This window comes from Olea europaea, unplaced genomic scaffold, assembly GCF_002742605.1.
Source record: "Olea europaea var. sylvestris unplaced genomic scaffold, O_europaea_v1 scaffold1162, whole genome shotgun sequence".
Lineage (NCBI taxonomy): Eukaryota > Viridiplantae > Streptophyta > Magnoliopsida > Lamiales > Oleaceae > Olea > Olea europaea.
This window is the reverse complement of record NW_019229022.1, coordinates 151,806-223,894: the sequence shown is the minus strand read 5'-3', so window position 1 is coordinate 223,894 and position 72,089 is coordinate 151,806. Positions and strand designations below refer to the sequence as shown.

General features: G+C 34.7%; 1 protein-coding gene across 1 annotated transcript; it reads right to left on the bottom strand.

Moving 5' to 3' along the window:
* Positions 1 to 35,200: 35,200 nt before the first annotated feature.
* On the bottom strand, positions 35,201 to 43,961 carry LOC111373779 (putative late blight resistance protein homolog R1A-3). The gene is made up of 7 exons (XM_022996341.1): positions 41,407 to 43,961; positions 41,236 to 41,248; positions 39,508 to 39,558; positions 39,263 to 39,400; positions 35,853 to 35,888; positions 35,457 to 35,630; positions 35,201 to 35,347 (listed from the first exon to the last, which is right to left on the bottom strand). Exons 1-7 carry the CDS (start codon positions 43,959 to 43,961, stop codon positions 35,201 to 35,203), a joined length of 3,114 nt encoding a protein of 1,037 aa, XP_022852109.1.
* Positions 43,962 to 72,089: the final 28,128 nt, after the last annotated feature.

The window sequence follows — 72,089 nt, the reverse complement described above, 5'->3', positions numbered from 1 at the left end:
ATAGACCTACAAAAAAAAGATGTATTTCATCAAGAATTCTTAGGAATACTACCAAGAGTAAATAAAACAATTGTAAGTATGAATTATAAAGAAATATCTATCAATATAAAAGATACTATAGGAAAAGTAAGAATTCCTATAATTACAAAAAAATGGGTAAAACAAAAGTTATCCAAAATTTCGGAAAACATAAAAAACAAGTTGAAATGCATTGAAATATGAGGAATCCAGATAATGGTAAAAGGATTCTTTAGAGAAGGTATGAACATACCAATAGAAATATATTGTATGGACAACAGAATCTTACAAGATCCTATTGATACTCTATTAGAAACAGTTGTAGGAAACTTAGTCTATAAAAAAATAATATTTACAGTAAAACCAAATTATGCAATATCACTAATTGATGATAATATTGACCAAAGTTTCAATCTATATTATAGAATTGGAAACTTAAAAATGTTACAAAAAAGTAAGGCTATTAGTATAAGCATAAAATCAATTTTTGCTTTTAGTACTAACCATAGTAACAATCTAAGAAAAATAACTGATAATATTATCATACATAAAGATTTTGAGGAATTAGCACAATATATACCTCCTAGAAAGTACCAAGAACATGAAGTTACTATACCAGAACAGATAATGCTTGATTTCCATAAACAAGCTAGAGAAATTAATTCTGAAGGAAAACTGATAAGAAGAAATAGTATCAGCCTAGAAGGAGATAATCTTATTGCAAGATTCCCCTCTAGACAAGACTCTAAGATAAGCAAATTCAAGAAATTAAGTATTGCTAAACCACCAAATTCGCAATATTATATCAAAACAAGATATATAAATCAAGAAGGATATAAGAAGAATTTTCTTGTCCTCATAGATACTGGAGCAGATAAAAGTCATGTAAATACTAAATTTGTTAGTCATTTAATAGATTTTGAATTACCAGAACCATATATATTCAAGGATTATTTAGGAAATAATCTTGAAATAAGAAAATATGTAAAGTTCTCTCTTATACTTATGGGAGAGGATCACAAAGAATATATTAAAGAAATAATTCTATACAAAGATGAATTATATGGAGTAGATCGTTCACCTATACTACTAGGAATGAACTTTCTTGAAAAACATAGTCCTTATAAAATCTGCCAAGGATATTTAAAAATAACAGTTGATGATAATCCAATCATCATTCCAAGAATAGATGAAAATATGAAATCATTGTTATCACGGAAAGAGTAATCAGTACCAATCCCATGAGTCCATATATTGAAATTATACTCAATATAAAAAGTTATTGCAGAACTAAATTTCATGCTTATCTAGATACAGGAAGTACAATAAGCTTATGCTTACCAAATGTACTACCATCTGAATACTGGAAATATAATTCAAAGAAGATCATCACCGCTACAACAGCAGGTGGAAATAAGATAATATATAGCAAATATGCTACATAAGTACCTTTTCTAATTTCTTTTAAAGAAGTATTTGTTGATACAATATATATGTCAAACACAATTGGATTTGATATTTTATTAGGACAAAATTTCCTATTAAAATATGCATCATTTACACAATATATTGATAAATATATGTTCACAACTCCTTGTGCACACAGAATATTTACACCAAAAATAGATAAGACTGTTACCATAGCATATAAAGACATAAACCATCAGAGTTCCTCAACCCAGCGTGGTGGATGTTGGAGTACAGAAAAATTTAAATCAGTTACAGTCCTAAAAACGACAACAGAAAATAGGTTAGAAAAATTAAAAAAAGAAATTTCTGAAACATATTCTGAAAACCCATTAGAAAAATGGAATGCTGATAAAGTAAAGGCAAAAATAAAATTAATCAATCCAGACACTATAGTAAGAGTCAAACCCATGAAATATAGTGTAGATAACCAAAAGGAATTTAAAGACCAGATAAAAGAACTGTTAGAATCCAAATTAATTAGGCATAGTAAAAGTCCACATAGCAGCCCAGCTTTTATGGTTAGAAAATATAGCAAGATAAAGAGAGGAAAAGCCAGAATGGTGATAAATTATAAAAAGTAAAATAAAGTTACCAAATTTGATGGATATTACTTGCCAAATAAGGACACCCTTATTAAGCAAGTACAAAATAAAAAAATATTCTCAAAATTTGATTGTAAGTCAAGTTTTTGGCAAATCATGCTTACAGAAGAAAGTAAACCATTAACTGCATTTAGTACTCCCAATCCTTTAGGACAATACGAATGGAATGTAATGACATTTGGGTTGAAAAATGTACCACAGATATTCCAAAGAAGAATGGATGAGGTAATTAAACCAATTACTCATTTTTGTATTGCATATGTAGATGATTTACTTATTCATTCAAATAATATTAAAGAACATATTGAACATCTTGAGAAATTTTGTTATATTATGAAAAAATATGGTATTACACTTTTTCAAAAGAAAGCTGAGATAACTAAAACAGAAATAAAATTTTTAGGATTATTTATAAAAGAAGGAGAATTGTAATTGCAATCTCATATTGGAGAAAAACTCCAAGAATTTCCTGAAGAAATCAAAGATAAAAAATAATTACAAAACTTCCTTGGTATATTAAATTATATTGAAGGATTCATTGAAAATTGTGCTAAATTAAAAAGTTATTTTCTTCCAAAACTAAGAAAAAATATAATGTAGTCTTGGGAAAAACAAGATTGTGAAAACATAAGAAAGGTAAAAGAAGAATTAAAGGTATTACCCAAACTTATAATTCCACAAGAAGAAGATTTCTTTATCCTTGAAACTGATGCTTCAGATAATTACTGTGGAGTAGTATTAAAGGTTAAAAAGAATCATAAAGAATAAAAATGTGAAAAGAATTGTTCTTGTCCTGAGATATTTGCATGTTATACATCAAGAACATTCAAAAAAGTTGAAACGAGATATGAGACAAATAGGAAAGAACTCATTGCTGTAAAAAGGGGAGTTCAAAAATATGAAGATTATTTATTACCAAAAAAGTTCGTGATTAGAACTGATAATACTCAAGTTAAAGCTTTTTTGAAAAATAATGTTGATCCATCTATTGCCAATAGATATATTATCACGATACAAATTTGGTTTTCATACTTCAAATTTGACATTGAATACATAAAAGGTAAAACTAACTTTCTTCCTGATTATCTCAGCAGGGATGGAGTTAGAGCAATTAAGGACGAAAGTCTAAATATTTGAGATAAAAGTTTCCTATTTGGAAACACAAATTCAAAATATCCAAGTAAGCTTTCAAGGTAAAAATATAGCCCTTGAAGCAGAAGTAACTTGTACCAAGTCTAATATCCCTTCACAGGGACCAGTGAATACTAGCGCTCTTCCCGAGGATAAAGGAAATGAGAAGAAGGTAATAGGAACCCCTTCACAGGGAATACCTAAGCCTATTACTGGTAATGAAGATATCAAAATTTTCATTAGGGAAGATATTCAAAATATCAAAAGAGAAGGTAGCTCTTCACAAAGCCAAACTAAATCTAACCTTTCTATTAAAAGAATAGATCCAAAAGTTATTGTCAAAATATGCCATGAGGCAAAATTTCCCCGAAAAAATAACCATGAAGAAGTCATATTCTTTATTGTTATTTTTAATGTTTTATCAGATTGGTATCTGAAAATAGGAAAGTGGATGAAAACTTTCCACTATGCAAAATACAACAAGATAAACTTCTATCTAGGAGCACCAGCCAACTGGGTACAAAACTGTTTTGAGATAGGAAATATACTCTGTATATATCCCAATAAAGATCTCAAAGAAATAGCCCAACTTCCAACCAACGTCAGGAAAGCTGTAAAAAGATACACTGAAGTAGTCAAGACAACAAACATATACATCAGATTCCATCCAGCCACTTTGGAATGGGATCCCGTTCTTGAATATATGCATCCATCATTCCATGTCATTAAAATGGGACTTACAAACCAATATTTTTTACCAACCAATCAAAAGGTTGTTAAAAATGAATACCAAGATATTATAAATATGATGCCTTACAGAGGAGCAAAAAGGTATAAAGAAATATTTGAACATGTAACTCAGATTATTACTGAGAAAGAAAAAATATGGGTTTATCCATCTGAAAACCATATAATCTACTCCAATGCAAGGATGGCTACAAAGGAAGAAGATATATGTTATCTTGACGAATTATTATCCGCAATTATCTCAAACCAAGTACATGAATTCATAGAAGATATGAGTCAAGCATCTCTCAACAGTGAAGAATTCCCTGCAGAATTCTTTGATTCGAAGATGGAAAAGTGATAGTGACAAAAGTAGCCCTTTATCACTTCTTTAATAAAGAAATTTATTAAAGAAAAACTGTGGCTACTAAAAAATAGAAGATAGTACGAGAAAGTCTCCATAATTGTGATCACTCACCCACTAGTAGTCATAAGTGGAAGACAAAATCAAAGATAAAGAGATAATTTCAAAAAGAGAGGTCCACCTAGCAAGAAAATAATGGAGAAATCGGTGGAGATAAAATTGCTGAGTTATCCAACAAAAGAAAAGAAGAGACACCTATCAAGATAAGATTCCCAAAATCCTCTATAAAAGAGGACAACAGGAAAGAAAGGAGGCATCTCGAAGAACACCCTGAAGAAACACATCTCAAAAATATATCTTTTGTAATCTGTATACACCACTTGTATTCAGAAAATTTTTAGATAGTCAGAGGAGAGCAAAACTTGTAATAAGGTAATCAATTATGGAGTTCTAAACTTCATAAGGTGAGTACCAAATGTATGTAAATATAGATTGTAAGCATGTACTATTTCAGTTTATGAATATTAAAGTAAAATTTGTTATGTTCAACAAAACTTTCATAAAAGGATTTCGTTAAGTTTCTCATGATTCCTCGACAGTACAGATAGAGATTTTAAAAGATTTTTCAAAATATTGATTTTGAATGGATGTTAGTCATGCCAAAGTACCCGTCTTTGATGGTTTAGGGGAAAAAGACAGTTTTCTAACAAAATCGTAGTACCTTGTGTATGAGTTATCTTTTAAAATTTCATTCCAAGTAAGAACATGATTATGAAAAGAGTCTGAATAGAGGTGAAAACAGAGACTTTGGATACTGTGAGATAGCATCTATGGAAACACGGCTAGTTCTCTAGAATGAGAAATGCAACCTTAATTGAAAAGCCTTTTTGCAGAAGTAGTTGTGGATCCAAATGATTTCAAAAAACATTTTAAACTTTTACTTGATTTAGAAGATTGATTAAGTATATGCAAAAGTATCTATAAGAGCATACTGGAGGGAAAGCCTGTTTACTTCTATTTGATTACTGCAAGTTATTTACTCGCTTTCGCATGCTTATGCTTTGATTAATTGATGAACACTTCATAAGTATCCACATCCACTTCTAATGATGATAATAATCCTAGATTATATTTAGATGAGAAAGATATTTCGCTTTTACTTAAATTAGCTGGAAAGTCTGAAGGCATATTTTCCGTTGGACAAGAAAAACTTGAAGAAATATATAGAGATATAGATTATTATTTTGAGCATAATATAAGATTTGATTCTGTAAGAACTAGTAGAGAGATAAAAAAAGGTAGAAGATATTATAACTAAGCATAAAGATATACAAGGAGAAGTTTCGGAAGGAATAGTTCTAGGATACATAACTAAGAAAGATCAGCCTAGAATCTTTGAAAAATAATCAAGAGACAGAGAATATTTAGAAGTGCATGAAAGATTGAAAAATATAAATATAAATCATTATTAACGAATCCCAAAAGAAGAAGAAATATTGAAAGATTTAGAAAAGATATAGGATACATCTTGCAAATAATAAAAGGGTAAAATAGTATTTTCTATAGTAAAGGCCATTGTGGAAAATAGAACAAATATTCCGGTCATTTAGAAGAGTAACCCCAAAAAACTGACAGGAAAAGCAAAAGGGTCATTTTTTTTCCTACTCAGAAAAAGAACTGGCAAATGCACAATAATCGTGTGGTATTTATTAAAAGAGGAAGCAATCTTCATTGTTCTCAGCATATCAAGAGACTCACGTTTTGTGACCTTCTGTCAAAAAGTTGCAAGCATGTGAATGAACAGTAGATTTTGATAAATAAAATTAGATGAAATTTATGTTTTGATAGGAATTACAATCTTTATTTTAATCAAAATTAAAGTTAAGAATTAATTTTAACTATATAAAATGGATGAAATTCACATTTGGGTAGGAATTAAAATCTTTATTTTAATCAAAATTCATAGACCTATGGCAGGCCCCCTGCCATACGCCAACCTATGGCAGGGGCCTGTACAACAAGCAGGCCACTTTTGATATTGCCTTAGACGTTTCTTGTCTTCGTCTATGGCATCATAGACTACTCAAGACCTCACACGATAATTCCTGTTATAATTGTAATCCCATCTAGTGATCGATAATTTTCATGATTAGCAGTAAATACAAGCTCAATTCTTATCATTCCGAGTTGACAACAAGCCACACAATTATTAGAAAGAACATCCCAATGTCAATGTATAGTATTGACCAAACATACAAAGATGGCCGTCTATCTGCTACATACTTAGCCCTTGTTTGGACTCTATTAAAATCAAATTTTGAAAAAAAAAATTGCACTTTGGAATAGTTATTTTTTTAAAAATGTGTAATTGAAAAAGACGGAAAAAAATTTAAATTTACATATAATATTATTTTATATGAGAATCTATGCTTGAAAAGAAGAGAGGAAATGCATTTTAATTAAAATGAAGCACAAACAGGGGATTAATGAAATCATGCAAGTTAGTTGGAATATATATATACACACACAAGGTTCTAAAATGCGTAATGCATGGCAATGCGTTTCGATCGAGCATCAAGTATTATAAGTATATGCGTGCTTATGCAAAGCATATACGTAATTATACATTTTCCAATTTTTAACATTTTAAACTAATAAATAAATAAAATAATGCATTATTTGAATTTTTATACATTTTCTTCAAATTAAAAAAAATACTCAAAATTATAAATACTACAATGAGACAATAACTTCAAATTTATATATATTTTTCAAAATTTCAACAAAAACATATTGCACAAAATCATAAATATAGTTATTTGGTGATCAATTCATACAATTAAATTAAATAAGAATATTGACTTAAAAAATTCTAAATCTTGTCTAACTCTTCATTGGATTCCAATTCAATCTCCTCTTTTTCATCAAAATCATTTTTCGTGTCATCCGATACAAAATCATTTTCATTGTCCTTCCTTATTTCAAATCCAGAATTTCTATTATCTCTTGTAAATGGTAATATATTATTGTCAATTTACTCATCATCACAACCATCAACAATTGAAGATAGTTTATTACTAGCATCACTTGCTAATAAAGTTTCTAATTTATCATTCCTCTTCATTTTGTTCATCAACTTTGCATTAAATTGGACATAAACTAGATTTTTCATTCTTGTGGCATCTATGTGATTACTCCTCTTGGTGTGTAATTACATAAGGAAGTTGAAAAATATTAGTATGCTAATCTAAATTATCAAACAACTACTAAATTAATAACTAAATGTATCAACATAAGTATTTAATTAGTACTTACTCTTCAAAGATACTCCAATATCTCTCACAATCGGATGAACTAGTAGTCAAATCAAGAACTATTTTTATGTTAATGCCCAGATGAAGATTTATGCAAAAGCAAAACCTTAGAGATTGTTGTATATAATTGATGGAGTAAAGTGATATGGGCTAATTTGATGTTTGTTGGACTCAATTTAATTTTTTTAAGTTATAAAAATGGGTTGAACTATGTTATGCTAATTCAAACATATTTATTTAATTACAAATGCGTGGGCATTTTGGAAAATATGTGTGCATATGCGGTTAACAAAATGAGTTGACCGCATTATCTCGTGCATACCCCATATGCGATTCATTTTGAAAAAGCATAAAAAATATGCATGCACACTGGCGGATCTGAAGAGGGGCATACAGGGTCAATTTACCCTCTAGTTTTTAGGTTTATATATATATGTAGTAGGTCAAAAAATCAAAATAGACAAATCAACCCAATTCACTCAAACATTTCTTCCCTACTTCTATAGAGTTAAGACTACAGTTCTCTCTCTCTCTTGACTCTCGTCTCTCACTCTTCGGCAGCCCGGCTCTCGCACAGTGCACTCCCACCGGTCACCAGTTCCTTGCTTCTACAGATTATATTATAGTGCTTCTCTTTTACTCTTTCCCACGCAGTGCACGCACCGGCCAATCGGCCACCTGGCCCGCCTCCTGGCTCCATGCGACTGCAACAGTCGACGCCGGACCCAACGACGCATCAATCTCTTCGACAATCAGTCGGGGGCGGACCAATTTTACTAACTTGATGGTTAGAAGCTTTACTCAAATTTTTTCTTTAAATTCTTCTCCGTAAGTCTGTAACTGCTTAGTCTGCTTTGCTGTCTGCCTCTCTCTGCAGTTTGTTAGTTCTATTTCTTAAATTGGATTTATGTACAGTACAATTAATCAATTATGATTCCTGTTCGGTTCCTGCCTAATAAATGTAATTTAGGGATTTCTGAATTCTGATTTAGGGCTTTGATTTAGGAAATTGACCATTTTCTAATTTAGGGCTTTGTTACTTATTTATATGTAAATTGATAATATTTATTTGGGAAGATTGAAACTGTCTGACTTTTGGTAGGTATGACATAGTATAAACTAATTTAGGCATTTCTAATCTTGTTGATTTTTCATTTTTGGTTTGTTTCAGTTATGGAAAAATACTTTAAATGTACATCTACGATTTCCTAGATAAACAAAATATTGACGAAAGGTATGTTCGAAAGAAAAGGGATGAAAACGATGTTCGAGATGTTGATTTTGGGGGTATTAGAGATGTTGATGTTGTTGGGGATATTGGAGACGTTGGAGATGTTGATGTTGGATTTGGAGGTATTGGAAACGTTGGAAATGTTGAGGATATTGAAGATGTTGGATATATTGGAGATGTTGATGTTGCACAGCTTCCCTCTGATCTTGGATTGAGAGTTCCAATACAAAATTATGATGTTAATATTCGAGATGTGATTCGAAGAGCATATATGCAAAGAGGTCCTTATCAGCCTCGCAATCATATATTTCCACCCACAAGAATAGGTAAACTAGACCGACGATTTTGTGTTTCGTGGTATAATGAGCATCCCACTTGGTTGGAATACAGTATAGCAAAGGATGTAGTTTTTTGCTTTTATTGTTATCTATTTGGTTTGAATGGTGGTTCATTTGTTAAAGGCGGATTCTCAAATTGGAAAAAGAAAGAATATATAAGAAAACACGTTGGGGCTTCAAGTAGTGCACACAATCAAGCTCGGGTCAAATATGAATTGTTCAAGAATCAAGAACAAAGTATTCGATCTTGTTTCGTTAAACAATCGTATCAAGCTCGAACAAATTATCAAATCCGATTAAATGCTTCAATTGATTGTGTTCGATTTCTTCTACGACAAGGGATGGCATTTCGTGGACATGATGAATTTGAAGATTCAAACAATCAAGGAAACTTTCTTGAACTATTGCATTGGTTGTGTGATTATAATCCCGAGATTAAGGCCGTTGCTTTGACAAATGCACCTGAGAATGTTCGTGATAGTTTCTTCTCAATTTTAGTTGATGAATCTCGAGACATTTCTATGAAAGAACAAATGTCAGTTGTTATTCGTTATGTCAAGAATGGGTGTATATTGGAACATTTTATTGGTGTCATTCATGTTTTGAATACCACACCGCCTCACTTAAGGCTGTAATTGATCAATTATTCTCAACGCATAGCTTAAGCATATCTAATTTGAGAGGTCAGGGATATGATGGAGCCAGTAACATGCTAGGTGAGTATAATGGCCTCAAAGCACTTATTTTGAAAGAAAATCCAAGTGCTTACTACATTCATTGCTTTGCTCATCAACTTCAACTAGCTCTTACAGAAACATCCGAAGATTGAAACTTTCTTCCTTACAATACATAGATTGGTGAATATTGTTGGAGGATCAGCTAAACGGAGTGACCTTATTCGAGAGAACCAAAGATTGAAAATTCTTGAATCACTCAGTGTTGTGAAATATTAAGCGGACGGGGTCTCAATCAAGAAATTACTCTTCAGCGTCCTGGTGATACACGTCGGGGCTCTCACTTTAGTTGTTTAATTAACTTGATTGCCATGTTTTCAACTATAGTCGACGTCATTGAGATGATTGCTACTGATACTACAAGTACCGGAACAAGAGGTGATGCATGCATTTCATTGGAGTAGATGCTAAGATTTGAATTTGCATTTAGTCTACATCTCATGAAAAAGATTTTAGGGATTTCAAACGAATTGTCAAGAGCATTGCAAAGAAAAGATCAAGATATTGTCAATGCTATGAAATTGGTGCAAATATGTAAAACACAGCTCCAAACCATGAGAGATAATGGATGGGATTCTTTTTTGGGAGTGATTCTTTCGTTTTGTGAAACTCACAAGATCGATGTTCCCGATGTGGATGATATGTTCGTAACTGTGGGTCGTTCACAGCATGATACATTGACAAATTTGCATCATTTTCATGTGGAAATGTTTTATCCCGTCATTGATATGCAACTTCAAGAGTTGAATGATCGTTTTTTTGAAGTAAATAGTGACTTGCTTATTTGTGTTGCATGTTTATCTCCAAGTAATTCATTTGCTGCTTTTGACAAGATCAAATTGATTCGACTACGTCAGTATTATCCGGTAGATTTTGATGCAGCAGATATCCTAGAACTTGATGATCAACTAGATACGTATATTCTTGATATGCACACTTCTAAATACTTTGAAGAATTACAAGGCATTAGCGATCTTGCACAAAAGTTGGTTGTGAAGAATAAACATGAAGTGTATCCATTAGTCTACAAACTTGTGACACTAACCTTAGTTCTTCCCGTGGCTACTGCTACAGTCGAGAGAGCATTTTCTGCGATGACTTACGTCAAAAATCGTCTGCACAATCGAATTAGAGATCAATGGTTGAATGATAGTTTGATTGCATATATTGAGAAAGATGTTTTGGATAAGATTGAAAATGATGTAATTATGGAACGTTATCAAAGTATGAGAACACGTAGAGAGCAATTGTAATAAGATGTATCTTATTTTAATTTTTCATCACTTTTTTAAAAGTTCGTTACTGACCCCCTAGTCTAAAATGTCTGCGTCCGCCCTTGTGCATGCATATGTGAAGCATATATGTGCATTTTAGAACACTGTGTGTGTGTGTGTGTATAAAGCTATGAAAGAAGATTGGGAGGTTTGCACATGACGTGTCCTTGTCAATTGTTTAAAGTCCGTTCGTGTTCTTGAAAAATTAAAGTCAGTAGGTTGATTGTCTTACTTTTTTTTTAACTAGTAAAATTGATTTATTCAGAAATCCTCACTTTTGGTGGAGGAAAAACCGTGGCTACAATAAGCCAAAATGACATATAGATAGAAAACAAACTAACGTCTAATGTGTGGTAATTCCCAATGGTCTGTGCGTACAATACCACGAAGAAGATGAGGCATAGAATCACCATGAAAGAACTCAGTAGACTCTCCATTACTTGCCCTTTTTGCAAGGAAATCCGCAGCCAATTTGCCTCCCAATACACATGTTGAATCCTAGCATTAACCCGTTTCGCCAAATCCAGAATTTCATCCCAAAAATCCTGAAGGATCCATAAGAAGCAACTCGTTTTTCCATCCATTGAACCACTACTTTTGAGTCTGATTCTACCATCACATTCTGTAACCCAAGTTTGCGACACAGTCTCAATCCATCAAGTAGAGCTCAAGTTTCTGCTACCATGTTTGTGGCATGTCTATAATGGTTTGCAAAACCTACCTAACAAATGCCATTTGTATCACGTATTAAGCCCCCTCCACCAGCTTGTCCAGGATTTCCCATAGACGCCCCATCAACATTCAACGTAATAGCCTGGCCGGTGGGTTTTTTCCAAGATATTAGTTGTACCTGTGATGGCTTCGGACATATAATCGGGCAGTTAAGCAATTGAAGAGAACATATATCTCAGTCTGGAAGTTGTTTTGCCTTGCATATCATTCTAGCACATGTAGACAAGAAAGATTTAGTCTTCCACACAACTCCTTGCCAATTAAAATTCACTCCTTCCATGCGAGTAGCACACCATGCTGTCCAAGTGACCATGTAATTGCCAGTTGGACAACACCTCAAAGACATCCCATTTGTGTTGATTTCGGTGCAAAAGACCACCAAAGCTTCATTATATTTTTCCACGATGTGACTTGAGGCATGCGTAAATTGAAATGAAGAGCAAAATATTTGCATACTTTTGTAGCAACTTCTCCCGAGCATAGAACGTGATCAATTGTCTCCACTGCAGGCGCTTTACAACATTCACATTTTTACACCAAAGGGATTCCAAGAGATTGTACGACATCATCAACTTGAAGACAATTTTTGTTGGCCTGCCAAGTTACAAAAGACATACTTTTCGGCAACCTAGTATGCCATAACCACTTCGACCATGAACATAGTTCACCTTTTTTGTGAATCAAGTTCCACGCACTTTTAGTCGGAAACAGGTCATCTTTGCTGGGTTTCCAAACATAGCAATCACTCGCAGGCCGCAGACATATCCCAAATTGTTCAATGTCAGATGCATGATCCATCCCAACCAATTCCTCTAAACGTGAAAGATCCCATTTTCCATTAGGAAATAAATCTTTAACTTTTAACATAGGGTCCCATACTTCCAGTCCTTTTTCCTCCAAACTCTGCGGTCCCATCCAGTGATCATACCAAAAGCTAGAGGAGCCATCATAGATTCAGCAGACAGTGTTGTAAAATAATTGGCAAAACAGATAGAATTCCTTTAAAAAATCGAGACTTAGACGGTGTCACTTTCAAAGTATACAATGATTGTTTCTTGATATATTTGGCCACAAATTAATCTACCCAGGGGATCCACCCTCCAACAATTTCCAAGCAAACCTCATGAATAAAGATTTTTGGACTTCACCAAAATCTCGAAAGCCCAGACCCCCTTCCTCTACTGGCAGACAAATTCTTTGCCATGATACCCATTTCCGTCGCTTTTCCCCATCAGATGCATTCCAAAGAAAAGAAGAAACAATGCGGTTCAACTCTGAATGAATGCCCTTTGGCAGACTTAACACCGACATCATATGAATGGGCATACTACTAAGGACATGTCTAATCAAAATAATTCTTCCCCCAAAAGTAGCAAATGTCCCTTTCCACCCAACTAATTTCTTCTGGATTTTGATCAACAGAGGTTCAAGCATATGATTCATAAGTCTCCCATTAAAGAGAGGCACCCCCAAATAAAGACAAGGCCATCCACCTTCCTTGAAGCTCGATAGTGCCATCAATTTTCTCCTTCTCGCCATAGTGATATGTTTCGAAAAGAAAATAAATGATTTAGCCAGATTTACTAGTTGACCGGATGTCCTCTCATACTTCTTTATAAGCTCCAATAGATTATTCACTGATCGTTTGCTCCCATTTCCAAAAATAAGAAGATCATCAGCACAGAGTAAATGATGATGGACCATCCCACCCGAAGTAAAAGGTTGAGACTGACCACATTCCAAATCTTGGTTAAGCATTTGAGACAACAATTTCTGTGCTAACATAAACAGGTAAGGTGACAAAGGATCTCCCTGGCGCAAGCCTCTTGAAGGCTTGAAAAAGCCTCTCGTTTTCCCATTCAACATGATCGAAAAAACAGGGGAAGAAATGCAATTAAAAATGAGATTTCTCCATTCCTCTGAAAATCCCAGCTTCTTTAGCACTACAAGAAGAAAGCCCCAATTAACCCGATCATAAGCTTTTCCCATGTCAATCTTCATTAAAATGTTTCCACCTCTTATTTTCTTGTTTATTAGGTGCACCATTTCTTGAGCAATTGAGATATTATCAAAGATGCTCCTCCCACAAATAAAATCTGATTGCTCACTAGAGATTGCCTTTTTAAGCACAGGCACCATCCTAACCACCATAATCTTTGACAAAATCTTATAGACCACCGAACATAGACTATGTAAGAATTGATTTGCTGGATTTTGTGTATGGCCCAGCTGATTTAAATGGACTGTGAAGTGTGGCCCAAACTTGGTGGGCAATTGATGATCCATTGTGAAGAAACTTCTAGAACTGGAGCCGGTTTGTTATAAGTGCAAAACAAAAATGCGTTTTTTGTTATGAAATAACAACTCTTCCTGATTCGAGACAAGTGGCAAGAAGTGGATCGTTGGATGACAATAAATTGTTACTTTCATATAAAAGGAAAGTAAAGGGCCGATTTGGGTTAGAGTTTTAACCCCAGCAGCTTCAAGATTTTACTCTTCTTAGTCTCTTTCATCTTCTCTTTTTGATTCGTTCTCTCTTTAGATCTTGTGTGATTTTGGTTGAGAGAAATAGGAATTTAGATGAACTCTTGTGTGAGTTCAATATTGCTGTGAGAAGATCATCCGGTTTTGAGAAGTTTTGTAACTGTGTGTTCTTGAGACTGTTTTGCCTATTTTTGGGCTGCTCATAGTAGATTTGAGCTTATTCCTGATGGATGCTCAATGGGGATGTAGGTGTTAGATTTGGTCGCCGAAAAAATCTCGTGTTCTCTCATTTTATTTTTGCTTTCTGTGTGTTCAATTTTTGATGTGATTCTGCACAATTGAATTTTTCTAAACACAACAGTGCTATCAGAGCGTTTTAGGAAAATCTGATTTGTGTTGCGTTTTTTGAGTTTCTGCATTTCTTGGGCTCGGGTTCGAACACTCAGATTTTTTGACAATCTACTATTTCCTGTCTTTGATCCTTTAAAATTTTTAAAGGAGTTCTTGTCACACTGTTTGATTTCCTTTGGTGGTTCTGAGTATCAATTTCGACTTCCACATTTTTTTTAAAACAGTTTTTGTAATCGAACATTTTTCTTAAAGGAGATTAGGGTTTCTATTTTGAATCTTCCCTAAATCCACCTTTGTCTAGGGGTCCTTGAGAGAACCCTAGAATCTGAGGGGACTAGGGTTTTTCGATTCAAGAAATCTTATAATTTTTTCTTCTCTGTATCCGGTTACTGTGAAGAGATACTTCTGAAAAAAAAAATTTCTTTCTTCTTTTACACACACACACACACACACACACACACACACACACACACACACACACACATATATATATATATATATATATATATATATATATATATAACTGATACTCAAATTTGATTATACAGGGAAAGGACTGATACTGATTGTCAGAGACAGTCTTCCTTGGAGGTATATGTACCACATTAATTTTTCTGGTAGATTACTGAGTGTAAGAGTAATCTGTTTTGTACTCCATTGTGTGCTTGACAATTTTTTGAGTATTATCCTTGCATATAAATACTGTGATCTCTCAAATAATTGACCTCTATTACATTACTGTGACATACTGCTTGTTAGTAGATATCTGTACATACACATTGCTCACACTACTGCACCTCATGACTTCTAAGGTAGATGTCCAGATGTGGGATGACAAAGGAGACTTTAGTCTCTGATGCCAGAAAATTAAGGCTCTTATGTTACAGTTAAAATGTGCTAAGGAAATTGATGAATCCTGGCCAGAAGGCTTGTCTGAGAATAGGAAAATAGAATAAGATGAACTGGCCTGGAGCACTATGTTTCTACACTTAACTGATACTGTGATTAGGAAAGTAGGTGAGACCAAAACTGCTGTAGAATTGTGGACATCCTTAGAGAAACAGTACCTCACTAAAACCTTACCAAATAAATGTTTTCTTTGGAGGCAGTTTTTCAGTTTTAAGTTTGATCCTAATCTTAATATAGAAGATAATATGGATAGATTTAATAGGATAACTCAAGACTTGATAAACTGTGGTGAGAAAATATCAGATGCCTTAGGAGATAAGTACAAAGATATGAGAAATGCTCTGGAGTATGGTAGGAGTGACCTTACTGTTGAAATAATTCACAGTTCTCTCTTGAACAGAGAACTGGAATTTAAATCTGAACATAGAGAGGTGTATAATGTGGAGGGTGTGTCACCTAAGCAAAGAACACTTGCTAAAGGTGTGAACAACTATAGTTACTCAAATTACAACAAGGATAAAAACTTTGTCAAAAAGAAATGGAGCAACACCAAAGGAAAAGACAAGAAGCCACTTAAAAGAAAGGCAAATAATAAGAAGTGCTTTTATTGTGGAAAATCTGGGCACTTCATTAAGAATTGTTTTAAGAAGGCCCATGACCAAAAGAAAGATTGCAATACTGAAAATGCCTCATTGAATGCTCCTAACTATAGAGAGGCAGGAGCCAATATTGGAGTAGCCTATGTGTCAATAACAGAAAATTATGATCAGGACTGGGTTTTAGACTCTGGATGTTCTTTTCATATGACACCTAATATAGGCTACCTGACTAACTACTCTGAACTTGATGAATGGTCAGTAAAACTTGGAAATAATGAGACATAAAAAGTTAAGGGTATTGGAAATGTGTTGCTAAAACTTCAAAATGGTCATCATATGTTGCTAAAACATACAAGATATGTTCCAGCCCTTAAAAGAAACCTCATATCCCTAGGTGTTCTTGATGATGAAAATTATCAAATAGAAATAAAGAATGGCTCTACCAATATAATTAGAAATCAAGAACTTATTGTCAGTTCATTAAATCTGAATGGAATTTATACAGTAGGTGTTGAAATAATTTCACCTAATAATGGTGTGAATCTTGTCACACATACAGATAAATCAGAATTATGGCACAAGAGACTTGGCCATCTAAGTGAAAAAGGCTTAAAAACTCTATCATATCGAGGGGCTTTTGGAAAAGACAGTGTTCAAAAAATTAACCTTTTGTGAACATTGTATAATGGGAAAACAAGTTAGGCTGCCATTTAAGGTAGGGCTGCATAAGTCTCAAGATATTCTTGAGTACATACATTTTGACTTATGGGGACCTACCCCAGTGCCAACAGTATCTGGAAACAAATACTATCTTCTTATCACTGATGACTATTCAAGAAAAACATGGATTTTCTTATTAAAGTCTAAGTCTGATACTTTTACAATTTTCAAAGAATGGAATTTATTGAATGAAAATCAGACTGGTAAGAAGATAAAAATTTTGAGAACTGACAATGGGCTTAAATTTTGCAATATTGAATTTGATCAATATTGCAGTAAACAAGGGATAATGAGACATAAAACTGTGAGCTATACCCCCACAACAAAATGGGGTTGCCGAGAGGCTTAATAGGACAATTCTTGAGAGGACCAGATGTATGTTAATCAGTTCTGGCCTCCCAAAAGTCTTCTGGGGTGAGGCTGTAAAGACAGCCTGTTATCTCATCAATAGATATCCTTCCAGCTCTCTGAATAACAGAATTTTCGAACAAATTTGGTCTGGTTCAATGCCAGATTATTCGCACCTAAGGACTTTTGGATGTGCAGCTTATGCACATTATATTGAGTCAAAAATGGACCCTAGATCGATGAAGGGTGTGTTCTTAGGATATGGAGAAGGGGTTAAAGGCTATAGATTGTGATTAAAAGATGTGAGGGATTATAGAGTGATAATAAGTAGATCTGTTATCTTTAATGAAGATAATTTTCCTTGTCTTAGTGACAAATCTGGTGAGAAGTTAGGAAAGGATGATTTTATTATCATAGAAATTAATTCTGATAGCCACAATTCTAATGACCAGGCTCAGTTTGAGGTGGAGCCACATCAGGTAGTACCCCAAAATGATTCTGATGTTGAAATAATTGAAGATGAACAACATCTGGAGCCTACACATGACCTGCAGGGCTACCAACTTGCTAGGGATAGAGAAAGGAACGAAATAAGACCTCCTTCCAGGTATCAACATGCTAATTTTGCATCTGATCAGTCTGAAACTGATCTGTTCGAACTAGAACCTACCTCTTATGAAGAGGCTATATCTTCCAAGGAATCCCCTAAGTGGATTGCCGCGATAGAAGATGAAATGAACTCACTCTTTAAGAATGAAACCTAGACTTTAGTTGAAAAACCCAAAGATTGAAAGTTGATTAATTGTAAATGGGTTTATAAGATTAAAGAGGGTGAGACAAAGGTTAGTGATAAGAGGTTTAAGGCAAGACTTGTAGCTAAAGGCTTTAATCAAAGGGAATGGATAGATTATAATGAAGTTTTTTCACCGGTTGTTAAATATACATCCATTAGAGTCCTACTTGCTATAGTGACACAATTTGATTTGGAGTTAAAACAACTTGATGTGAAAACTGCCTTCCTGTATGGTTCTTTAGATGAAACCATACATATGACTCAACCAAGAAGGTTTGAAGTGGTAGGAAAGGAAAACTTAGTGTGTCTTTTAAAGAAATCTTTGTATGGCCTAAAACAAGCCCCTAGGCAATGGTATAAAAGATTTGACTCTTTTATACAAGGTTTGAACTTTAGGAAATCAGAATATGATCCTTGTTTCTATTACAAGAAAGAAGGGGAATCTGATTTTTTCTATCTACTTTTGTATGTTGATGATATGCTCCTTGCTGGTCACAATTCTGTTGCACTTAATTCAATTAAAGAAAATCTGAAATCTGAATTTGAAATGAAAGATTTAGGACCAGCTAGAAAGATTTTGGGCATGGAAATAAAAAGAGATAGGATAAATGGAAAGTTGTTTCTAACACAAAAATCTTATGTTGATAAGGTTGTAAAAAGGTTCTCCCTTCATGAATCTAAGCCTGTTAGTTTGCCCTTATCTGCTAGTATGAAATTATCTGTCAATCAATCACCTAAAACTGAAGAAGAGCATAAAAGAATGATAAATGTGCCTTATTCTAATGCTGTTGGATTTGTTATGTATGTTATGGTTTGCTCTAGACCTGATATTGCTTATGTCGTGAGTGTGTTAAGTAGATTTATGAGTAAGCCAGGTGAAATACATTGGCAATGCACGAAAAATCTGATTAAGTACTTGAAAGGAACTAGTAACTTAGGTTTAATGTTCAAAACAAATAAAAATGGACTTAGACTTAAGGGATATGTAGACTCAGATTTTGCTGGTAATTCGGTCAATAGGAAGTCCACAACTGCATATTTTTATGTTATAAATGATACATGCATTAGCTGGAAATCCCAGCTTCAAAAATTGGTTGCATTGTCTTCAACCGAAGTTGAATACATTGCTGCAACTGAAGCGATAAAAGAGAGATTGTGGTTGAAGGGTTTACTTAGTGAATTAGGACTTATAGAAAATCAGGTGGAGCTATGTTCAGACAACCAAATTGCTATTTTTCTTAGTAAAAATCCTATTTTGCATGACTGATCTAAACATATAGATGTTAAGTTCCATTTCATTAGAGATATCATTGATATGGGTGATATTAGATTGGTTAAAATTCCAATGAAGATAAATCTAGCAGATGCCGGAACTAAGGTAATCCCTATTAGTAAATTTTCAGATTCTTTGAGATTAATTAATCTTGAAGAATACTAAGTTCTGTTTCTTTGTAGGTAAATAGAGAAAGTGAAGTCAGGTTAAGTTTTAAATCCACTTATGTACTGTCACAAAATGCAGCAAAAGGTGGAGATTGTAAGAATTGATTTGCTGGATTTTGTGTATGGCCCAGCTGATTTAAATGGACTGTGAAGTGTGGCCCAAACTTGGTAGGCAATTGATGATCCATTGTGAAGAAACTTCCAGAACTGGAGCTGGTTTGTTATAAGTGCAGAATAGAAATGCATTTTTTGTTATGAAATAACAACTCTTCCGGATTTGAGACAAGTGGCAAAAAGTGGACCGTTGGATGACAATAAATTGTTACTTTCATATAAAAGGAAAGTAAATGGTCGATTAGGGTTAGAGTTTTAACCCCAGCAGCTTCGAGATTTTTCTCTTTTGAGTCTCTTTCATCTTCTCTTTTTGATTCGTTCTCTTTTTAGATCTTGTGTGATTTTGGTTGAGAGAAATAGGAATTTAGATGAACTCTTGTGTGAGTTCAATATTGCTTTGAGAAGATCATCCGATTTTGAGAAGTTTTGTAACTGTGTGTTCTTGAGACTGTTTTACCTATTTTTGGGCTGTTTATAGTGGATTTGAGCTTATTCCTGATGGATGCTCAACAGGGATGTAGGCGTTAGATTTGGTTGCTGAACCTCGGGGCCTTTGGGCCGAAAAATCTCGTGTTCTCTCATTTTATTTTTGCTTTCTGTGTGTTCGGTTTTTGATGTGATTCTGCACGAATGAATATTTCTAAACACAACAGACTAATAGGTCTGAACTTATTGAAGTTGTTCGGGAGTTCAACCTTTGGGATAAGCACAATATTAGTTGCCCCGAAGGCAGTGGTCAATGGTACTCCTTTAAAAAATTCCTTGGCCACTTCAAGAACATCCTCCTTAATGACATCCTAGGCGTAAGTGAAGAAGCAAGCACTATATCACATCACGAACATCCTCCTTAATGACAACCCAGGCGTAAGTGAAGAAGCAAGCACTATATCACTTCAAGAATAACCTCCTTAATGACATCCCAGGCGTAAGTGAAGAAGCAAGCACTATATCCATCAAGTCCCAGGCTACTATCCCCTGGAATAGACCGAAGCGCTTCACGTACCTCTTCCAACACTGGTGGTTTACATAAATTTTCATTATCCTCCTCAGTGATAGAAGATTGTAATAAGTCAAGATCCCTAGCACCCATTGATATAGGAGAGACCGACAATAAATTACTAAAAAATTGCACAGCAACGTCATGAACCTCATCAGCCGAGTGTAGGACACTCCCATCTTCCAGTACCATATGATCAATCATTTGGCCTTTCTTTTAATACTTCACACTAGCATGGAAGAACTTGGTGTTAGCTTCACCTCTTGTAGCCATTTAATCCGTGATTTTTGCGTCCAAAAAGATTCCACCCTATTAAGCCACATCGAGTGCTGACTACGACACTGTAATAGCTCGGCCTCAGTTTCAAGAGAAATGCGTCCAGAAGAGAATTTTCAAGATGAACCATTTTATCTTCCAAAAAGCCAATCTCCTGTTGTACTCTACCAAAAACTTCCACATTCCATTTTCTTAAAGCCAACTTAAGAACTTGAAGCTTGTGGCTTAGCCGAATCATAGGAGATCCAATAACGTTCCTCGACCACACATCACTAACGAGGGGAAGAAAACCCTCAAGGGAACACCACATACGTAGAGATCGAAAAGGACGGGATCCTAGTAAGTCCGATCTCCCCATGCATCGAATAACCATAGGACAATGATCAGAAGAAGTCCTGTCCAAATAAGACATAGCCAGTGATGGGAATTTTTCCTTAAAATTTTGATTAACCAACACAAGATCCAACCAATCCCAAATACGACGAGTCCCCTGAGGACCATTGCACCAAGATAATTTAGGGCCATCAAAAGAGACATAAATCAGACATGAGTCCTGGTTGACAGAATTAAAATCATGTTTGGCCCTAGATGATGTGATCAAACCACCCAGTTTTTCCTCATTAGACCGAACAATATCAAAATCTCCTCCAACAAACCATGCGTTACCCACAGAGTCCAGAGGACGAAGTTGCACCCATAATTCCCTTCGACGTATTAGACAACAACTTGCATAAATAAAAGAAGCCAATACTCTATAATTACCCCACGAAAAGCAACCTGCAAGCATTTGGTCAGAGGAAATTACCTGTTCAAAATGAAGATCATTGCTCCAAAACATCCAAACTTTACCACCTGCATCACAGTTAGATAAACAATTCTGATAACGTAAACGCCTGGCCCAACGACAAATCCTTTCCGTCGAAACAAATGGTTCCAACAAAACCACAATAGATGGGTTATACTGTGCAATTCTTTTTTTTTAACATATACTAACAACATGAAAGCCAAATATCAATCACTAATAATTATTAACAAATTAATACGTCGATATTTGTTTTACAATAATACAAATGTCAGTAGTTTAGGATTTTTGCATTGATATATGCTAGACAACATTAAAAAAGAAAAAAAAATTTAATTTTTATTGTCAATTGTAGGATTTAATTATGTTTAGTAATGTGCACACACATATATACATGTTTAGTACATTCAATTTCGAAACAAGTAAATAAGAAATATAAATAAAATTTATGTATATTTTATTATTATACCATTAATTTAAACATTATAAATATATTCAAGAGAACAGAATAAAAGTATTGTGCATACAATTTGTTAGACAATACACATTTGTCCAATAATTGTGAGAAAAAAAAATATTAGGCTTGTGATTCCTTTGACACTTAGGTCTAGTCATGCATGGATTATTGTATTCAACTAGCTTAGCATTAGAAGAAAATGTTATTTCTATAAATAATGATTTAGCCAGATAGTTCTAATAATTTACTTAATATATTTCTTTTTTAAGTATTTTAATTTTAATGACGTAGTAGGATTCAACATGATTCAATTTGGATGATTTTTGAACTATTTTCATGTCAAATCGTTTATGATTTGAAAAAATTTCAGTCTAAACCAAATCATTTCATTTCTCAAGTCAAATCATTTTTCATTGTTCAATTTAATTTCAAACTATGATTTTAGTGATATAAAATAGCATATTTTAAATAAGTGAAATATATTGATGTGAAATTTCAATATAATTGTACTTGAATTGAAACCTTTCAAACAATTATTATAATACAAATATATCTTGTTACAACATTAAATCAATATAATGTTCAATTATAAAATTTAAAATTGTAAATTATTCCTTTCGAAATAAATAAGAAAACCTATCATAAATTATTTCTCTAAAAAGTCAATAAAACCCCGTAGATAGTAAATTACTAATTTTTAAATTATATTTAACTAATAGTTAGGTTTTATATAATTGACAATTCTGTTAACAAAATGATTGAAATAAGTGTTGTAAAAAGTCAAGGAGCTAGTTGCAATATTATAAAGTTGAGTTAGGTTGGTTAGGGGTCGAGTTCAAAATAAGAAATGAAGAGCCACAATTTTGCTAGCCCATCTCCTCGACATTGCTTGAGCGACAAAAACAAAAACATTGCCACTCGCCTGTCAACTGTCATCCATCCTCGCTTGAGCGACAGACCCGTGGTTTACCACTCGAGCAACAAAGCCTAATTTACATTTTTGAAGTGCTTTATCCTGCAAAACTACTTAAACACCTTCAACTATAAATACCCAAGCCCTAGCACGAAAATTTGTGTGGTTGTTCAGTGTGTTGCCACTCAATATTATTCCTTGAAGATTCAAAAACGTAATCCATTAATCAGATCATTCAGTTCATTCTTAAATTCATACAACCACGTTGAGGAAAAACATCAAATCCATTGAATATGAAACACCTACTTTCTAAGCATCCTTAGAGAGGTACTTTCTCAATTGAACTTCATAGGCTGCTGAAGGTTGAGAGGGATTGGGCTATAAGAGTGTGAAGATTTCAAGAAATGGAGATTCTTGAAGTTCTACTTGAAAGAGACAATTGTAGAAGATTTGGAAGCTCATGGAGTCAACAGATCTTAGAAAGTACACGAAAAAGATAGGGAAGTCTAGTAGAGTTGGCTAGGCACCATATAACTGTAAATCCATACTGTCTATAATAAAGGTAACTGGCTTCATCCCGGAGTCTTTACCCAGTTGGGTTTCTCCTTCAATATATCTGATATTATTTATTGCTTTGATTATTGACTGTGACATTCAAACATAGGACAAATTGGACTTGTATGATTGAATATCTATAAACAATTAAAAAGTGACTTCTTTTAATTGTGTTAATTCCGACGTAAGATCAAACTAAATCGACTAAGTAAGAACTTTCAATTGGTATCAGAGCTAAAATTCGTGTCCTGACCTTAATTTGTTTAGATGAGTAGTTCATCAACTGTCCCTCCATATTTTGATAGTAGTAATTATGCTTACTAGAAGGTTAGGACGAGAGCCTTTTTAAAATCTTTGGATGAGTGTATATGGTTGAGTATGGCAAATTGTTGGGCTGCCTCTTCTAGCATTATTAATAATATTGTCACCTCACTCCCACCCCGATAGAAAAATAGTCAAAGGCTAATTTAAATGAGTGTAATTGGAATAGCAAAGGCTTGCATGCCTTATTTATGGTTGTGTCATGTAATACCCCGAACTTCACGTTATACATTTGGCCAATATGATTCATATATTTCATGCTAATTACATTGTCATTTGCATCAATTTCCTATTGCTTTCTCTTAAAACGGTACATTCGATCATTAAGGCTTTAGAATCTTTACATGGTGATAACCTTCGACTCATCAACCAAGGCGGTGAATTTTGTATTGAGCTATGATAGAAAATTAGGTTAACTAAATGCTGGAGATTGGCTTGGTAAGTAATGTAATATCGGAAGGGCCAAAAATTAGTATCGACAAAGATTCAAGCTTTTCATTCGGCTGATCTAGGTCACTTTGAACCCTAGATAGGTAATTACCATATTTGGGACATGAGGCATGAAGTGACATGAATACGAAACAATAATATATGTTTCAGATGATGTTATAAATATTGAGGTGCGAATTATTGAAATCGATCGAGAGTCGGATGTCAATCGGGTAAGTAATCAAATGAATAGTTAAGGAATTGGCTCTATAATATATTTTAGGATATTATGGAAAGTAAAATGGATTTTTAAGATATTAAAATAAGCCTAGGACACTTGATTTATACTTGCAGGATAGATGTAAAATCAAATTTTGCTATAAGGAACACCTCGATGCGTAGTACACATCATGCCTATTCATTTGTCTTTGTAATGGTCAATTCCTTCACTCCTAAGCATTATTCACGTCTACCAATCCTTTAAGACTTCTTATATGTGGTATATTATCCCTAAATTTCATAAAAACCCTCCAAGGATAAGTAGGAAATCAGAATTTAATCAAAAGGAGACAACACCTACTTAACATGTGATGACTTGTCACCTTAACCTTTAATTCCTTCAACCTTAAGCCTCCAACACTTCTTATAAGTCCTTAGCACTTTACAAAAGATAGATATAACTCTTCTCAGTCACATATGGCTCCATATGGTGCAAGGAAGAGGTCAAAGTTGGCTGCAAGAAGCTACTTCCTACTTAAACAGCTCATGCTAGGAGACTTATCACTTTTACATATAATTGCTTCAACCTTAAGACCTCCAGCATGTCTTCTAAATCCTTAGCACTTTATATGGGATAGATATGCATCTTCTAGGTCACAAATGACCGCATATAAGGTAGGAAAAAAGTCAAATTTGGCTGCAAGGAGCCACATCCTGCTTGGATACCTCATGCTTGGGGAATACTTATCTTGTAATCACAAATTCCTTCACGTTTAAGTATCACTCATGAACACAATCCTTAAGACTCCTTAAATAGCTCCTAAATAAGAGATTTGACTCTGAAAAGATATCCCCAAGTGGATGTGAAAGCAAAGGAAGCAAAAAGGGATAAGAAAACAAGAAGCTGCAATTGCAATTTGAGGAGGTGAGTTTAAGTTACGGTTTTGAAGTTTTTTTTTAGTTCTTTTGGGTGTTTTATAATATGTTAAAACTCTAAACTTACTTGAGGTTAATTAGGAGGGTTGTTGATATTTTATGATGGCGAAAAGAGGGGTAATCAAGTACAAGAACCTGAAAGGAACCAACAGGGATAGAGATGTATTGATTGATGAATTTGGATGGTATAAACTTTGATTTTAGATAATACTTAAGATACAAATTGTATCTATGTAAATGAATTTTGTTATATGGGAGTTAGAAGGATATAAATGGTCTTCTAATAGCCTGGAATTTAATTTGTAACGTGATAATAAAATGGAAATCGAAAACCGTCACAAGGAAAACTGCCTAATTTGGTGTTGTAGAAAATGGACTATGTTTAAGGCTGAAAACCCTTTCCTTATCACAACTTTATGACATTATTACCTTCACATACATGTTATAGAAGTGTGGTAAAATTTTGAGAGTTGGACTCAAGAAACAACGAGATTTATGGGATTAGTTTGTAATGTCAACAGTAACTTGAAATGATGATTTTGTCTAAATTATGTTGGCGTGAACGGACGAATTTTGGGATTGTGTGTGTTAAGGTTATTAAATTGAGGATTGTCTTTAATATGAGATGGTAATACAGGTGATTTTTCGACGTTGAGCAAAAAAGGAAATTGATATACGCTCCATAGGAGCTTGCACACACACAAGGACGAAAGGTAAGTAAAAATCCATTTGTAACTACAATGCAAGAACCTAGCATTTGTGATGTGGTAATATTGAAAGATTTACATAACTTTGATAAGCGGTTCATTGCATATCATATGATGGTTATGGTCATTGAGTATGCAGTTGCGATACCTATTGACAATGATTTTCATTAAATATGTCATTCATGAGCATTTTTATTTGCATGCACGACATGTGATCATGATTGAAAATCCTGAATGTGAAACATGATTTAAAATTAAGTTTTCTTTATAAATATTATTGATCACTACTAGGACACTGAGGCATGTGAGGCGTGCTTATGTGATATGTTGGGTATCGTGGGCGATACTTCCTGGGTGATTGCAAAAGTAGATAGGGATGGGCCTTTGGTAATTATGAGAGGGTGGACCACTAGACTGTGCCCTCCAGGTGGGAGACTTCTTGGGTGATTATAGGGGTAGTTGAGGGACGGGCCTTTAGTGGTCAAGAAAGGATGGTCCACTCACCGGTGTCGATTTCATATTGGTCATTTAATTATTCATATTTATATTATCCAGAGCTCTATCTGGTGCATAGTAGGTGGGTCAATGTTCCAATGAAATGAAAGATTTCAAATGAAATGATTTCCAGTCGACTTTAATGAATATTGGAATATGACGCATCTTTATCATGATGTTTAAAGTAAATTGCAAAGAGGCATATATCGTTATTACTCATATTCATGACATGCATGATTTTTGTTTACTAAGCATTGGCTTATGTAGTTCTTGCATTGTAGGTGAGCATAGAACTACATAGAGATTAGGGCTAGCTGTGGAGCTCTTCCAGGATTCTTGAGTTCAATGTACATGGATGACGACCTGTATGGTTATTTTGTGGGTTGCTAGTTTGAGCTTATTGCCTATTGTGTTGTATGTTGGGGATCCTGTGTTATATATCTTTTGACATGGCACGTAGACATATTTCTAACCTTAGAATATATATGTTGGATTATGGCGATATGATTTTGGTTTAGATATAATATATGATAGTCCAAGGTGATTAGGAGTTAACAAACAGAAACATAGCTTAAATATTTTCAAATATTGACAAGTTGATTATACTATTATGTTACGTGTGTTATGTGAATTATCTCAGTTACATGATTATTATAAAATGTTCTTTTATTAAGACATATGTGGAATTTAAAGATTGTATACGGATTACTTTGAGGTTGAAATTGAGATATGTTTTATCGACCCCTACTAGGGCATTAAGGCATTCGAGACGTGCTATTATGTTAGCAGTAAGTGTTACTTCTCGAGTGATCGCAAGGCTAGTCAAGGGATGTGCCTTTAGTGATCACGGGAAGATTGACCATTTGCCATGTCTTTGTGATATGATGATTGCTGATACTTCCTGGGTGATCATGGGACTGTTAGGGGATGTACCTCTAGTGATCACAGGAAGACGGGCCACTCGACTGTGATATTGTGATTATTAGCATCTCGGGTGGGATACGTCCTGGGTGACTATGGAGGCCGTCAGGGGATGTACCTCTGGTGATCACAGGAAGATGGGCCACTCGACTATGCCCAGTTGATTATTGATTGCTATTGGTGATATTTTACAGAACTCTATCCGGTGCATAGTAGGTGTTTCAATGGCCCAAATAAAAATCGAAGTTTCAAATGAAAATGCTTCGAGTATATATTGATGATTTTATCATGATTACAAGAATAATTCCTCTCTTGGTTATTGTTATTATATGCATGTCACGTTTCGGGTCTATAAAGTGATTCAGGACGGGTCGTATCACTAACTTTATTATTTCAATTGATATCAAGGCCTAAATTTGATTCTTAACCCATATAAATATCAAAATGAGTTAGTCACTTGTACTTCTGTACTTTGATGAAAGCAATTACTCATTGGAAAGCCTACTTTAAAAAATACTTTGGAGTATTTGGTAGCAAGTTTCACATTTTGAGAAATAGAGTGAATTTTGGTACATTCGCCTCTAAGAGGGATAAAGGAATATTTCTAAGGTACTTTAGGAATAGTAAGGCTTATCATGTATACAATTCTCGTACGTAGGTAATGATGGAATCCACAAATGTTGTTATTGATGATGCTTTGAGTGAGCAGGCACCATTAGGATATGTGGAAGAAATAAATCAATTAAGTGATGATCCTATCAATGAATATATAAAAATACCTAACCCATAACCTCCAAGCTCATGAAAAGGTTTACATATTTCAACTAAGAAACCATCATCTAGTGATAAGACTAAGTTTCCTATGAAACAATCACCAAGTGCTAAGCCTAAACTTCTTGAGGAACCTTCATCTAGAGTTAATTCTATTCATCCTAATGATAATAACATTAGGGATTTAGAAGAAGGGGTGAGACTACATAGGAGAGTTGTGAATAACTTGACATCCCTAGTTACGTATCCCAAACTAAATCTAAGAAAAACTGAAGAAACCTTTAGTGATGAATGTTGGGTAAATGTAATGCATGAAAAACTAAACCAGTTCATTAAAACGATGTTTGGAGTTTGGTACCTGGGCTTGAGGATTGTAACATTATTAGTGCTAAGCTAATATTCAAGAATAAAACTAATCATCAAGGTATCGTAACTAGGAATAATGCTAGGTTAGTTACCCAATGACACATTCTAGTAGAAGATATAGACTTCGATGATACATTTGTCCCTATAGCTCATCTTCAATATATCAGAGTCCTACTTGTTGTAGCTTATACCCTAGGTTTCAATTTATATCAAATGGATGCCAAGAGTGCTTTCTTTCATGAAATACTTCAAGAAGAGGCATATGTTGAACAACCGAAATGATTTATCAATCCTAAGTTTTCCCATTATGTCTATGAGCTCAAAAAGGCCTTGTATAGACTAAAATAAGATTTTAGAGCTTGGTATGACACACTAACTACTTATCTCTTAGAATATAGGTTCTCGAGAGGTGGTATGGATAGAATATTGTTCATTAAACAAATGGAGAAAACCATCTCCATAGCACAAATTTATGTAGATGAAATCATCTTTGGATCTCCCATTGACACTCTCACTCATGAATTAGCCCAATGCATGAAACAAGAATTTGAGATGAGTCTAGTGGTAAAACTAAGTTTCTTTCTTGTTTTGCGAGTAAAGCAAATGGATGATGGGTGTTTACGTCTCAATCAAAATATGCTAAGGACCAGTAAAAAGATTTAGATTAGATAGTAGGAAACTCACTTGAATGCCCATGAGCACTAGTGTTAATTTAGGTCATGATCTCACGTGTAAAAGTGTTAATCAAACATTGTATATGAGTCTAACAGGTAGTTTATTTTATCTTATTGGTAGTAGACCAGACATAGCATTTAGTGTGGGAGTTTGTGCGAGATTTTAGGCTGACTATAAGAAGTCACACTTAAGTGCTGTGATGCGTATCATCCGATACATTATTGACACTATAGATATGGGATCTTGTACTCTAGAGATTCAAATCTTTATTTGGTTGGCTATTCTGATGTTAATTTGGCTGAGAATACCAATGATAGAAAAAGCACACCAAGTGGTCGTTTCTATGTTGGAACAATCTTGTAGCTTGGATAAGTAAGAAGCAAAATTGCATCTTTGTCCATGTCTGAAGCCAAATATATAGCTGCAGGAAGTTGTTGTGCTCAAATGCTTAGGATGACACAGATGTTGAGTGATTATGGAGTTGAGTAGGGTACTATGACGGTATTGTGCGATAATACAAGTGCTATAAATATTTTCGAAATAATATTCCACATTCTCGAACCAAACATAGCAAGCGAAGCACCTCCGTCCCCTGAAAATTGTAAGTCAAAATTTTGTAAAATTCATTGCAATAGGGAGCACAACAAAGGCTATGAAATAATTAGAATGGTTTGTACAAGAAATGATTTGGCACATGCAGTCAGTACAGTTAACAGATACATGGCAAATCTTGGAAAGGACCATTGGAAAGTAGTGCAGTGGATCCTTAGATACTTGAAAAGCTCTAAAAATGTTTGTCTGCATTTTGGAAGCAATTCAGAAGGAGTCATTGGATATGTGGATTCAGACTATGTAGGGGATCTTGATAAAATGAGATCACTCACAAGGTATGTGTTTACCTTTGGAGGCTCTGCTATCAGCTGGAAAGCTACTTTGCAAAATACAGAAGCTTTGTCTACAACAGAGGCAGAGTACATGGCTATTACTGAAGTTTGTAAGGAGGCTATGTGGCTGAGGGGATTAATTGGTGAAATCAGGAAAGACTTGCAGATATCTACAGTGTAATATGATAGCCAAAGTGCTATATTTCTAATTAAGGATTAGATATTCCATGAGAGGACTAAGCACATTGATGTGAGGCATCATTTTGTGCGTAAATTAATTGCTCATGGTGACATTGTAGTGAGCAAGATTGATACCAAGGAGAATCCTGCCAACATGATGACAAAACCACTTCCCATTGCTAAGATTGAGCATTAGTTAAACTTAGTAGGTGTTTGTCATTAGCTTAGCCCAGTGGGGCTTCGAAGAGGTGGAATGTGCTTATTTGGAGACATTTGGAATAATTTCTTGTAATGGAATTTGGTTCAAGGTGGAGAATTGTTGTAGCGTGACCAAAATTCTTGGGATTTTAGGAATTGTAATTAGGTTGGCATTGCAGAGACCAAGTCATCGACGGCGATGCCCTCCACTTCGACCTCGGGGGCAAGGTCGCCAGTTTTTCTATGTTCGAGTTTGCCCTAATCACTAGACTCAAGATTACAAGCGATGAAACAGCTCATGACGGTACTTAGAGAGGCAACAAACTATACGACACTTACTTCTAGCGACAGGGGATGGTACTTCTACCGCAGCTGATCGAAGTGATCAGGGAGTGTGACTAGTGTTAGACGAACTAAAGCTAGGTCTGGAATACATCCTTAAGACCTTGGTGTGGTGTCACCAGAAGAAGACTGCAATCGACCTTTTCCACCTGGAGATCATCAATGACATCTATGGCTTTAACAACTATCCATAGGGCCGAAGATCTTTCGAGGACACCGTACACAACTTCATCAGATCGTACTTAAAGCCCAAGGGGCCCATGCACAAGTACGATATCTACGGATTGTCCCTGATGGAGCAGGTAAATGTTTACATAATCAACGTCAAAATATTTATACTACTAAATTTATATATAATAATTGTATATGTTATAGATTTGAGGGAATGAGACTGTGCCCGTACTCAGTGCGTGCTTTGTGAAGCGACTAGAGACACGATGCCCTCAGATGCATCATTGGCGAGCATCTCGAGCGGATGTGGAGCGACAGTTGATGGGGAGGGTCGACGACTTATCCTACGATGTTAGAGTGCTACGTGCCCACGTCGTAGACCTCCAAAATGAGGTTGCAGTGCTCGGAGGTGATATTGTGGGTAGGCGATGGACTAGCAGAGAGGGTGATGGAGAAGGTGGCGGAGAGAAAGCTCACCTACAATTTTTGACAGATGATGCATTAGAATCATTTTTGTTATCCCCGATTGGGACGGGAGAGGTGGCGGGAAATGGGAGAACGAAGGAGATGGCTTCGATGGGGACAGAAGAGGCGATGGGAGAGGAGACCATGGAAGGGCTAGCCCCGATGGGGATGGGAGAGGCGGCGGAGGGGGTAAGAAGTGTGCGGTTGACATGACGGAGCAGGCAATCCTTGGGGCAGAGGAGGAAAAGAAACAGGAAAGGAGGCCCGTCATAACTGAGGGTAAGAAGCATGATGTTAACATGACTGAGCAGGCAATCGAAAAGACGTCGATATTGCTGTTGCAGTACGTTGTTTCTCCCTTCACTGTCGAGATAAAGAAGAGGAGGTTCGCTGATGGGACATTTCCCAACTTATTTCGGGAGGTGAAACATGTCAAATGGAAAGCGTTCAAGACGGAGTGGAAAAGAGTTTTGCTCGAGTAAGTATTCATGATATTAGTAAAGTATGCTACATTACTCGTATATACTTCTTTAACATTTTTCTGTTTATTTTTTCAGGGCCAGTCGTACGATCAGTCAAATGACTATCTTCGATGCTTATAAGTGGTTCCACGAAATCATCACTTCAAGAGCTTGGCTCGCCGACGATGTAAGTGAAGTAGTCATATTGTTATTTTTTATGTGTACATAGTTTTTTGTTTACGGAATGAAATAATGCCCTTTTTTATTAGTATTTCTTAATGTAGTAAATCGACCTGGCCATGAACTTGTGTGATCCAGTTCAAAGATATCCAGATCATTTGACAGTCCTGGCTGAGTCATACTAAACTCGGAGTTCGGACGAACCATTAACATTGAGTACAGTCGTTCCAATGTACTAGTAAGAAGTATGTGGTGCCCGACTATATGCTCTAGTAGACCATAGGGATGTGGCCATTTGTCGAGGAAAAGACATGGGAGGGTTATACGCATATGTATGTACCATTGATCATGAATCATCACTGTATAACTTTGGAGATTATATTCGCTGAGTCTACTATTTATGTGTACGACCCCCAATCATTCATGTTTGACACAAGGTCAGCTCAAGCAAAATTTGGAGTCCATCGCTATTTTCGTTTCTATGATGGCTAGACGGGCGGGGTTGACTATGTAGGACAGACTAGCCATCGTACGGGACACGAAGACGGCGAGGCAGACAATATTGTAAGTGTTTGTAAATTTTTTTAAATTTAATACTTGATTTTTTAACTGCATGGTAATGATCTAACTCGTTATTATCCAATTGCATGGGTAATTGCGACATGTTAAAGTACATAAAATTTTTTAGTATAGGACACAAGGTTGATGAAATCAACTAATCATGGATACAAATTTGGAGAAATAAGTTAGCGCGCGATTTATACGAATTTAATTGTGATCCATAAATGCAATAAATATTGATTTTTTCGTAATTAGGAAATGATTGTAAACACTTTAAATATTGATTTGTACATCGTGTCTAAATGTAGTTGTGTATTATTTTCTTTATTTAAATACTTCATTTATGATGTTAATTATTTATGTATATTAATTATTTAAGTAAATAAATAATTAATTAATTAATTAAAAACAATTAATTAAATAAAAATGAAAATTACATACACAATTAATATTCATAACCAATTAAAAATAAATATTAAATAAATAAATTTTATTACACATCTGTTGCATCACTATGTAGTGGAATTTAACTTATACAAAAACGTTATGTATGCCCCGCTGTGTCGCACTTGTCACACTTACGAGGTTGGGAAAATTCTCTGGTAGACGTATTCTAGACGTTCGTCTACGTTTAAAAGCATGTGGTCCAACTTCTTGTGGCAACAATTATTCAGTGAGAGAATGTGATCGAAAACTTCTCACTCGACTTCTTTTGATACAAGGAATATTGTTTCGACATACAATGTTCTCCAATAATTAGCCGTATAAAAAGCACTACACAAGGTGTGTGGTGGGGATCATCTATGTATAGCCACTTCACTACATGTGCACATATAAAAATCTCCAATTAAAACTGTCTACACGTGCACCTGCTACCATTCAAGTCCACAATATATCTGAAATTACGTGCATATCTCATAGAGAAGCGAAACTGATCCAATGGTTCTACGCATACCTTTCTAGCCATATCTAGAGTCTTGAAGAGTTTATCTTCCTGAGCCGGAGCTAGCACACTTGTGCAACTCTGTAATTCCTCACGCCAATCATGAAATCACTATTTTAACTTTTCACGAATGTTCTCAATCATTGTAAGAATTGGTAACTCTTGATCCTTCTTGAATAAGGCATTGAGCAACTCCGCATTGTTTGACCTCATCATGTTGTATCGACGTCCTGGAAATGTTCGATCCCCATCTCTGTTAGATACTCCCATGCAGCATGCGATTTATTTTCTATTTCAACTATGAACTTCTCAAACTCTTCAAAGTGTAAGTTCTGCAGCTCTCCTAAACAACACAACGATGCCACTGCCTCGATACCTAGTCTTCAGGTTTCCCTGTATATGGTACATACAATACCATGATGTGCCTCAGAAAAGACTTCGACGATACCATTTATTATTGACTGCTCTCGGTTGGTTATGAATGCAAGGTTTTCGATGTCCTCAATTACTTCCCTCAACTTCGTGAAGAACCAATGCATCGCTAGATCATTCTCTCCATCAACTATGTCGAATGTAAGAGGGTAAATTTGGATGATGGCACTTGACATGTGGCAATAATCAACTTGCTCTCGTATCTAGCCTTAAGGGTTGTACCGTTTACTAGACTTAGGGGTCGCATCGCGTTTTGAAATCTTCAAACGCATTGCCCAAGGGCCATTAAGAAATACTTGAAGCGATTCTCGTCATTCCTCTCAATAAAAAATGTCGATCCATTATTAGTTTTCCCCATGTTATAGCAATTCCTAACCTATTTAAATAAACAATAATCAGAATAAGTAATTACATATTAAATAAACAAAAAACAATTGAAATAAATAATTAACAATTAAAATATTAAATAAGCAACTAAACAATAAAATACCTGGCCAATTTAGAATAACTCTCTTCGGTCGAACCCATGAAGTCATCCAATGTCCATTCTTTGGCCTTCCAAACCTTCTGATAGTTCATGATCACCCTGTATTCTCGACGGATGTCATTAATGATGTTCGAAGGTCTATAGATCATTCGTGGGTCCTGAAACTTGTGCATTATTTCTTGACCAATGAACCATGCTCGGGCTTGCCTGTGATCATTTCGACGAATACCAACTTCGTAAGTATGTTCCCTTGCATACTTACGAATTACAAAGAACTCGTTTGTGTCTATTTTCATCGCTTGCAAATGCCAATGACAACCGTCGTCAATGTAGATAATTGTGTACGTCGACTTGTTTGATTTCTTCACTTTAAACTCGAAGTTTTGTTTCGAAGCAATCCGTTGCATAACATTCTATAAATCTTTCTTTGTTTCGAACATTGCTCGACATATAAATCTTTGTCATCGGGAACTAAACGCGAACAATTAGTGGATCGTGTACTCGGTCCAGCCTGTGAGTTCTCACTCGACTCACGTCCTCAACAGGATAAAGCATTCAAATTTTCATTTGTGAATGCATTTTCATTCTCGTTGTCTTCAACTGTCGAGAGAATTCTGTACGTAACAGTGAAATCTTGGTGATGAACCCTCATGAGCTTTCTCCACTGTATTCCAAAAATCATTCACATTATGATCCCCTCCATTGAAATCTTCGTGTTCACTCTCAGGGACATTCTTCTTCACCAAAGTTACGTAAATAAGAATAGAATTTTTCTGGTTCAATTCAATTAAAATCTGCATTTCAACTTCAGAAGTAATTGTTACAGGTGGAATTTTCTTACCGAATAGTGATTCCAATTTCATGTCATATTAAGAGGGGTCGACTTTGAGCTAGTTCTGTAACTCATTGTACATTAGTGCATATGATGTACTTGATGTTATCAGAATTGCAGTAGAACCATGTCTTTTACTCGTCCATTTTCAAACATCGATCATTTTTCTTCATTTCAAATTTACCAAAGCAACAAACTGGGATTGCAGCCGATCCCATATCTGCATTAAGAAATGACGATTTATTAAAAAAATTGTAAATAAGTGGAAAAAATAAGGAAAAAAATTGGAAACAAACGGCTGTTACCTAACACACGACTTTAACAGTCGTAGTAACAATTAACAAACAGCTGGCATCTGTTTGGTTTTTCGATTTTGCAGACGCCCATGAGTTTTTTCTTAAATAATATGCATTCAGACGAATTTTCTTCATCGTTCTTGCTAAAATAAAATATAGATCCATTTAAGACTGTAAAAATTTATTTGCCCAAGTCGAAATAAGATTTAAAAATTCAAACAATATACTAATTTAGATATAACAAAATTAAAAATACGTAAATGTACTTACCAATTTGAGTGATGGTTGTGAATAATATTTTCTTGTTGAACTTTGCATAATTTTGTAAGATCTCAATGTTGAAGCAGATGAAAAATGAACTTTCTTATTATCTATGTTGCAGAAACTGATAAGAAAATTGATTTGGTTTTGAAATTTACGTGGGAAGTGTTTGGGTTTATTTGTTATTTAGAAAGGATATTATTGTCTTTTTAACAATGATATGTTTTTGTAATTACATAACATAAAAGGGCAAAATCGTCATTTACATTTCAAAAGGCCATTGCGGTGAATGTTTAAAAAAATTTGGTCGATGTGAAAAATGGTTAGTTTGACTAGGCTAAACTAAAAGTACCCCGAATTATCAAAGGTTGGAATTGAAACAAAGATCATTTCTTTCCTATGTTTTAGCCTTGAATAAAAGTATGTCATCATCAATATATGTACCTTCAAACATTAGAATAATAAAATTGGAAACTTCAGATCTATTACTTGGATCATCTTGGACAAAATCATGAGTTAAATTAATTGTGTAAACTTTGCACATCTGCCACATTGCAAATTCGCTCTTTTGAACAAGTTGCAAGGAAAATTAAGAGGATTCATTTGAATGATGTTCGTAAGTTTGCATAGCAATTTCATATACATATAGACTTCAAAATCAGCGTTCTTTGAAAAATCACCCACTACCTTAGCCAGCTTTTACGCTTTTTAATGGTCGCTTAGCTTGAAACTTGAAACTTGAAACATACATTGATGGTTTATATAAACAAGTGTATGTGTGCTTATAATACATGTAAACAGGGCACACGAAGAAATTTACCATCCACAAGCACCAACCTCTTCACAGACAAGAACTAAAAAAAGTCAAATGATGACAAATTGCCAAATTGAGTTAATATTGCTGATGACCCATATGTGCAAAAGCTTCGTCATGATAAGGCGGTGGTAGGGGAGGTGGTCCGTGACCTTGGTTTGCATCGTCGGCGCTGAAATTTGGTTTTGAACTGTCCGGTTTCATTGTAGACGAAATTTGCTGTGGATTTCGATTCGCACCTTTGTTTGATGTTACAAATATATCATTAGGAGCGGAATTAGGTGCTTGGTCGACCTAGATATGGGCATAGCCTGGGTGTCGCTGAAAGTGGAGATTTCGGCCATTTTTAAGTGAGTTGGGTAGGCTTTTTTGATGAGAGACAAGTGAGAGGTGGAGACGAGAAGAAAGGATAAATTAGGGCTAATTTGAAATGATTTTGTTGAGTTTTTCTCTTGATTTGGGTCGGACAACTTTTCAACGTTGCTGAATGTTCCCTGACATTTCGCAACATTCACTTGAAAGTTACCAAAAGGGAAACATGCAAGCTGCAGCAACATTCATTTTACATTGCGAGAAGTGGGATTTTTTGTAGGGCTCAATGAATGTTGCAAAAAGTGGAAATCTTTGCAACGTTCAAATGAATGTTGCAAAATGTGGCATTGGCAGCATTCATTTTAAAAATATTGCTAAAACTCAATAAAATTAACCAATCGTAGCATTCGCTTATTAGAATTTTGCCATAAACTCCTTCAGCGACATTCAATCAATGAATAATGTCTTTTAAGTGTTGCAAAATGATTTTATTGGTGTAGTGAAGCTGAGAATATCAATGGATCCATTGGGGCTTGTTAATTATGCTTCCATGCATTATTAGTAATGCTTGATAAACTGAAAGTGTAGTTAGACGGTAAGGCCAAAGTTCAAGGTTTTATGTGTTTAAGTGGACCTAAACAAAGTCTAATGCTAAAAAGCTAAAATCATGGTTAGACGGTAATATTAAACATCTCGTATGGACGAAGTCTAGGGAACACTTTGACGTGCTTTTCTAAACATCCCGTACAAACAATAATAGATCTTTTTGATTTGGTTATATATATAATCAATTTGGTGTATTGAAATTTTCAAACAAATTTAAGTACTACTAGAATAACCAAAATTTGAAAAATAGTGTCCTAAATAGCTATTACAAGACCTTTTCTCCGGTCGATATTTAATTATAAAAATAATTGCTCTCCATTTATAGACTTGGTTCATTTCTTTTTTAATTTATATTTTCGTGTATAATAGTAATTGGGAAAGTATTGGAATGACATATCTGTAAAAATTAATTTTTGAAATTGGAAGTCTTTCTAAAGAATGCCATATTACCTGAGTTTTTGTAAGTAGATAAAGACACAAAAGGAAGGCGAGGAAGAGAAGATGAACAAACATATAATATGGACAAAAGTTCTTGTCAACTCAACCAACAATTTGGGGTCAAATAGAGAAATTACTATTTTAGAAGTGACTATAGTGGATATTTATATTTTTTTGTAGTAAAGAGAAGATTTTTTAGACAAAAAAGGAAAAAAAAAAATCAATATAACAAGCCAATTTTCATAGTTGCCTTAAAGTAAAAGGGCTTAAAAATGCTTGGATATTTTAATTTTTTGAACTTATAACAAAAACAGTTATATAATTTGAAATTTATTTTCTTAATTTTCAAAATAAGTAATTTGCTTTTTCAACTTTAATAAATAAAAATGGAGATTTTTAAAAAATTTACATATAAGTAAATCTTTTTAAGCTTAGTCAAACACACTTTAATTTGTCTTAATAAAATAATAGAGATATACAATGAACTACTCGCCGCTCATGTCAAATTTCGTTTTAAACAACTAGCACATGAATGATTGTGATTTTTTTTGGTTTCAAATAAGGGAAAATTGTAGCCACGGTACTAAACCATTCACTTTTGTGCTGACTTGATCCAAACATTTAATTAATGAAACCCACGGTACCAAACCCTTAAATACTCTCACATGGAGTTCAATTGGATGGTTTCTGACTTTCTATTAATTGACCCTTAGTTGTCCATATAAATAAAAAGTTTAACGACCAATTTTGACCTATTTAAATGTGGTGAAATGGCATTTTTATATTATTCTACATAAAGGATTATATAAATTGAATAAAATGTATAAAAAAAGGGGAAAAAAAAATTGTTCCTCTCCTTCCCTCTGCCCACAATCCCCATTCCTGGCCGCCAAAACCAAAACTAAGTCCAAAAGCCACCGCCACCGCCGGCGCCACCTCCTCAACACCAGGCACCACCACCACCGTTAGGTTCGCAATATAATCTTTCCTTATACCATTATAACACTATATTTTTGCCATTTGATAGAATCCAAACTGTTTGGTCTGCATTTCGTTTGGGTTTCTTCAGTTTAATTTGCTAGTTCTTAGAGAAAAATGGAGGGTGGTGCTACCGTTGTTTCAACAGAGAAGGCATCAAAATCTGCTGGGGTAGCCTCAGACACCTATTGGGTCAGGGAATTAACCCATGATGCAGCTCCAAGACCCGTCCTCAAGAAGCTTAATGTAAGGATGGGAATGGAGGGTGGGGGTAGAGGGAAGCAGAAGAAGAACCTTTCATTTATTTTTTTGAAACTTTATTTAATTTATATAATTATTTTATCTAGAATAATATGAAAGTACCTTTTTACACTTTTCAAATTGGCCAAAAGCGGTCAAACTTTATTCTTATTGATAACTAACAGTCAAATTAACAAAAATCATCCATTTGAACTTCATGTGCGTATTTTTGAAAAAATTGGTATTGTGTGTATGACAAATTAAAGGTTTGAGTTAAATTTGCATCAAAATTAAATGTTTAGTATCGTGATTACAATATTTCCTTGACATAATAAATTTAATATTAATTGCTACCAACGCTGACAAGAGCTGACTACTGTTCCTAGGACAATAATATTATCCACTTAAACTTGAAATAATGTGTATTAATTAAGATGGATTGTACTATTTACTTGGAATCAAACATATCATGGGATCCGCCATAAGATCATAATGAGCTTTGTTTGAGTAGGAATCCTTGTGACAACTCCTATTCAATTTTTAGGTGATTGTTAGTAAAAAAAAAAAATTACAAAATGGTAAGAATACTATATATATATAGATTGCTATGATACTTTTTAATTAATTACAATGGAGAGAGCATAATCTATAGTTACGTCTCACCACCTTTGCAAAGAAACAGAAGAAAGCAAAGCACTAGAGCACGATAATAATAATTGTTGTTTCAACATTGTAAAAACCTCGTAAGTGATGAGGGATTGTGTAGGGGAAAGGGATAATTGTTATTCCCCAAGGCGAGGTTGAAAGAGAAACTAGGAAGCAGGAAGTTCACGAATTTACATAATATTATCGATTATTGAATTTTGTCCTTCATTCCATCCACCATATTCGAGGGGATCAAGTTCTTAATTTTATGACAGGTTGCACCTTGGAATTGAGGCAGGGTATGAACGATTTGCCCTCTGTCATGAATGGTGTGGACAATTTGGTTCATCGTACACTAAACAACAAGTGAGAGAATGCAAATCATATGATATACATGCTTTGAATAGAGTAACCTCGACAAATAGGATATATAGAAGTAATGGATAAGACTAATGAGTTGAGCAAAAACATGATACTAATAAAAATACTTAAATGTTCAATGCACAACATGATGGGCGAGATTAGGTCTATTCTGTAACCAAGCAAAATTTTAACTTGTACTATCTCTTTACTCCATAGTTCAATCTTCAAAATATTATTTGAAATAATCAACAGTTTAGCCATCAAATTATTATCTGAAATACTCCACAATTGTAAGCAAAAATTGAGTGTTCTGATACTGTAATGAATAGGGTAATTCCTAATTATTATCCAACAATAGTACTGCACTGCACACAACTGTATATCTCCAGCATGGCAAGATTAACAATGATACATGAAGCATGATTTTGTCAATTAACATTGATAAAATCATGTGAGAACCACAAATAAGGAGAGAGGAAAGCAGAAGAAACAACATAGACAAACAAGGACACTAAATGAATTCATGGTTGTACAATACAAATTTTAGAGAAATTTAATTGCACTCTTAATGCACAGCTCCTACATTGAAGTTGGTTTAGACTAAGCTCTCATACCTCGAACCAGAGACTGTATCAAAATTCAGAGGAAAGGAACTAAGAATGCAGAGAAAGATAAGAAAGCCAAAATCGAAAAATGGAAATGTTCACAAAAGAAAATGGTACATGCAAACGATTGGAATGGGCAATTTTGAAACTCTGCACATTTATTATTATTTAATATATAACTTGAAGGCATCATTTCCCCAACTCAATTGTTCCTCTTCTATTTTCTTTGCTGATTCTACAATTGAATATCCACAACCATGCAGCTCGATGGATTGAAGAGTCAAAATTTGTCCAAAACCACTAGGGATCTCATCCAGCGTTGAATGCAACAAAACTGAAATGACTAGGCGCTCGAGACTCGGGAAGTGGATACTGTCAGCTCTCCAGTGCTTCAGTCCAATGTCGCATAATAGCAGATATTTCAATTTAAGAAATTCTCCTTCATTTGGTTCCCACTCTTGCCAAAGGAAGGTACTGCGTCTCAATTTCAGCACTTCAAGATTTGGCATCGAACCAAGAATCGGCAAGTTGGAAGTATAAATGCCATCTAAAGTCAACTTTCTAAGTGATGTCGGAAAAGTGATATCGGCTAGGAAATTTGGGTGCGTCAATTCAGTACAATAGTTTAATGATTCAAGTTTAGTTAGATGGACAAGATTATTGATACAGATTTCTTTCCAACGAGCCGCCGTCATATAATCATAATTGATAGCCAATTCCCGTAGATTTGGAATTCTTTCTAGGACCTCGTCTGTCCATCTAAAATTTTTTATCTTCGAGAGTGTTTGTAGGTTTTCTAGAACAACAATAGAATTCTCTTCCCCCTCAATTTCTGAACTAAGAGGATCAGGAAGAAGTACATCATCAGTCAACTCGACATGTCTTAATTGTGGCATCTTCCATATTTCTGGTGGTAGTTCAATGGATGCACTATTGTTCCAACAATACCGCCAACAAACTATTGTTTGTAGATTCCGAAGTTTATTTATTGATGCAATGGACAGTGTATGGTAGCAATAGATGTACCGTATGTTAACCAATTCTTCCATTCCATCTGGCAAATGATCAGATTTCTGCATATGCAGTACTTTAAGTGACCTAGAATCGAAAGAACATTCTACAGATGATAGTGTTTTGTCTTCACACTGGAGAGTCCCTTCAGCCGCATGGTAAAATTGAAAAGATGATAAAGTCTTCTTATCATGAATACTTACACGGCGCATACTAGTGTTTCCTTGAGTACCATAAAGACTTCCTTCAATGACATGGAAAAACTTTTCTTTTTGAGCTTCTCTGACACAAAGATCCCGTAACAGATCGTGAATTCTACATGTTCTAATTTTTCCATTGGACCCTTTCTTTTGATCCAAAATAAGACTTCTTTGAACGAGATCCAAAAAGTACTCCTCTCCTACGTCTTCCAAAGTTTTAGAACATGCTGGTTTGAGGATTCCCTCTGCAACCCACAACTTGATAAGTACCTTGACATTGATTTCAAAATCTTCTGGAAAAATTCCCATATATAGGAAACACCCTTTCAAATGATAAGGCAAATGTTTATAACTTAAAGAAAGAATCTTAAAGCATTGTTCATCATTTGAAGTCATTTCCGAACTGAAATTTTCTGCAATACTTCTCCAGTAATGTGGTGTTTTAGTGGCCTTTGATAGGAGGCCCCCAATCACAGCAACTGCAAGTGGAAGTCCTCGGCAATTTTGGGCAATCTTCTTGCCGATTTCTTCCAGTTCAATAGAGCAAAAACCTTTTCCAAACACCTTCAGACGAAATAACTTCCAACTTTCTTCGTCATTCAGAAAACGAACACGATGAAGAGGAGAACCAGAGTTGATATAATTAGCCACATTCTCTAGCCTAGTAGTCAAAAGGATTCTACTTCCAGTTTTGTCATCTGGAAAATATATTTTCACACTGTCCCAGGCCTTGATATCCCACACGTCATCCATTACAAAAAGATACCTCCTATCCTTTAGGTTCCTATACAGAAGTTCTCCTAATTGATCAATTCTCTTTTCATTCCTCTCATCAATTTGTATTTTCATGGAATCTAAGAGGCCTAGTAGGATTCCTCGCACACTATATTCTTGAGACACAGTGAGCCAGGCACGAATGTGAAAATGATACACAATATATTTATCAATGTAAACTCTGTGAGCAAGTGAAGTCTTACCGATGCCACCCATGCCAACAATTGCGACAATTTCAAGTTTTGATGAATCTCTAACAAGACTATCCATGATTTCTGCGAAGGCATCATCAAGACCAACCATAGTGCTCTGATCCCAAGAAACTGGTTTTAATGAACTAACAGGCAATGAGGTGCTGCACTCCAAATCTTCTTGTATGCCACTCTCATCCTCAATCTTCTCAGCCCTTGTCTTTATGGAATCAACTTCTTCAATTAGTTTCTCTATTTTATGGAATAAAGTCGTAAAAATGTCACCGCTATGACTTGCAGATTCTTCAAGAACTCGATGTGCAATCCAGGATTCAATGATATCTTCTATTTGACATGCTGCATCGCTGATGTTTCTCTCCAAACCTTCTATTGATTCGATGTTTTCTTGTGGAAAATTATGAAGAAAATCTTGCAAGTAAACAATTTTTATAAGGAGGGAATCGATTTGTTCTTTCTCCCCAGGAAGAATATATGAAGAATCATATTTCAGGGTGCGCTGTAGAATATGAGTAAGAGAAAGAACGCGAGCGTAAGCCATTTCTGTTCTCTCCTATCACAGCTTGGATGATAGAGAATTGAAGCAAATGAAAGCAATCAAGATCTTTTCCACCCACACATCATGAATGTATATATTGTTTAAGAATGTTGATAGCAATCTGCAATTTCTTAATTGAATAAGAGGCGGGTAATGGAGACTTTGGGAAGAAAAAATTATATTAAATTGAAACAGAAAATTTTGTTTATTGAATGGATGCAGACTTCACACCAAACTATGCAAATATATATTGTTAAAGAAAGTTGATGCAATTTGCAAATTTTAAACTAAGTGAAAAGCTAGCAATCTGGGCGCTAGAGGAAGAAAGACAATACAAATTTACAATAAAATACATTTTTTTATTGAATTGACGAGGACTTCTCACCAAATAAGTTGAAATTAAAACAGCGCCAGTCATCATATTCTACTGATTATATGTATGGATATTGTTGACCCCGAAATTCTATGAGGTCTTGCAGTCAACAGATTTCAACTTTTTCGCTCTTCACATCTATGTAACATGTAAAAACTTGGACACCATGTTAGAATGATCGTGACCATAGCTCCGGCGAGATGCGATGACCACGGGCACTCCAACACTCAAGTCAAATGGCGGAAAAAGTATTAGTGCCTGGGAGAAGTCAATGGACGAATATAATAAGTTCTGAGTTCAAGACTGAATACCAAGATCAGTGGGAGAAAGTCAACGGATGAATATAATAAGTTCCGAGTTCAAGAATGAATATTACCAAGAAAATGTGTGAAAAATATTCAAAATTGCACTCGAAATTTTATTACTTTTGGAAGACAGTAAGTGTAAGCTTTTAGTCCAAGAAAGAAGAATTAAAGTCCATGGAATACTTGACGCGTGGCCTCATCCTAATGGCTTATAAATAATGTTCAAATGTGACAATCCTAGCTGACATAAATTGAAAAGTAGCCACATATGTTATAGGCCTATAATCTGAAAAGTCGACAAAAAGGTTCACTGAGCATACCAGCTATAACGTTGTCAAATCTATATCAAGCATACAGAGTATCTTCGTATGGAGTGTCTTTGGCAAACTTGACACATGTCAAAGATGCCCTTCACAGGAGATGACAACCACCTCAAGAATACACTGCTACAAAAAGTGATGCCTCACTTCGAAAGTGTTCACTTTGGATGAGGCGCCAATGGATTTCGCTTAGATACCAAATTACCTCGTAGGATTATTTGAATGGGAGAGGGAAAGTGGAGTATTGGGTTTGTGACCCAAATTAGAAGGATTTTTTTTGGGAAAATTATTATTTCCTTATTTTCACGTGATTTTATTGGGAATATATTATTTCCTTATTTTGACGTGATTTTATTGAAAATATATTATTTTCTTATTCCACATTATTTTCATCTTTATGGCATGCCTTGTACCTATAAATATAGGCCTCCTCTTTCAAATTTGTTCAAGCCTTATTGCTATATTGTATTTCTCCATATTGTTGATTATTAAAATGTCGTGTTTCTGCGATTATCTCTCTTTGTCTATTTATTTACATTTAAATCTTGTTTTTTCTTGCGATTTTCATATTTTATATCTTGTCATTAAATCTAAGGAATAATTAGTTATATGATGATTGAATCATTATATTTATTTTAAATTGTGATCCGATAATTGTGACCGGTTCTTGATTATAATTCATTATTTCAAGTTTGTCTTGATTTAATTTTCTGTTTAGCTTCAATATTGTAATTTCAAGATCGAGTTATAATTTTCTTTTTTTTTTCTTTTAAATTTTCAACTTTAGTTAATTTGGAAATTCTTGTAAATTGATATGATATTTGGAGATCGGGCTAAGGAAGATGAAGTACTGGAGGGAAAAATAGATTCCAATCAGTCTACCCATGTGCATACTGTCTGCACACATAGATACAGATTGCATGCTTCGTGCAGATCTAGTTCGATCTTGAACAAATTCAATTAGATTTCAATTTAATTTTTTAGTCATCTTTGAGTAACTAATAATTATTAATTAACTTATGAATAATTTAAATATCTTTGAAATATTGTCATTCAAAATATCATGACATTTTGACATGTTTGTATGGATATAATACATCGGACATTGATTTTCTTACGATTAGTTCAATTCAAATTAAATTTTTCATGTTAAGCAAAATTCTAAATAATTAAACTTTAGGTTAATTAGATTGATGTGAACAATTAATTGCTATTTAACATTAAATTTATCATTTAAAATATACATTGGGAAATGGTGTTTATTTAAATATTCCTTGATCACACTTTTTAAAAGTGAACGCACTCTAATACCAAGCGAAAATTTTAAAAGCTAAAAAACTAAAATCTAATTTTAATTTACTATTATAACTCTGAACAAATGGTAGTACAACACGCCACAGTCAGTTTATATTAGTTTTGACTGTTACATACAATTTAGGGTTAATAATCCAAATGGTCACTGAACTTTGCAAAAAAAAAACAAAAAAAAAAAATTCACGGGGTTATGGAACTTTAAAAATCATCTATCTCTGTACACAATATATTATGATTTCTATTTATGTTTCTTTATTAATTACAATTTCCTTTTTCAGAGAAAATTTTATTGGGTGAAGGCCACAGCAAAAATGGAAAAAATAGATAAAAAATGTTGTTATATGGCTTGCAGCAATTGTTATCGGCGATCAAGCGCTGATTTTGGTGAAATATATGTTTGTATTTTTTGTAAAAGTTCCAATTCCAAAACTATTCCTTGGTAAAATATATTTTTTCACACCTTTCTATATATATATATATATATATAGTTTCTTACTACATAAATAAATAATTACTCTCTTTATCTCAGAGCAAGAGCATATATCCAATTATCAGATGTCACAGGATGCATAAATGCAATTGGTGAAGTTGCAGAAAAACTTATATTCACAAATGCACAAACTTTGATGGAAGAAACAAACTTTGTAATAATTTACAGTCTTCTCCAATCTCTTTTGATATATTTGATAGATTTCTTCATAACATTCATATTTTTTATACACAGGGTTCACAAGCAGATTTTCGAGATATAATTGGAAAAATGCAAAATATTGAAAGAGCATTCTATCTCAAAGCGACTCAAGCAGAACCTAATTCATCCAATTACAAATTTGACATCATCTCTGTCGAATGTTTAATTGTAGATGAAGAACAAGATTGTCAAAAAAATATTAATTCTGAAAAGAATTTGGACAATTTTAACATAGATGTAAGCAGATGCAGATGACAGTTGCTCCCTTCCAGCCAAAAAAGCTCTTTTCAAATCAGCTACTCACCAGTCAGAGTTAGAAAGTGCCGGCTCAAATTCATTTATATTGGACAAAATGAAAGAAAAAATAGAGTAAAAAATGGAATGACAAAATTCAGTAGTATTATCTTTAAAAAACAAGCCAAGTTCATTTTGCATAATATTGTATATATTTTTGGTCTACCTTATGGTTATTTTATAGCTTTCAATGAAATTACTTTCTCTTCAATTTCTCATTTTCAGCAACTTAAGACACTTATTTTTTTAAATACTCGGCATATTCCACGCTAATATTAACAAAATCTATACAAAACTCGTGCATCGCACGAGGCGGAGACTAGTTATACATACAAACACAAAAGGCGGCAACGTGAGATAGAAAAAGAGGCGTCGTTGGGCTGAAATTAAATTGTAGAATTAACAATAAAAGTGGCAGATTACGCGAAGACAGGCTCGCGGTTGAGAGATAAAATTCCAGAACTTTTTTGGTTCAAATAATTCATCAAGGATTGTGCCAAGGATTTGGAATTAATTATGTTCTGTCAATTATTGGTGATGTCGTTCCTCTTTTATTTGTTTAATGTCAATATCATGCTAGGCTAACTTTTATATTGCTAGATGTGATGAACCATTGTTATGAATTTTTAATTCGAATAATTTAATTGACGTTAATTAATTTAATTGTTTGGATATTTATTATGGTTTAGTTTCAATTAATTGGCCACTAGTTAAATTATTTGTAGATTTTATTATCATCGAGAGAGATAATAGGATCGTCAGCATATAGTAATAGACTTTGTGAAGTTCGATAGAGGATAAAGATATACTTTTATGCTTCACATGATTTTTAAAGATGTTCTGACTCGTTTAATGCACTTATCATGTTCACATCTTTCATCGAGAGATAGGAAGGTCACATGAGGGGAATATATTTTATAACTATCAAGAGAGGTTTTCAAGTAAAATAGGAACATTAACTAACAAGCATGATTTGAGATTGTCAATTTAAATTGTTGAACAAAAAATTGAGTAGCAAGGGGGATTCTATATTTTAGCAATATTTCTCGTGATTTTGATAAATATTTCAAAGTACTTGATAGATTTAACATTGTCTAGTTACCAATTGATTTTGCTATTCGATTAAGGGTAGTGTTAGCCTTTACTGGATCAAACACATAGTTCTCGAGGATTCGACACATTACACATTACTTTATTACTTGTTAACATCCCATCCACTTGTGGGTAATCAATCGACCACAACATTTTCTTGTAAGACATTAGGAGGAATCATGAATGTAGAATATTTTGTAACATTGAAAGTTATTTCCTCCATCACTTTTCTTTTTCATCAATTTTTCTTTCTTTTTCGATTTTTTTTTCAAAATATTGCACCAATAATGAAACTTATAAATTGAAATTGAATAATATGTTCCATTCCACCAGTCATAGTCCTACCAAAATTTTAGACACCCCCACATTTATTTCTTTCGCACTTCCATATATCAACATGAAGAATAACACTCAACTAGCTTTACGACTTGGGTAAGAATATTGTTTTTCCGATATAAGGCTTGTAAAGTGGGTTTACAAAAGAAAATAAAGCTCACAGGGGCTTAACAAAGGGAAAAATTAGTTGTAGGGTAGGCTATTTGGCTAAGGTGGCTAACTCATATAACAAAGATGGTCTTAACCATGTTAATGCATGCATGTATCAATATGGTCTTGAAGAAAATCAAAGCAAGTTTTAGAGAATCAAATCCATGGAAGAAAATCACTCATGAAAGAAAATAGTGAGACTGATATGGATGTGTCAGTCTAAAGGCTCAAAATCTCACTGACTTTTTATCGATAAAATTTAGTTACTACCATCATCCAAGAAAATAACTAAACTAATTAACTCTAAATTGCGAGATTATTCATTCAATCATGTTATGAGTTCGTCAAAGCCTAATTAAATCTAACAAATAGCACACACAACCAAAAATCATTTAAAACCACATATTTTTCCTCAATTTTCCCCGAAAAGATTTCTTGTCTTGTCAGAAGTAACGAAAGCATGACCCACATTAAAAATTTAAAAACAATCTAAATTCCCTCCCCCACACATAAAACTTATATTGTCTCCAATGTAAAGTGAAATGCAAAGAAGAGAACTAATTCAACCTAAAATATTAATCCAAAAATGAAAATAAAAGTAGAAAGGTAAAGGAACGAAATCCCCTTGGATTGCCTTCCAAGCAGCGTCTTTGTTTATTTTCTTTAGCTAGATTTATTGCTTCTTTCCTCAACCTGCATCAATTGGATTTCCAAGGCCCCATTTTCTCACCTCCTCTATTTCGAAACCTGCATAGAAAGTTCTCTTGTTAGAAGCTGGCAAAACAATATGCGAGCTTTTACCTAACTTTGGTAACTTTAGAGAAGTATTCAATGTTGCAATGGTTTCATGCAAGGCAGTATTCGAGGGTAACTCCTGATCCACCTCCTCAAGATGCTTATCAATGGCAACCTTCACTGCATCTTTTCCATCCAGTTCTAAAACTTCCTATCATAAATGATCAATCACATTAGTAGAATAAACAGGGTTAGTATTATCAGGATATTTCATGGCATCATAAATATGAAATTCAATAATTCTATACTCAAATTTCATAGTAAATGTGCCATTATGTACATTTAACTTAGTTTTAGATGTCATTAAGAATGGTCTTCCTAGTAAAATGGGGGTAGTTTGATCACCATTTCTTGTATCAAGCAATAGAAATCAATGGGAAAAACTAAATCATTAACTTTTACAAGAACATCCTTAACTAAACCCTTAGGATAGGCATTAGATTTATCAGCTAGTTGGATCACAACACCAATTTCACTCAAAGATCCCAGTTTCAAAGAAGCGTATATAGAATATGACAGGAAATTAATAGAAGCTCTCGAATCTATCATGGCCTTTTCAAAGTTAGTGTCGCCTATCATAAAAGGGATAGTAAACATACTTGGGTATGTACACTTCATGGGGAGTTTTCTTCAAATAATTGCAGAGACATCCTCCCCGACATTTACCTTCTAATATCCCTTGAGTCTTTGTTTCCTCTTACTCTTGCACAAATATTTCAAAAATTTAGCATAACGAGGTATTTGTTTAATAGCATTTACAAGTGGAATATTTACTTCGCATCTACCAAAAGTATCATAAAGCTCATGATCTCGTTCATCATTCCTAGATCCAGCTAAAGCTTGAGGGAAAGGGGGTACCGATTTATAATTAGAAAAAGGGTGGGAACTTATGCTTATGTACACCATCGTCCCTAGAAAAACTCTTTTCTACAGTGACATCTTCCTCCTTTTGTTGTTCTAATGATGGAGTGGCTGCCTTTACTGGATTTTCAACCTCATTACCACTCTTCAACAAGATTGTACTTACATTTTTCCATGGATTGACCATTGTTTAAGATGGTAATTTTCCCAAACTTTGTGCTTCCAGCCTGCCAATTGCAAATGCCATTTGACCCATCTAATTCTCCAAACTTTTAATACTTGCCCTTATCGCCTGCTGGAATTATTTCATCTTCTACTAGAATTGCAAAGTGTTAGTGGCGAGAGACTTAACAATATCTTCTAAAGGCACACTAGAATTCGAAGTTTGGTCCTATTGCTATCTAAGAGGGTATGGTTGCCTGTATTGCTGGAAGTTTAGGTGATTTTGAGGCATTGGTTGATTCACTTGTTGATTCTTGTAGCTAAAATTAGGATGATCCCTCCATACTGGATTGTAGGTGTTCGAGTAGGGATCATAATTCCTTTGTGGTTGTCCAGAAAAGCCTCCTACTACATTAATTTGTTCATTAGGATCTTCTTGAAGAGTGGGACATATGTCTGTTAGATGTCCTGCCATCGAGCAAATTCCACATGCCTTAGCCGTTTGTATATTATCTGCAGTCATTTGATGAACAAGAGAAGTTAGACTCGCAAGTTATTGTTCAAGAGATGAAACATTTACCTCATTTACATGTCTAGAGGGGCGTCGAGTCCAGTGCCAAATTGTTAAGAGTTGGCTGCCTGTTTACAATCAAGTTTCATGCGCTCTCGGGCGTTTTATCCACCAAAGCTCCTCCACTTGCAACATCAACCATACTCCTATCAATGGGTAAAAGTCATTCACAGAAATATTGAATGAGAAGCTGCTCGCTAATTTGATAGTGGGGACAGCTTGTATATAGTCGCTTGAAATGCTCCCAGTATTCATGTAAGGATTCCTTGCTATCCTGTATTACGCCATAAATTGCCTTTCAGATGTTTGCTACCCTTAAAGCCGGAAAATATTTTTCTAAGAGTATCCTCTTCATCTCTTCCCTTATTATGGCACTTCCATATGGTAGATAGTAGAGCTAGTCTTTAGCTAAATCTTTCAAAGAAAACGGAAAGGCTTTCAATTTGATTTGCTTTTCAGTTACTTCTGTAGGTTTCATGCTCATGCATACAACATAGAATTCCTTTAAATGCTCGTGAGGATCTTCACCTGCAAGACCATGAAAAGTGGGCAGAAGATGTATTAGTTCAGATTTTAAGTCTAAAGTGGTGGAAGCATCTAAATTAGGGAAAGTGATGCAAATGGATTGTTGTTTCATATAAGGGACTGCAAGCTCTTTCAAGGATTGATGTCCAACCATGATTTCATCTTCAAAATTCCCCCAAGAGTTACTCCTTAACTTGTGCAAAGTTTTTTATATTTCTGGATTGTATTGCAAATCACCTCGATTAGAGAATCGAGTTAAAGGCATAAACAATCGAGGAAGCTATCTATATAAAAATATGAAAAACAATGAAATTTTTGAATTAAAAAAAAAACTAATGAAACAAATAAAAAGTAAAAATAAAAATAAATTAAATAACTCCGTGGCAACGTCGCCAAAATTTGGTGAGTGTTGTCATAGACACTCCAAATTAAAACTTATACTTCTTAAAATTAATGTGGTAGTGGAAGTAAGGGTCGATCCCACGAAGAGTGTTGAGTTTATCTTTCATGCAATATTAACTAAAAGGGGGGTTTTGGATTTGAAGCAATTAATTCTTAAGAAAAACAATCAATATCAATGCAATTCAAAGAATTAAATAAAATTAATATAACTAACCTTATTCTAAGTCAACATCCACTGTTGAAAATTTATAACCAGACATTGATCTACAAATAATCACCAATTCATAATTTTAGCATTCATTATGGAAAATTCTGAATGCCTTTGTGTGACCGTCTTGGTGTTTAAATATGCGACCGTATAGTTCAACTGCTTTCCAGTCGGATAGCTCTCCACATTTTGATCATAACTTTCTCTCTCAATGTCCGATTGATGTGATCAAATTGCCTTTGGAAGATAACTCAATGATCTACAATTTTACTAGAGATAGGCTTCTTCAAATTCGGATGTTTGCTATGACAAAAATGTGTCTCAACTAGATACTAAAATTCTCAAGCATAGCTTTTTGGTCTGAAAGTTGATATGTGATAATACTTCGGCTATATTTCACTTCTTTGAATCTTCATTCCATCGCCCATCTCATCTATGGATTATTTGTAACTCGGTCCCTAAGTTTTAACTTTTCCATTTTGATCCATTGTCACTCTTGTCTTCCAAATTCCATATTTTCCATCCATTTACAACCTAAATAAAAAATATAAGGGTACTAAGTACATTTATACGTTAATTAATCACAAAAAATGTAAGTATTAATGGATGTAAAACGCAACATTTTATGTCTTATCAATAAGATCGATAATTTGTTCAATCAAGAACAAAGATTTTTTGAAGTAAATAGCATCTCAAGAAATCTTTCAATTAATCACATCAATAGTCTTGTTTACAATGAAAAATAATGACCCTATTTATACTAAACCTAGAAAACCTAGTTAAAATAGAATTAATGTCCTAAAAGTACAAAAAAGTTACCAAAAATTAGAGTTTTAAAAAAATAATAAAAGACTTCGCTAAAATTGAAAAATTTACTTCCAGAGTTATACCATGCGTTGCATAGTATATGTCAATACAGTCGCATAGAACAAGATTCAGGATTCACTTTTGGCTCAGTATAAGGGTATGCTGTCGCATGGCTTTATTTTTGAAACCTCTTTCTCCTTGTGTTGAATTTTTTGATGATTTTGGATTGTGCTCATGGCTGAAAATCAAACACTTGAGCTGAAAGTTATACCCATTTTTAATCCACACTGCTTGCTTTTTCCATATATCTTCCAAACCTTGAATCCAATGCACCAAACATGATTTCGCCTTCATGACCAACATGTAAGTTGTTATTTGGCTTGTTAACTTCAACATTTTGAATCCCATTTCTTAAACAAGTGTTTGCATGGCTTTTATCAACTCTGTTATGTCTTGATCTTACCATTAACTTCTTCTCAACACGATCCCGTCCTTTGGAAATTCGAGGCCTATCTGAGATCACATCATCCTCTCTCTTTCTCTCTTCGAAAGGATTCGACCTCGATTCCATACTCAAGATATGGCAAGAACATGGAATGATCCATCTCCTCTAGGGTGCAGTTTGGACCTTCTTCGAGTTCTTATCCGTCGTTTTCATATATACACCCAATCACCAATGCATGGATCAAAGAGTTGTAACGCCCCAAACTTTATTGACTTAAATTTTGGGATGTCACCGATATCATTTCATAGCACATACTTGAAGCGGAAATATTTAATTCAAAATTTAAAACTCTTAATTTATTGAATATTCAAATACTAAAATAATGTCACAAAGTTTAGAACATTCAATGGAAAAAAATACTCTAACAATTTTATTATTGAAGGTTTTCCTAAAAAGAAATAAATTTTATTTTACTTGGCAGCCCGTGCATCGCCCAGCCACCATCCTCGTCGACCGCATTAACCTGAAATGTTGAAATTGAAGGAGTGAGTAATTTATACTCAGTAGGATATGTGCGTCAAAACAATATAATAACATTTTGAATTCATAACACTCTATACCATCATTTAAGAAGACCCGAACGCGATCTCACATTTCATTTTATAGGGACACGCAGGTCAATTAGTATTTTATGAAATAAATCACATCAAAAAATTTACAATATTGAAAGGACGGAAAAACTTGTACATAATATCCTACCTCGTTAGCTCGAATGAATATGAAAGGCAATACCAAAATCAAGTTTCGGATTTTTATTTCTGCCTATTACTGTGTTCAAGTATATGTATTTTTTTTTGGGTGAGAACTCTTTGACATAATGGGGGTATTTATAGGGTCCATATCAAAATTTCAAAATTTAATATAATTGAAATGATGGTACCATTTAAATAAAGTCTACCATTTATGTTTACCTCAATTGAAAGTGATTTACAGTTGGTTATGTATGGGATAGACTCCCATAAAAGGTGGTAGTCAAATTTTCTCCTTTTTGCTATCTAACATAATATCGTGTTTTACTCAATTTCGAAATATGCATGGCATAGTCAAAAGAATAGTATAGAAATGAATAATGATATGCATGGCATTTAAAGTGTGAATGGGAAAGAAATGAATTTTTAATAGGCCAAAAATCTGCACATATGTATATTTCCCATCTCAATCCCAGTATTCCATACAATCAACATTTTTTTCTTTTCTATATAAAACAACACATGGCAGCCTACCCTTACCAAATCCTAAAAATCAAGGCAATTAAATCATTTAAAAAGGAACCTACCATCTAACCTATAATTTCAAAAATCAAAATGGGACACTCCAAAGTGTGACAGTATCTCTATTTCCATTTAAGATTTTAATTCAATGAAAATACTAGTTTTTAACAACTTTTTCAAGCTGTAATATCTTGGTGCTGAATACCCAAATAGATTTTCTCAAGCCTAAAATATATGATTAATTACGAACTATCCAAAAGGTATAATATTAATATACTTATCATTACTCTATCACTTTTTAATTTTTGACCCAAATAAAAAAAAAGAATTTAATACTTATATCATTTTAATCCTCATTTTTTTTTTCAAAATAAAAAAATGTAACAAATAAAACAAATACATTTTTATTCTAAAAATTTTCGGGGCGTTACAATCTCCCCTCCTTAAATTAATTTTGTCCTCGAAATTTTCCTACTTAGGAGAAATGTCATTGATCTCCTCATTTTTAGGCTTCTAAGAAAAATTTTCCTTCTTCTCAAAGTATTTTATGGTCGCTTAAGGTTTCCAACAAATCTATTCATGAGATGGCATAAAGGGAAATACTTTGTCTCTAAAAGTTATATGTTAGCTATAAATTTTGTCCATTTGTCTTGACTGTCCAAGTCATGGATTGGTATTAAGCGCATTATTTAATGGGGTAGTAACTTCTAGAACAAGTAGCTATAAAAGAACATAAGCAGGCAGTGCAAATATTGATAGGGTGCCTATCATGATGTCTTAATTATCAAGTTTCCTCCTGTTGGGTTGAGGCAAACACTCTGGCTGTTCCCTTTTTGCTTTGTTCGTTGTCCCGCTTTGGTCGGGGTTCATGGCAATTGGTACCAATATGACCATGCTTTCCACATCGACAGCACACATTCTTTCCATACCAACACTCTTCTTTATAGATCTTATTGTACTTAGGGCATGGAATAAGAACATTATTTGGCTTGCTTGACTCTAACCACATTTCAAAGCTAGTCCTCTTGTTTTGTCCATTTCCTTTACCCTCATTCGGTCCATTCCATTTTCTCTTTCCTGAAAACTCATTGATTTCTCGTATTGTCTGATCAATTTCTAATCGATTTTAAATTGTGTGAGTTCGTTGTAAAACCTGACTATAAGTGGTGAATTCATGAGATGCCATGATTCCTTCAATTTCTAGGCGATATCCGAGTTCGAACCTTCTAGCCTTCTTTTACTTTGTATCTACTAGATGTGTCGTGTACCTAGAACATTGTTCAAACTTCCTCTCATAGTCGATCAATTCCATCTTTCACTGCTTAAGTTGTAGAAATTCCGTCCCCTTACAATCCTTCAAGGTTTGTGGGAAATATTTTTCCATCACTTCCTTTTTGAAACGTTCCCAAGTAAGATTGCCACGTTGTGCCTCAGTCCTAGTGCGTGAAGCGGACTCCCACCAGTAGCCCGTTGCATCAACTAGCATGAACTTCGTACATAAAACCTTTTAGGCATCAGTGCAGCTGAGATGATTGAAATCCATTCCAACCCCCTATCTATTCCTCGGCTGCCAAAGGACCAACCATCCCATTATAGGTAGGAGGCTTATAACGATGAAACTGTTCCATAACTGAGCTCGTGGTGTTGGAGTTAGTCTGTGCAATCTAAGGGGGCGCTTCTATTTGCTGCCTACCAAGATCTTGGACAGCTCTCAACAAATTCTTAAACATAGCGGCTTGTGTTGGTTGACGTGCCATTTCCTTTAAATCAACCAAATAAATTGTCTTAGAAATAGTTAACAACATCTCAATATTTTCGAATGAAAAACTCAGTTTCATAAGATTTTGAATCCTAGAATACATGAGGGACGATTGAGAGAAATAAATCATAGACGATGAAGAAAAATCTACGGATTATTCCAAATATTGATTACATCCCCTTTTTTTTGGACGAGATTATTTATTAAAACTAAACTATCTCTAGGTTGCTATCTTTATCTTAGCTTGTCCAACCATTTTGAATCTTGTGAACCTTAGATGGAGGAGGTTATACATGACTCAGGCTCAGATTCCTGGTCAACCTCTAGGTCAGGGTCTAGTTCGAACCCTGGCTCATGCTCTAGTTTTAGCTCTGGTCCTAGTACGTACTCCGGCTCATTTTCTTGCTCCGACTCAGATTCATAATTCTGCTCCACTTTTGGTTCTTCCTCAGGGTCCTCTTTCGGTCAAGTTCAGGCTCGAGGGTAGAAATCTACCTATCTAGGAAAGTTTTATAGTACAGCTCAAACTCTATTCCATCTGGGTGTTCTGGAGGGTCACCCTCTAGTATTTCCTCCCTAACCACAATGCCCATGTCTCCCCACAGAGCTGGCAATGTATGGATACGGTTGTTAACAGCTTGGAGGGATATAATCTCATGTCCTACACCTCTTGCTACAGCCCACCTAGCGTAGACTTCCTCCACATGTTCAATAAGTGTGTGAGTCGGGTCTGCTTCATAATTTTCGTCGGCTTGAATGACTATCACCCTATGGTTTAGAACAGCCCTAGAAGCCGTTGTCTTCCTAGCAGTCTCTATAGTTCTAGTCATGATTGTCACATACACGCCAAACCCAATTATGTTTAATATTTTATTAGTGATAAATTCATGTGGAAAGTAGAACCGTGCTCTGATACCATGCTCTAACGCCCCCAAACTTTATTGACTTAAATTTTGGGATGTCATCGATATCATTTCATAACACATACTTGAAGCGAAAATATTTAATTCAAAATTTAAAACTCTTAATTTATTGAATACTCAAATACTAAAATAATGTCACAAAGTTTAGAACATTCAATGGAAATAAAAAAAAAAACACAAAATACTCTAACAATTTTATTGTTGAAGATTCTCCTAAAAAGAAATAAATTTTATTTTACTTGGCAGCCCGTGCACCACCTGGCCACCATCCATATTGACTGCACTGACCTGAAATGTTGAAATTGAAGGAATGAGTAATTTATACTCAGTAGGATACATGCATCCAAACAATAGAATAACTTTTTCAAAACATGAATTCATAGCATTCCATACCATCATTTCTTCAAGAGCAATCAGTGATCAATTGAATGCCCTATTACATTTGAGAAGATCCGAAGGAGATCTCACATTTCATTTCATTTCATTTTATAGGGACCCGCTGGTCAATTAACATTTCATGAAATAAATCAAATAAAAAATTACAATATTAAAAGGACGGAACAACTTGGACATAATATCCTACCTTGTTAGCTTGAATGAATATGAAAGGCAATACCAAAATCAAGTTTCGGAATTTTATTGCTACGTATTACTGTGTTGAAGTGCATGCATTTTTTTTTTTTGGTGAGATTTCTTTGGACGTAATAGAGGGTATTTATAGGGTCCATATCAAAATTTAGTATAATTGAAATGATGGTGCCATTTAAATAAAGTCTACCATTTACGTTTACTTCAATTGAAAGTGATTTATGGTTGGTTATGTATGGAATAGACTCCCATAAAAGGTGGTAGTCAAAATTGTCTCCTTTTTGCTATACAAGTGGCCGAATCAAAAGGATAGTATAGAAAGGATTAATTCTAGAGTCGTGCTAGGCGTACAGGCCCAGCACTTGCAGGGGTCTTACCGATCCCTCACATAGGTGGGGTCGATTTTTTTTTTCATTTTTTATAGCATCGGGGCCCGCGTCGAGGTGAGAGAAATGAGAGAGGGGGCCTCTTACAGGCTTGGTAGAGGAGCATTTTCCATAATTCTATGTATGGTATTTAAAGTGTGAATGGGAAAGAAATGAATTTTTAATAGGCCAAAAATCTGCACATGTAGTATTTTTCCCGTCTCAATCCCAGTATTCCATACAATCAACATTTATTTCTTTTTTATATAAAACAACACATGACAGACAACCCTTACAAAATCCCAAAAATCAAGGCAATTAAATCATTTAAAAAAGAACCTACCATCTAACCTATAATTTCAAAAATCAAAATTCGACACCACGTGTGGCAGTATCTCTATTTCCATTTAAGAATTTAATTCAATTAAAATACTAGTTTTTAACAACTTTTTCAAGCTGTAATATCTTGGTGCTGAATTACCCGAATCGATTTTTCTCGAGCCCAAAATATATGATTAATTCAGGCTATCCAATGGGTGTAATATTAATATACTTATCATTACTCTATCATTTCTTAATTTTTGATCCAAATAAAAAAAATGAGTTTAATACCTATATCATTTTAGTCCTCATTTTTTTTTCAAAATATAACAAATACATTTTTATTCTAAAAATTTTCGGGGTATTACAAGACTACACGTCTCCACGCTTCCTTTTGCAAGTTTGAGATTCTCCAAGAACAATCTCCTTTGGCGAATTATCGTGTTGCCTCTATGTCCTATCCTATCTAGGTACTTGTAGCAATGACATTGCACATGAATTTATGTTTCTTCTCAGAGCACCTTTGTCTTTCAACTTCTTGCATATGAACTCCTTCCATTGCCTTTGAAACTACTTTGTTTTCTTAGGAATCACAAAGTCAACCTCCGGTAATAAAGAGATATCCAAACTAAAGTGGGGTTGGTTAGTTTCATCCATAAGTTGATGCTTAATGCCCGGGTTGTATGGTATCCCAATAGGCTTGCTTTCATCGACCAAATCTTTGAAATCCTGCAAAAGAGAAATAGGCAAACTAGGAAGGGAACTGTTAGTTCTCACTAAAGCCCTCTCAATTTTACTCTCCTTTTCTTATAAGCTCACTTCTAACTTTTCTTTTCTATCTGAAGACGCTCTTTCATTCTCCTCTTGTGACACAACTTCTCATTTAGCCATATCAGCATTCTTATTTTCACTCTTTATTTCTTTCTCTCATGTGGCTTTACTCCTTTTTTCCTCAGAAATAGCCACCTCACTATTTTCTCTCCTGCTCTCTTGCTGTGGAAGATATATCTCACCATTTTCTCTCATTCTTCTCTCTTTTCTCACTTTTTTACTTTGAGTTGATCTTCATACACTTGTTGAGGTGTCAACGATGCAAGAGTAATAGGTATCCCATCCGTAGTAAAACTGTACCTATTTTTGAATCCATCATATTTCGCCTTCCTATATTACTGCCATGGCCTTCCCAACAAGATGTGCCAAGAATGCATAGGAACTACATCACAACACTGCATCGTGGTACCTCCCAAGTGAGAAACTTATTAACACTTGCCTACATATTCTAACCTCTCAACATTCATCTAACCACTGCAATTTATAAGGTTTAGAATGTTTTTTTGTAGTCAATCCTAATTTCTCGATAAACCTAGTGCTAACAAGGTTAATGCAACAACCTTTATCAATTAATAGACTTCAACTGAAGTGCAACTGAAGTGAGGGCCGCCCCACTATGGTCCAATTTTCTGGCAACCTACGACCACCAAGACCATCAATTTTGATACCATTGGAAAGCCCTTAATCTCCTTGTCAATTGCCACCTAACATCTTCCCATAACACTAACTATATTGGCCACCACCTTGATTGGAACCTACTACCGGTTGATTGCCTACTCCTAGATGAATCCAACCATGGCCCTAATTCTCTCCAATCAATAGGTCAACATTCTAAATTAAACCTAGAAAAACTACCAGTCGTGAACAGCGCGACACAGGGTCCGTATTTACGTATTCTAGCGTCGTCCACATAAACCATGATCTCGGATCACATGGGCTGAACTCCTCTGCAATTGGCATACGTCAATCAATCATGGGTCAAGCCCAGTTATGTCCAGGATTCGATAAATTTAGGGATGGATTTTGAGCCATATGCAAAAAATTTGGAGTTAAGGTATATGATGAATCCGTGCTGCTCTAAATGTTTAATTCAAAAAGAAAAACTTCAATTGATGATAGGAAAGCCATAGGTCATCATCCAATTGAGCCAATTGACACTCCAAATGTTGGATTCAATTTAACACTGGACGACACGCGCGATGACCATTTTCTGATCCAATTGATGCTTCCTCAGATGTTATTGCTCCAAACTCGACCAACATAACTATAATTGAGGGTTATATGAGCATGGGTAACTCTTCAATTGATAGAAATGAAGACCATCTAAACCCAATTTCATCCCTCAAGTTGTGGAAATTGAGCCCTCTCAAATCCAAATTCTATGGATTTGGCTGATGCCCATGACAAGGTACCCCCACCATTGGCTTCTACTACTTCCAATGCATCTTTGATGTCCTTGTCTTCGATCAGTAGCATGGTAAATCTCACTTGTAAGTAAATTTGTGCATCGCAAACTTTCTATGATCAAGGTACGGGAGAATTTTATGTGATTTGGTTTTACTGGTGATTATGAGATCGGACTAATTGATTATGTATACGTTATTATTCAAATGGCACATGCGGATGACTATACACGATTATTCCTCAAACCCATTTGGTATATTGATGGTTGTCCTATGCGGGTCTTTAAATGGACCCCCAATTTTAACCTACAACATGAGGTTCCTATTGCTCCTATTTAGGTATCATTTCCTTTGCTTCCTATTCATTTTTCAAGATAAGAGCGCGCTTTTTGGCAGAGCTAAGGTAATTGGGCTTCATCTTCGTATTGACAAAGTAACTTCTGACCTTCGAAGACCTAGTGGGGCACGAGTATGTATTGACGTAGATTTGGAATGTAAACTCCCTGATAGAGTATGGGTAGAGAGGGAGAAGAGATGAGGATACTGGTAACCTGTTGTATATGAGACGGTGCTAGACTTTTGCTTTCGTTGTAGGCATTTTGGACATTTGCATGATAGTTGCTCTAGGTGTTCACATCTTGTACCATCTACTGTGGACCCAGTTGTTGTTGATTCAACTTTTAGGCCTATTCCAGTTATGGCCAATGATAAGGATAAGGTGAAGGAAATTGTAATTGTGCCTCCCCAAAGATGGACACCGATTAAGCGAAATTAGAAAAGACATGACAGTACATCAGATGTGGTCTCTCATTCTACCCAGTGGAGTGTTCCTTATATTGTTACCAATGTCCCTAACACTGTAGTTACTACATCACAGATAGTGTCTACATATAGGGCTCCTCTTCATTTTACTAGTCCATCTGTATTTAGTACTACTGCCTCACAATATACTACTTCTCTACCATCAGATCATTTTATAGTTGCTCCCATCAAGGATGATACTCGGAGTCCTCCTAATGTTACATCAATTACTCATCCTGGTGTTCCGAGGTCGATCCCAATCAGTAGTTCTCCTATGACTATGGATTCTAGATACTTTGATTCTATTTTGGTAGATATGTTAGAGAGGCCACAGGGCTCTATTGGTTCAGACGTACCCATTATCTCTGTATACAGTCAGCAAAATAAGGAGGCTTCTTTATTTGTAGATCAAATGAATTCAGAGAGTTTATCTCAAATTCAAGTTCATCAGCAGGTTCCCTATCATAGATCTTCTTCTGATAACTTGGTAGATATGGCTCGTAGGATAGAAGATGATGACTTTATCCCCGTTGGTCAAAAAAGAAATCCAAGAGTAACTAACACTACACTTCCTAGGATGATGACTAGGAGTCGTTCACAAGATACCTCTTCACGTACATCCTAATGAGTGTCATTATTTGGCTAGTCAGGAGAGTCTTTAATATGATTGCACATGAGGGTGGGCGTACTGGTCATAATAGGTGAGACCAGTTCTTATTATATTTCCTCCTTTACTACTTTACATTTGTTCTTTAGCATTTACTTTCAATGTAGGGAAAGTAGTACTTCTTTATTTATTGTTTCGATTATTTCCACATGTAACCATGGTATTTTCCTCCACCACAAGTGAGGACATATTAATAAAATTTCAGAGGTTCCATTTTCTTTAATTAAAAAAACCTCTATCAATTAACAAACTACATTCCTTGTTTTTGACATGGCAGCTGGTTTGGAAGATCTTCTCCCGTGGCTGCTCTACATCATCCACTTTGATTGGTGTATTGAGAGCATGCCTCACTACTCATTTTTTCCACGACCGTGTACTCAACTCCATCACATTTTCTAGGCTTCTCACTAAACTCCCTTTCACGCCTATCTTTCTTATCAACACAACTCCAACAAGATCTATACCTCTTCTTTCAAGCCTAACCTATCTATCCCTTATTCTTCATATTTCAGCCTCAACTAACAAATCTTCTTCAATGTTGCTACCATATTCATAATCATCATAAATCCCTACCCTAGTCTCTTATCTATCCTGTCTTTTTGCATTGGGAGCTTCTGCACATCACCCCTATGTAAATTGACAAGTATTGTGTCGAACCTATCCAACTCGTCTCTCATATCCTGAAACAACCTATCATGCCGCCTTATCACCTCTTCGTCATGTTGATCTAATTTTACTTCCTGCTTGAAGTTGAACTTGCTCTATTAGACATCTAAAATAGTTTTCTGCCTCACTTGTATGCTCTCATGTGTTACTCAAATTTTTTTGGCTTTTACATTCTATTGATATCAATACTTTGCCTTTTTCCACTATTACTTCCATCCAATGCTTCAAAGAACAATTTTGAACTCAATCAGGAATTATTCTCGTGGAATTCAAATCTTGATGTGAGTGAGAAACATGACTCTAAAAGACTTAAAGATTTTTGGATGAAATTTTTGAATGGGATTATTTTATTTCAAGAAAGTGGTTCTTGAATTTTAGGTTGGACTAGACAGAAACAAATTTGACTCAGTAAAAATTACATGATGTTGGCAATTCCCAAAATAAATTAAACAATAATAACTTCTTCTTTTTTTGAATTTTGTTCTCTCTCTCTCTCTCTCTCTCTCTCTCTCTCTCTCTCTCTCTTTCTTTTTTTTTTTTTTTTTTTATTTTCGGATTCCTTGAAACTTTTTTTACTCTCTTATGATAGAAAATTCGACTACAGTACCAAGAAAATAAATGAAAGTTGATTTGGATGCTAAATTAACCCAAAAATAACTTTTGAAATTTTGACGGAACTTTTACCGATCAAAGACTCAAAAACAACAAAAAATGTGAAGAATGAGAAAAACAAAGAAAAAAGGAAAAACAAAAGACCCAAACAAAAATAAAACGATATAACATTTATTTTTGGAGCCCAATCTCTGATATCAACTGATGAGAACCCACGTAGCAACAGTGGTTACGAAACCCACAACTAGATTTAACCAAACCTAAGAAAGCCAATTAAACCAAGGTTGATAGCACGGATGATACAGAACCCACACAAGATTGATAGATAACTGAGGAAAGCTATTTATCCCCGATTTGTGGATTTAACCCAAGAATTAATGAACCAAGCAACCTCGCAAAATGTTGTTTGAAAGACCTCTTGATTACACAGCTCAAGAATTGCATCCGGTGTTTGTAAGCCACAAGATTCGCACCTTGATAAGTTCGATAATTTGTTAAAGGAAGAACAGTGGAATTTGAAAGCAATAATGCCTCATAATTTCAATAATAAAGTCAAATTTACATAATGGAAGATATTGAAAATAATTTATTCTAGCCCTAAAATACTAGTAGAAAATGGAAATTATCTATCAAGATTACAAAAGTATTGTCCAAGATGGAAATCTAGTAAAATATGGAAAGTTACGAAAAAGGAAAAAATTTGTCTGAGATTTGATCTATGCGACCGCATGGTTCAATGTTGTGTGGTCGCATAGACCACTTGAGAAGTTGCCTAGAATCCCCTACCTCATATTGTATGACGGCATGGTCCATTGTGTAATGCAATCGCATGGAAGTACTTTTCAGCCTCTTCTTCTGTTGCATGTATCGCGTTGATGTAATTGGTTTTGGTTCCCAACACTAGCATGGAACTTGTCCCATTTTGCACCACGATCAATACCTCATCAATTATTGATTGAACAAATAGTCCCATAACTTGATTTACCCTCTTTGTCATCGAACGTGTCATTGGTCCACCTTCAATAATCAACGGGTCTCATCGTGGTCTTGTTTTTGTTGGGCTTGGCCTTGGACTATATCATCCCCTCACTCTTTAAAAGGATTCATCCTCAAATCTGAACCTGTATCAAAGAGAGAGATCGGATACAATAAATGTCACCAAAACATTATACTCACTTGGGAGATCAAGCTTGTTTGCATTGTCATTGATCCTCTCAATGACTTGAAATAGTCCGTTTCCTTGTTGTTGCAACTTTGACTTCCTTTGCTCTAAAAATCGCTCCTTTCTTAAATGTACCCAAACCTAATCGCCTTGTTCGAATGTCACACTTTTCCTACCTTGTTTGCATGCGATGCGATAAGCTTGCTCTTGTTCTCAATCTGCATCCTGGCCCTCTCATGGAGTGACTTTACAAATTTGACTTTTTTTACCATCTAAACTACCATGTTCATTTACAAGTATTGGAAATAAATCCAAAAGGGTTAGTAGAATAAAAATATAGATAATCTCAAATGACAAAAATGAAGTAGTAGAATGAAAAGCTCTATTAAATGTAAATTCGACAAAAGGTAGACACTCTTCCCAACTTTTCAAGTTTTTATTTATCACAGTGCGTAATAATTGAGTCATGGTCCTATTGACTACCTCAGTTTGCCCATCGGTTTATGGATGACAAGTTGTTGAAAATAACAATTTCTTGCCTAACTTATCATCACAAAACTCACCAAAATGACTCAGAAATTTACATCTCTATCCAGTACGACCCCATGCAAATGCACTATCTCCTTAAATAACAAATCCGCTATGTGAGTGACGTCATCTGTTTTATGACACGATATAAAATGCGCCATCTTACTAAATCTATCTACCACTACAAAAATTGAATCTCGTCCTAGGTAAGCCTAAAATAAAATCCATCGATATATCAACCCCTGGTTCACTAGAAGTAGGTAATGGTGTATACAACCCATGAGGTAGAACCTTAGACTTAGCCTGCTTATAGTTTATGCATCGACTACATATCCGTTCAACGTCACTTTTCATCTTAGGCCAATAAAATGTTCTCCTAACATTTCTAAGGTCTTTTGAACCCCAAAATGTCTATCAATCCACCGCTATGTGCTTTTTTCACCAACAATTTCAGCATTGAACAATTAGGAATACAGAATTTATTTTCTCGAAACAAGTAATCTTCATGCCTAAAGAACTTATCAACAGTCTCTTTTGCACATGATTTATAAGCATCAAAAAATTCTAAGTCATTTTCATACAACTCCTTAATATGTTAGAGCCAAGTAATTTAGCACTTAGTGAATTTAGCAAGATATAGTTTTCCTTACCTTGCTTGTCCCGAATGACGTAGGAAAATGTTTCAATAAACTCCATCCATCGGCATCCTTTTGTTCAGCTTCCCTTGACCCCATAAGTGCTTCAACAAATCATGGTCGGTGTGTATCATGAACTCCTTGTGCCACAAATAGTGTTGCCATGTCTCTAAGGCTCGGACAAGCGAGTACAACTTCTTGTCATAAGTAGGGTAGTTAAAAGTAGCTCCACTAAGCTTTTCACTAAAATTAGTATTGGCCTCCTATCATTTATCAACACTGCTCCTGTAAAGACCTGGGTCTCTGTACCCAAACCATTAGCTTACATACTGTTGGCTTTGGGCCCACTTATCCCTCATGGCTTTCTATCGCGTCCCCCAGGTTTTGAACCCATAACCTTTCCCTTAAGTAAAATTTAAGTTGAATCCTGGTACCAATTGGGCAAGTCCGTGAGGGGTAAGTGGGTCCAAGGCCTACCCAAAGCGGACAGTACATAAGCTAACGGCTTGGATACAGAAAATGCGTGTTTTGAGAGAAAATAAGAGTAAATTTGGATTTGAGGAGGGATGTAGTGACAAGGTGACCTTCTTTTTTTGTAACCTTCATTTTTAATGAAAAAACTAAATGGGGTAGTTGTATTATCATTAAATTTGTTAAATTTGGTCTTTACCTAAGAATTTGAAGAGTTTCTAAGCCACAAAAAATAAGTCGTATAAATTTTTTTATAAAAAATCTACATGGTGATTCGAACTTTGGTTGCCTATATGAAATACCATGTAGATGATCGAGGCGACCAGTTATTCATTAAATATTTGTAATCAAATTTATTTAAACTTAATCTCTTATATTGTTGGGCTTTTAATTAACTTATGGCTTTGGTTTTCATAATCTTAAATTGGTTGAGCTTCCATAGCTCGTTTTTTAAATGGGCTAGGCTCGTGGTACTAGATCATCACAAAATAATAGCTAAATTTCATTTTATTTCTCAAGCTTCTACATCCCTTACACCTTGAACAAAATTTCGTCCTCGAAATTTTGAGGGAGAAGGGATGTAACACTCTCGAACTTTTTTTTAATATTTTTCAGATGGGCTTAAACTTAATATTGATCATTTAGAAAATGAAATAGTTCATATTTAGATTTGTCATCACACTAAAAGTCCAAGAGATTGAAGTGGTAGACTCGACTCGATTATTTGTATAAATAATTTATTTGCTTACAAGAACTTTTAGGAAACTACTTGGGTCGAATATCTAAGTATTTTTGAAGTTGATGAAAATATATCAATATGATACTCATTTTATAGCTTGTGTTAAATAATATAATTTGGAATCAAGAAAAAGTAATTTTGAGCTAGTTATGCTCGAGTTATTCTAATAGAAAGAAAATGTATCATTCTCAAATATTTTATTAATATATAATATAAAATAATAACAAAGTAGGTAGTTTCATTGTATGGTTACGAAAGGTCACTCACTTTAATTGATTTAGAAATTTATAAAAATTTCATAACCATGACATTAACTTTAATTAACTTTAAGGTGCCCTTTCAAATTTATAAACCGTAACCATAACATTCACTTTAATTGATTTTTCATTAACTCATGGTGGTTTAATTCCATTAATCTTCAATTAACCTCCAGATGACTTATATATATATATATAGAAAGGTATATTTGAGATGAAAATGATACTCTTGTACCACAATTTATATTGTACACTTCACATCACACTACTTATAGTTTTAGAATTTGAGCAGAATATCATATTTATATTTTTCACAAGTCATTATTAAATAAATTTTTGGATATCAAATTGAGGTAAGAATACATGATGAAAGTGGTAAATTCTTATTCCTTGGTGTTTGTATAATTTTTGGCGTAAAATGCTATGAGACTTTCGGGTCGAATTCTATGTTAAATCCTCTGGGATGGACCATCAGGTCAAAGAAGTTAAATCCTTCAGGATAGACTGTTAGATCAAAGATGTTAAATCCTAGGGATATGGGGATTCTTAAAAAATTTCTTGAGCTCTAAATATAAGAAATGCCAGTAAGTTATGCCATATTATATTTATATCATGTGAATAATAATGTGCACGTATTTTTACTCAGTGTTTTCAAAAATACTTACTCTTACAATATTTTTCAGATAAGAATGGGTTGTGTGAACACGTGGAAGATTGACCGGGTGATGCTTATGAGGTCATCCAGTAAGTTTTCTAGAAAAAATATAATCGTCAAATTTATATGAAGAATATCTTTGTGTTAATTTTTATGCACGTTATTTAATATGTTTTATAGTTCGAGCATTCAACATGTTATGTTAAATTTTAAATTAATAATTTTAAATGGAGTATTATGATATTATATTTAACTTAATAAAAAATGATATTTTCACTTAAATTAGACAAAGAATGTTTTGGTAACACCACGAGCTCATTTTTATTTAAAAAAAATTATAATAATGAAAAAGAGTTCAGGACGTTACAGCTCCAATCCCTATTCTTGAGGCATCATACTCAGCCTTGAAAGTCTTCTTGAAATTAGGTAATGCTAAAACAGGTGATTTAAGTAATTTATCTTTAATAGTATTAAATGTATGATCCTGTTCATCACCTTAATGAAAACCTACTCTCTTTTTAGCTACCTCGGTGAGTGGTGTGGTGATTGTGCTGAAATCGTTTACAAACTACCTATAAAAACTAGCCAACCCGTGAAAACTCTTTACTTCAATTATACTCTTAGGTGTAGGCCAATCTTTAATCGCTCTTCTCTTCTCCTCATCTACCTCTACGCCATTAGCACTAACCACAAAACCTAGAGAGACAACATTTTCCATGTAAAAAGTACATTTTTTGAAGTTAGCGTAAAGTGGTTCTTTCTTTAACGCCACTAGCACACTTCATAAATGCTCATTTAGGTCTTTGCCATACACTAGAATGTCATCAAAATAAACAGGGACAACAAATTTTCCTATAAAAGTACGCAAAACATGATTCATTAAATGCATGAAAGTGTTCGGTGCATTAGTGAGTCCAAATGACATCACTAACCACTCATATAGTCCATATTTATTCTTTAATGCAGTTTTCCACTCATCACCTTCCTTCATTAGGATTTTATGGTAACCACTTTTATGATCAATTTTACTAAAAATGCAGGCACCATGTAATTCATCTAGCATGTCATCTAACCCAGGGAAAAGGTGGCGATACTTCACCTTTATGTTATTAATGGCTCTGCATTCCATGCATATCATCCGTGTCCTATCTTTCTTTGGTACCAATAGTACTAGTATTGCGCAAAGACTCATGCTCTCCCTGACATGGCCCCTGCTCATTAACTCTTCCACTTGCCTCTGAAGCCCTTTTGTTTCATTGGAATTGCTCCAGTAAGCTGGTTGGTTTGGGATGACAGCTCTAGGTATGAAGTCGATCTAGTGCTCTATGCCTCGAATGAGTGGTAATCCACTAGGCACGTCCTCCCGGGAATACGTCTTCGAACTCGTGCAACAAAGATTTAGCCAAACTAGAGAAATGTGGGTTACTTTCCTCATAATTGAGGAGTAACACTTTGTAGACCAACAAAATCATTTCTCTCCTCTCGACTACCGTTCAACTCAGCTTATTCCCCTTTGCAAAGAAATTTGCTCTTGATTTTTCTCTCTTTTCGAAAGTCTCTTTTTCTTTTCTCTCTTAGGGCTCCACTCTCTTTTTCTCTCGACTCACACCCTCACTATTTTCTCTCTTTTTCTCTAGCTCTCTCACCCTCATCTCTTCTTCATTTTTTAATTTAATTTGGTCTTCATACACTTGTGCCAGTGTCCCATCCTTGACAAAGCTATATCGATTCTTGTACCCATCTTGAATAATCTTTCTGTCATATTGCCACGGTCTTCCCCAACAATAGATGCCTTGCATACATAGGTACCACAACACATACCACTTCATTGCGATAACTCTCAATTGATAAATTTATCAAAACCGTCCTATTCGCCTTGATTTCTCCACATTCATTTAAGCATTGAAGCCTATAAGGTCTAGGGTGTTTAATAAGGTTAATCACAATTTTTCTATCAAAGTTGTACTAGCCATATTTGTGCAACTCCCACCATCAACAATCAAACTACAAACCTTATCATTAATATGTCATCAAGTGTAGAATATATTTTTTCACTGTTGCTACAAATCATACACCTTGATTTAAGCATTGAGAGCTCCCCTCATGACCAACAGTTCTCGTACAATATAGTCCACTTTCTCCCCATCACTAATTTCATCTAACTCTGTCATGTCATCATAATCACCTTCACTTTCACTCACCACCTCTCCATTGTCTCACGACACCACTATTCGTTTGTTTGGACATTGAGAAGCGATGTGTTTCGACTCCAAGCACTTAAAACACTTAATATCGCTACTCCTTGGTGGTTGTGAATCCACCTTGGGTACTATTTTGCTAGCATTCTCTTCTTTCCTCCTTGGTAACCGAGTCTTATCCTTAGAAATTGTCCCATCTCCTTTATTGTTATCCCACTTCGATTTCCATACTGAACTAGAAGTCGAAGTTCAAACTGGTTTCCTAGCAATCCCCTTCATTTTCAATGACTTCTCTACCTTCATTGTCACGTGTAATGTATCCTCTAATTTCACATAATATTGCGGCTCCACCACATTGGCTATATCATTATTCAATCCATTTAGAAAATGAGCCATAGTGCTTCTCTATCCTTCTCCACATTCGCCCTAATCATTAATATCTCCATCTCTTAGTGATAATCCTCACTCTTTGAACGTTGATATAAACTCTACAACTTTTGATTGAGCTCCCTATAGTAGTGACTAGGTACAAATCGATTTCTCATCACTACCTTCAACTCATCCCAAGTGTTGATTGGCCTCTCCCGATTTCTACGCCGTGAGGTGACTACTTGATCCCACCATGTTATCATGTAGTCAGTGAACTTTAGAACCGCTATCTTCAAATTCTTCTCTTCCGAATAGTTATGGCACTCAAAAATTAATTCCATCTTTTTTCCCACTCCAAGTAAGTTTTGGGATTATTTTTCCCGTTAAACGGTAGAATGGACATCCTAATCTTGCCCATATTACCATCCATCTCGTCTCCATGATTATGCCTACCCTGTCGTTCAAGCCTATTGCCTCCCGCCTTTCATTATCTGTCCTATTTCAACTTCATTATATTCAGTCCGTTGCCTCCCAATAAGATTTGTAACTGATATATCAATCATATCTAACATATCTCCCATATCTGCTAACAACTTCTCAAATCGCCTCGTCATATCGTCGGAAGCATTAACGTGATTGTCATTTCGGCTTGAATAGGAATCTTCTCAATCAGACATCCTAAACCTAAAATTTTTCAACCTCACCAATATTTCTCTCGAAATCACACAATAAGGCTTTTATCCTAATTAATCTCACCTCTCTGCATTTTACCACTCAATGCTTACGTCCAAGTGCTTCAAAGAACAAAGTAAACTCAACGGGATTTAATCGTGTGGATTCTAAACTGGACGTAATCAAGAGTTGTGACAATAATAGGAATTCGAAACAACGAGGATGAAAATTGAATGAAAAACTAACACAATATCAAGGATAGATCGAATGAAACCTTCAGAAAAGGAAATAAAATTTGGCTCAAGGAAACTTTAGATTATTGGTACTAAATTGAATTATAATAATGAGTTTTTTTTTTAATACTTTTGGGTTTTCTCCTCTTTTTTCCCTTTTTTTTGGCTAGAAATTAACTAATTACTAGTAAATAAACAACTTTTGAAGATTTAATGGTAAACTTACTGATTAGGACTCAAATAATGATGAAATAATGAGAACACGACAAGAAACTAGGAAAAATAGAAAATAAAGACTCCAACTAAAAACGAGAACACAAAATAACGCGAAAACTGGGAAGAACAAAAATTAAA

Excerpts from the sequence above, each read along its gene's own strand:
- LOC111373779 (XM_022996341.1), bottom strand. The coding sequence starts at position 43,961 with ATGGCTTACGCTCGCGTTCTTTCTCTTACTCATATTCTACAGCGCACC. Across the intron at positions 39,401-39,507 it reads CCTTCTCTGTTGAAACAACG|TGTTATAATGGTATAAGGAA; the intron begins GTAGCACCACCC and ends GCAAAAATATAG. Across the intron at positions 35,889-39,262 it reads GCCAGGAATGGGGATTGTGG|ATATGGGATCGGCTGCAATC; the intron begins GCAGAGGGAAGG and ends TTCTTAATGCAG.